The following is a 71819-nucleotide window of genomic DNA, read 5'->3' as shown; positions in this document are numbered from 1 at the left end:
TTCCAATCATTCACCATCATTCATCATTCTTCCTACCATTCACCATGGTTTCCTATTGCTGGAGAAGGAAGCTATCCCTTCAAGGAGTTTATCCAGGAGATTCTTTGACATGTAGCAAAACATGAAAAAGTGAAACAACTATAGGCAGTTCCCATGAGTCACTTAACATAACTTCTAGACTGACATATTTCAGTAGAGGGATAATCAGCTTTTTAAAATGAATTGTAACTTTTTAATGCAAAACAAACATTTATTGTAAAATTAGACCATTTTCTTTCTCAAAATCAAAATCTGTCCAAAGCCAGGAGTTTCTCTTTAAAAGATTTAACAATTGCAGTTAGTATATTTATCGTGGCTGAAATCTTCAGTGCTAAGTCTTTGCTTCAGTTTACATTTCTTTGAAAAAATTAATTTGCTCTAGCTCCAATGTATGGGGACTTGGACTAGGAACATGAAATTTGTTAAAAGATTGCACCTCTTTCTCCCTTGAATGTTGACTTAAAAGAGGCTCTACTTGTATCCTACAGTGAAGCTTGTACTAGGTACTGTCAGTCTCTCTTAATGGCAATATATAAAAGCTGATCACCTGTTACTGCCATGATAAGAATTTATTGCAGTCAGAAACCTCTGATATTACTCTCTGGCACTATCAAGGAGGTGTGTGTTGTACTTGCTGCTGCCATCTGCGCATTCAGTGCAAAGAAGGAGTTCTGCAGTGTTAGTTAAGGAAAACCATGGCTTGAATATGTGGTGTCTGGGGCTCCAGGCTTCAGCAGTTTCCATGGGTGTTAAAACCTGCTTCTGTTAAAAAGAAAATCCTGAGTTTCAAAGAAAGAGTTTTTTCCCAATGAATTTCTGCCACTGAAATTCTTGTTGAATGATCAAATTTCTTGAAAACTTGTTTCAGATAAGAAAAACAGTTTGGCTGTGACTCAATTTACAAGAAAGTATATTCTTGCTGTCTATTTCAAAGGGACGAATGCTGGCACGTTTCTTTGGTTCTCTGTTGCCTGGGTTAGCTCTGCAAAAAAGGTAGTATCTTCTTAGTCATCAAGAGTGTGAGTATTTTCCCTCTTTATAGTGAAAAGATACAAAGGTTTGGAAACATTAAGTACAACTTTTGTGCCTTTGGCACATGTTTACAAACATTCACCTATCATGATCATGAAAGGTATTCAATAAAAGATAGAAAATGCTTCGGACTAGGCATACACTGAGCATTTCATCAGAATCTGTCCAAACTGCTTACACAACAGACTGTAGATGCATATCCTCTGGAAGAAAGTAACTGGTATCATAAAATAGGCTATTGAAAAACAAAGCACTGAAGACAGAGTTGCTTTGCTCTAGCTTTTTTCTTCATCCAGTTATTCTATCTCCCTAGCTTGCAGAAGGACTGGCCTTTTGGTGAGTTTGTTCACGTTGCCACATAGTGTACACATACTCTAAGCTTACATGAAGGATGAAAGGTTTCAAGGGCACAGGTGAAGGTGAATTGCATGATTATAGCAGAATGCTCTGTTCCTGATGGTATGCAATCCCAGCCTGGGGGGAAGCATCTCTCAAAAGGAGTAGTATTGATTGAAGGTAGAGAACACGTTATTTCCCTGGCACTGGTAATATTTCCTTATGCCAGGATATCACTCCAGTTTCCCTGACAGGAGTTACTTTATTGATGGAGAATAAAAGCTTTAGTTTTCAGTTGAGATTCCAGCTGCTTTGGCACACTGACATAATTACATCTACAGAGGAAACAAACATTGATCGTCTGTGTGTAATGAGAACAGCTTCTACTAAAATTTTCCAAGTTTGTACTATATCCAGACTTGAAAAAAAAATGCAGCAGAATACTTTGTGTTGAAGACGTTTGAAAACACTCTCCTGTCATGTTTACAAAGCACATTTGCTATTTCTGCTTACTTTCCATCCCAAAGTAACCCATACTTAGAGGCTTTTAGGAATAATTGAATAGTCCACTTCATGGAGAAGGAAAGGACTTGCAGAGGTACATACAGGAGAAAATGGTTTACCAGCCTTCTGGAGGAGGTAACTGCTAGGCTTTCAAAATCAAAACAATTGAACAGAGTTGTTCTGTGACATGCATGAAAATCCATTTTAATGCTATCGAATGTTACACACCTTCATAATTTATCAAAGTAAAACTTCTTAACTGCCACTTGTTTTCTTCCCTCTAGTATTCCTATCTCCATGACTCTCCTGGTGGTAGCATTTCATGGTTATCTCCAAAGTGCTTTATAAGCATTGCCCAATCTCAGTAAGTCCCTAATTAGTTTACAGGGAAAAAAAAAACAAAAGGTTTATTGTCTTATGTGAACAAGTGGAGAAGCTGGGCCAGATAAGTGTGTTCAAAGATAAATTCTTCAAAGCTGAAGAAGTAGAGCTGACTGGGGAATGTTAGGATAAAATGTAGTTTTTGAAGAAAAAGACTGCTCTAGAGAGGAACTCATTTCAAACTGTGTAATTACTAGCTCGGAGTTCCACGGTTAAATGATATATATCAGTCTTTTCCTGCTAGCTGACCTAAAGTGATGAAATAGTTTGGGTTTTAAAAGTACAAAAAGAGAGCAGGTTATTGCAAACAACTTTCCAATGCCAGGAAATAAGCTTTGGAATAACGATGAGGAACTAAGATACTAAATTCACTTGCCAAAGTAAATCACCTCCCTGCCCCAAGTTAGTCAATAAATACAAATATGCAAGACTCTTCTTCCATCCAAGTATTTGATGGACTGGAAACCATTGAATAATTTGAAAAAAAGGCAGTGAAAGAGATTACAGGGAGAGAGTGTGCATAATGTCCTCTGGAGGGCACAGAACCACCCCTGGGAAGGACAGTGAGCACTTACTGCAAAGATTTGTCTCTTTTTCCTGTTTGTTTTTTGTTGCAACCCAAAGACTGGATCCCTGAAGGAGTGGACAATTCAGAGTTGCCCATCTTTAACTGGCAACGTACAGTCCGTGGTACCTGAGTGTAAATGAGATGAAACAAAAGGGAATATTTACTTGCCCAACTTTAAGTGGTTAACATAACCTAAAAGAGATTTGAGTGCAAATTTGTTCCTGTGTATTTTCCTGGATCAAATTTTACTCTGTTACATCTGTACAGCCTCAATCTGTTAGCCGAGAGATGAGCTTGGTTCACTGTGCAAGTTTCATAGTGTATCCTTTATTGCAAATGAGGAATATTTGGTGATCACATTACTTTAAGTGGAATTCAAAAGAAAAGCAGGCCAAATCTAGCAACCAAAGCCCTTCCTGGTATTAGTGAGTGAGAACTGCAGAAGCAGGCATATTAACAACAACATTCTTATTAATAATTTATTTGTTCTGGGTAGTGCAGGAAGATTTCAGTCACTCATTATGTTAGCTGTTGTGTAACAATAAGACAGTCCCTGCCCAAGTAGTCTTACAATATAAATAATCTCTTTTATATTATGTAGATAATGTTTAACTATAAAAATATGAAATCAGAGGAAGTGATTCTGATCGTGTTTAGCTTCAAGTAACAGACTTTATAAATGCAAACTAGAACTAATAAATGCAAATTAGAACTTCATTTTTCAAAATGTTGGCATTTCCCATACCCCATGGACTTGTGAAACTCATGCATCTGGTATTCCAAAAAGAGAGCTGTCAAGAATAGCCCCGCGAATTTTTTTCTTTTTTTAATTCTCTTTAAAAAAAATTCTTAAGCAGATTTTCCACAGACCATGACATCATGGAGCGGGACAGGGAGGGTCTTATCCAACTCACACATCATTTTACTGTTCAGAAATTTACTGTGTATGTCTCCCAATGTTGGTAAAGTATGGCCTTTTTCAAAAGGTGTGCATATCAGATTTTCTACAAATGAGGCAGTAGAAGTTAACCCAGCTGCAGTCCTGCCTACCGTGTTTCTTAATAACACATGGTGGAGTTGTCTACTGAAGTTCTTTTGTACCCTTCTGGAAAAAAGGAACTAAAAAAATCAAAAATGTGTGGGGAAGAAGCTGTTTTGGATGAACGCTCCTTACATGGTGAGTTTCCCCACTTCTGCCAAGCCACCTGGCAGATCCTGAAACAGGATGAACATAGATAGGAAATTTATGCAAGGACCCGGGGTGAAAACACACCACTCTTGTTTCGCAGTCAGTGGACCACAGGGCCTGTTCAGAAAGGAAAGCGCCTTCGTTACAGCCACCCACTTATCTCTTAGATCAGGCTATGAGAAGCATAAAATAAGTCTTGAAGCTCTTTTTCCTCTTCCACAGCTTCCATACCTACACTGGGCATAAAGTGTGAATTTAACCCTGTGAGTGAAAAACCGACTATACCATGTGAGACTAAAGAGTACGACATAGCCTCTGAGCTGTGAGGGGACTACCTGTTACCTGGCAGATGCAAGACCATGTGGAGTTTATAAAAATCTCAGTGCTAGCTAAATAATGAAAATGTAACATGGGCATGATAAGGCAAAATTTAATTTCCTGGTATAAACAAGGGCTGCAAGAGATCATAGTTCAGGGTTAATAATGACTTCACAAGCCACTGTAACAGTCAATGAATTTGGGTCAGGAAAGAAGGAGAATCACGTTTGTTGCCTGTAAAATTGATGCAAGGCTGTTGATCCTCGTGCACTGATGTAATGTGCTGCATGTACTCCGCACAGCCTTGTGTTAGTATAACCTTGTGCAGCGGTTATGTTTGTGCTTGTCCCTGTGTAAGTCTCTTGTGACCATAAACATGTTTTCAGCCCAAGTGTAAGACCAGGACATTTGTGTATTTATTTATCTTGGTAGAAAAGAGCACCAAAGAGTTGTTTGAACTTGATTTAACAAGTTTTCATTGAACATTTGTCACTTTTTGTTATCCCTGTATACATACAATGTTAGTTTTTAAAAGATAGAGAGATCAGAATAGATGCTCAGAATACATGTTGTCCTGAAAGCCAACTTAAAAGCTTTTTAGGACTCAAGAGAAGAAGGTTAGAAACATAGCATCATGCTGAACGAAACCACTGATCTGTGTAGTTAAATATTGCCTCTCTAGGGCATGAGCTTTCACTGGTTATACATTTGTGAGTAGACCTTCTGTCCATCCCCCATTTTGCTTTTTGCCTTTTGGAATCAAAATAACAGACTCACTTCCTCATTCAAAAAATCAGTTAAGGACTAGGACAAAAAAAAACCTCCAAAACCTAGGGGAACCTGGTCTTTGGGACTCATCTTTGTCATGAGAAGTCTTTTGGAAGGCAGAGTTGGGAAGAGGCTGTGTGGACAACTGATGTAAACATCACATTTTGTACTTGGTTTGCGAGAATAACTAAGCTATGTAGTCAAGAAAATATTTTTATATTTCAAATAATAAGGAAGCATGCAGAAGTACTGGTCTTTGTTCTATTAAGAAACACAAATCCCAATGTATTTATTTCCTGCTTGTTTACCTCAGCATCAGGTTTCGTCCTGAGCCAGCCAACCATGGAAAACATCTGACATTCTTTCTCTTCAGCACCTGCAGATCCTCTCAGCACACCTCTTGTGGTCCTTCTCTAAATTACGATTGACTTTTTAAAAATAGAGATTGGGAAGGGGAGGGTCTTCAGTTTCTCCTTTGCTGACTTCCTCAATGAATTATGTCCTTTTTCTAAAGCTGCATAATAGTATGTCAACTTTTAAGTGTCATATTGGAGATACAGAAAGGGTTGTAATTTGGCTATCTCAAACGATGGGAACGTGCCATTGGAAGCCAAGCTTTCCAGTTCACCAGCAATGATGTACTCCTTGACAGTTTTGAAGAAAGTTCTTGAGGTGAATCCTGAGGCTCTGCTCAGGGGTGACTTCCCAGAATGATCAACATCTGCAACATGATGCTAATACAGATTTCTATCAAATGGTACTCCTTGCTTCTTCAGTAATGGATTTCTGGGTGTCTGCCTCTCATTCTCTCGCCTGCAGCATTTTCATGCCCATCTTCCCTGCAGTCTCTGTTTCTTGCCTTCACAGAGGAATGGAGTCACAGAACTTCATCAGCCTCAATTTTCCTCTTAATTCTCACTTCAGAGAGATTTTCACTTCTCTTTTGAATGCCAGTCAGCTTCTCATCACTGTTAGCACCTGTGCCACAGCATCCTCTCCTCCTCTTGTGGTCTGGCCTCCAAAGTGCTGCCCTGTGAGGAATGATCCCTTTTGCTGTGTACTAGTGGTAAGGGCTTTCTCTGTGCTGTTTCCATTGGTGATGATAGCTACTACCACAGTAAGAGCTAAAATCCAGTAAAGGCACCTCCAGGTAAAATGCCTGGCTCTTGGGGGGGTGTGGGGGAGGTGGGAGTCAGCTGCTTCAGATGAAATTCAAAATACCTGTAATTAAAATTTAATTGAAATGGCCAGTAGAAAATACTAGATATTTCTCTGCAATTTTGGCACTGCAGCCAGAGCTGGCACCTTTGTCTTCCTGGTGCGTAAAACCCAAAACCTCTTTTTCAGGACAAAAGCCCGCATTCTTCCAAAGAACTCAACTTTCATCCTATTCTATCATAATTTAATGGTCAGGGAGTGGGAAGTCCATGCCCTAAGTGCCAGGCAACAGCACAGGCTGGGACAAGCCTTTCAGGTCCTCCTGCAAGGGCTGCAACTCTGTGCAGCAGAGAGTGCAAGAGTCCTGGGAAGGCTCAGCACAGCAGGAGCATGAGAGCATGATCTGTTTGCAGGGACATTCACCTCATGGGAGGGAAATGGGCACTCCAGTCCCTCCTCAAGTTTCTTCTGTGTTTTATGTATCAATAAGATGTAGTGCTGAATGTAAAATATACCCCCCATAGGCCCTAGGTGGCTGTCAGGGGAGCTTTCCTGAGAAGTGGGTGTATCTATACCCTCACCCTCAGGCAGAGGACTAAATCTGGCTGGCTTGCTCTTTAGCAAGTGCATTAACCATTTAAAATGTTCACAGCTCAAATTTTTCTTCTGGACTCTTTCCCCCACCCCCACCCCCCCCCAAAGGAAACTACCCACAGATAAATTTCTGGTATGCAGAAGGCTGAATGAGAGTTATGCAGATAATTTTAAAGTCTGGGGGTTTATGGTAGGCACTGGGCCAGCTGATGCGTTCTAGAATAGGGGACATCGGAAGAGGTCACAGTTTGGGATTTTGATACCCACACAAACAATTGGAGACATTTCCAGGAAGTCCAAAGTATAATAGTAAATTATGTCCTGTGTCCATTCATGATTTAAGCCAGTCTAGGAAAAAAAATAAATTTATTATTGTGAGTTGATTATTACGATCATTTACAGAGTAATAGGAAGTACTGAAGTAACAGATAAGCCTATTGCATCTATCAGTATGTCAGAAGCCTTTGTCAAATTAAGTCTTGCTGGAGGCAGCAATGACCCAAAGTTGTTTTATCATGAATTATCCTGCTTTAACAAACTGAGTCAGTGGTTTTAGTCTTCTTCAGTAATCAGCACTCCTGTTGCAAAAGAAGACTGTCTGAGGGCAAGGAGTGGGTTAAAGAAGGACAGTTTACTCTTGCCTCTGCTTGAGTGAGCAGAGAAAGATATATATAACCGAAGGCATTATATTACAATGCATATTAATGCAGAAGAAGTTATAATCATTAACCTCTCCTCAAAAATTAAAGGCTAAGATTAAAAAGGCTGTCAGTTTCAGCCTTTCCAGCAGTCCTACATTCACAAATAAAAGATAGAACTTCAAAAAGGATTAAAACAAGGATTTGCTTTGTTTCTCAGGGTAGAAGAATGACTACCTTCTCATTTGCAACAGTTTCTGCCTGCAGCTTTGCACTTTCATTTGAGCTTTGAATGCAATCCAAGTCAATATGTCAATAAAGCTTTTCACTTTCCTTTAGCTGTACTTGTAACTAATGCTGCTGTCAACTATGTCAGTACAATTCTTGGAAGATAATTTCTGGCTAACTTGTTCTTCCTTTGTAAGCTGAATGGCTGCCTACACATTCATGTGGAGCCATAGCACAATATTTGCTATGTCCCCTGCCTTTATTTTTATTTTTAATTTCTCAATCTCATAAAACAGAGTTGTTTCCTCAGTTTACATTTTGTCCTGTTCTAATAGCATTAGCATTTTAAGTTGTTGACACATTATATAGCCTCCGTAAAGTGGAAAGCATGTTCCGGGTCTGACATAATCATAGTTTCCTTGCTGCACTTTCCCACTGAAGTAAGTAGACGTTTAGTTTATTTTGGACCTATAAATGACACCATGAACTCTGAGGGAACATAAGATGTAAAACTTGAGCTCAAACTGCATAATGTGACTGAAGAAGTAAGTTTTATTCAGTATGCTGTGTTTGTTACCAGCAGCAGAGAAATGAATACCTGCAGATATCTGTATTCACTCCATGTTTTTGAGAACACAGCATGTGTCTGTGTGTCTGAGCAACCACCTGGGAACACTTTGGACTTGTCACTGCAGGAACCGGTCTTAAAAAACGTGGAGTGCTTTGGTTCTTCCCTCATCCCCATCGCTGCTACAGGTCCCCACACTCCATACTCTTACTGTGGTGAGACTTTTGTAATCTGTATCAGGCCTTTAAAACTGTATCTGGAGATCCCATGTGAAGCATTTGTCAGAAATAACTAGTTCATTATCTGCAAGCACACAAAGTACCCCATTCTGCAGTGTCATGCAGACACTGGAATACAAAATCTAATACTGACTGAAGCTGTTTTTTTAACATGTTACTCCAGTAACACCTGTCTCACTGTATTTCTTTTAATCTAGCTTGTTCCCCTTCGTGCTACTTTGAAGGACATTAGTGCTGCTAATAGCCTTGTCTTTATCTAAGTTCATGTTAATAAAGGTGTTGTGAGCTGTCTTAGCTTTGGCCATGGTGGTTTAGCTTTTATAACATAGATTTTTCACTGTAATTAAATGGTGACAATGAATCAGTTTGATGATTTCAACATAAATGACTTCCCTGAAGTCATACTTTACACAGCACACATCATTATCTACTACTCTACAGTAGACTTTAATTCGAAAGTGTAATACTCTGCATTTGCCCCATTTTCTTATCATGGTAGATAACAGTGTCAAGCAGAAACCAAAAGCTATGAAATAGCTATGTGATAGCCAGAAAGTTTGATTGCACTATATTAATTTATTATTAGATGGAATTGCAAAACTGGTGTTGGGACAGTGTAAGTGTAGATTAAAGTCCCTGAGGTTAGCAATTTCTTCTGCCTTGTGTTCTGGAAATTTAGGAATGGTAAGAATGGCTGTAATGAGTCAGAGCAAAGATGAGCTTGGTTGAACAGTCTAGGGACTTCCCAGACTGATTTTTCTAGTTCAGCCCTGGAAAAGGTCAAAGCAGACAGCCTGCACTGCAGTGGCAGTGGTGGCGTACAGCAAAATATGGCAACTGCTTGGTACCCATACAGCCATAGTGTTCAATTCAGACCGAGACTGCACAGTAATCTTTTGGGCGGTTAGAAGATTTTAACCAGTGACATATGTCAACTGTAGCAGGAAATTTGAGGAGCTATTTTCCCCAGAGACAGTTTTCCCCATCACCTGCATGACTCAGAAGAAGACTTTTCTGATGCCACCCACAGAAGCGTTACAGAAATTATCAGCCTCCAAATACACATATTTTTTTTTCCCCACTGAAAGCTACATGCTTATTCAGATTGAGTGTTCCTCTGATATTGCAGGAAATTATTGAAATGGGCTGCAGAAACAAGAATCAGGGGAAAAAATGGAGTGAGATACACCAGCTGCACTTTCTCTCCAGCTGTCTTTCATCAAAAACATTGCAGTCTCTTTCATGAACAACACGGCTGCTGCATTACCAGTGGGAAAAAAGGGAGTAAGGGAGTAAGATGTGCTAAATAACATGGCCCTTGCTCAGGTTCTCTACAGGCTGAAAATGCAAAGGTCAAATGCAAAGCTAGTGCAAGGGTAGGGTCTTCTTGAGGTTGTGCCTGTTTATCTTACAGCAGGCTTGTCCCACAACGTTGCATGTTTAGCTTTCACGGAAACAATGCCTAATAGCAGAGGGGTTTTTTTCTTCTGCCTTAATCCTGCAAATATTTGTTTCTGAAGTATTTCTACCCTCGGCACTCCTGTTGTTGAAGAGCCTCATCAGTGAGGAGGGCTGGGAGGATCCAGCCATAAGACAGTACAATCTTGGGGTACTATGTGAAAAATAGCCTATTTTCCCATCTGGCAAAACACTTAACCATGTGTCTACAGGTGAGAAGAGGAATCCTGCTGAAGTCTGTAGTGCCACATGGGACGGAGCCGACGTTGAGCCGCTGCTCAGGGTGGGGCTTTGCGTCACATTCATCCCCGGCAGCCAGGAGGTAGGGTCAGGCATTAGTTCCTGCAGCTCACCATCTGCTATGAGGCTGTGCTCCCACAGCTCCTAGGAGGAATGGATGTGAACTTGGTCACTGTTTTGGCTGTTCTAGCAGTCGCAGTTAGTCAGACGTCTCAGAGTAAGTAAAATTGTACTTCATCTATTTCTATACTTTAATCTCCTAAAAGTAAAAGAAAAAAAGACCCAAAGGGTGTCTACCTGCAATTGTGTCTGCTTGAGCCTTTGCAGCTCTGTACGAGACCACAGATGATAGCTTAAAGGTCTGTGCTGTAGCATGGGAAGATTTAAAAAGTAAAACCTGTCTGTCTTAAACTGCATAGAACAGTTGGCATTTGTTTCAGTGGAGTCAGGGCTTCACCTGAGCATTTCCTCGGTGTTTCCACAACAGATGTGGGGACTTTATGATTCTGTAAAATGGCTTAAGCAAGGAAAAGCCAAGTGAGTTATTTGTCATAGCAAACATTACCAAGAACATTGTAGCTGAGAGATTTTAACTGCTGAAGGTGTAAGACCTTTAAAGCAGTGATTTCCTGAGGGCACACCTAATAAAATTTCACTATTTGTTTAAAGGGATCTCTCTAGTTCAGCTGCAATTTCCTCCTTTCCAAGCTTCTCAAGAGGGAATATGTTTAGAAAATCACTTCATCTTTTTCCTTTAAAGTTAAATTGCCCTAGATGGCAAAGATTTCAAAAAACTTTTTATGGCAAACTTCACATAACTGATTTCTCTCTGCAGAAAAGTGGTTTTGCATGCAGCTTTGCTCTGCATTCGGTCCATCATGTCTCGAGGATTCAGGAGATCTAGTAACACTTGCTTTTGTCTTCTTGCATTTTCATCAAAATCAAAAAATTTTCAAAGCAGACTAGCCAGTGCTGTGCTTGAATTCTTAGTTTTGCTTTGTAATGTTCTACTGTAAAATAAGCTGTGTTCACAGAGAAGATAACTCAAATTCTGGAGGACTTCAGCCTTTGAGATGCTCCTTTCTCAAGCTCCACTGGCTTCAGTAGAAGCAGGAATTGTGGAGTTTGTTGAGGATTTAGACAACATGTGGACAAAAACTGCCTTAAAATTTTATCCTGTTAAAATGGCCACTGCACCTGCTGGCGTGGGAAGGCTCTGCAAGTGCTCTTCTATTAGATTTATGATCTGGCCAGTCAGCAAGGTCTTGCACAATAGGACTGGCACGTACATGCACAGGTCAAAGTAAAGGTTCCCTTAGAACACCTTCTTTTATACTGAACCACCTGGCACAGGAGAAATACCTTTACCACCCAACTTTCCTCATGCAAACATGCTCCGTACTTAGCAGCAATATTCGAACAGCAGAACCCACAATAAAAATGGGCAGAACTGAATGTGGCTATCTGGGTACAAGCACGCCCTACTCTGATCTGAACTAGATTTAGGGTGAACCCTAACTGAGGTTAGGCTTCTTAGGCTGGCCATTATTCATCCATTTATTTCAGGATCATTCACAAGTAAGATTCAGACTGGTACATGCAAACTTGCAGAAGTTTCCTTTGCTTGTGGATGTGAATTGGTAGCTGTTGGCAGAGGCCAGGAAGGCCATCTGGTGGCCAAAATTACACCCAGCCACAGGCAGGGATGTGGCCCTTCCAGGCAGTACAGAAAATGAGGAGATCAAGATTATCGTAGAGTGTGACGGGGATGCTTTGGGTTTTTTCCCATAATGTGATTCAAAAGAAGATTTTGCAATTTTACTTTAAAAAAACCCTGGTAGTCTTCCATCATCCCATCTCAGTGCCAGGGATTTACAGAGTGCCAGGTGCTGCCACACCTGCAGTGAAGTGGGCAGCACTGCATGACAGGTTATGCAGCAGGTTGGACAAGGGAGCTTATTTCAAAGGTGGTCGGTTTGAATTTCAATTTGAGAAGACAGAAGTTCGCTTTCAGAAGCTCCTACATGTATTTCATCTTGAAGATATGAAGACAGAAATTTGGCAATTCCGATACAGTAAAAGCATCCAAAACAGGTGTTAAGTGCTACAGGGTAGGAATAGCAACTACATAAGACTGTCTGGGTCTTCCTGAAGGAGTTAGCTGGAGTTATCCTAGTCAAGTTATTCCAATAATGCTGGTCTGGTCAGAGTGAGGGTGATCTAGGCAGTGTGGGAGATGGGTTCCCTCTTATCAAGTTGCGTTCCTTTGTAGAAAAAAGCAGATGTGTGTTCACATGACAGCTTCTTTTTGCATCTTAAAGTGCAAGACATTGTGTGGTTTGTTTTTGCTAGGACTAGCAGAAATTTCAGCTTCTGATAAAGCACTGGCTACTAGTGTTTGTTTGACCACAGCGATATTACATGTTTTGCCAGTTTTCAGCCTGCATTTCCTTGATGCTCTGTAGTCCAGATCATTAAGGATGTTGTATGGGGACAGACAGTTGGCAAACTGATAGTGATTTGATGGACAAAGACCCATTTGAAAATGATGACCTATATGACATACCTATCTGTCCATCTCCAGTTTGCCTTCCAGCTTTGAAAATGTCCGTATTAACAGCAGTCCTCATAGCAGAGCAGGAAAAGCATCACTGCATGACTTAATTTGTATTTATTCTTGGCCACAAAATTATATAGTATGCTTTATATATTTATATACTATGATTTATACTTTATTTATGGTTATTTCCACCACTTCAGCAGGTATAGCTTAGATCCCTTCTATCTTTTTTTGCCTCTTTCTCAGAATTATGCTTGAACTGTGTGTATTACCATGCAGTCAAAATAGTAGGATGCATTAGGGCATTGTTCAGCATTTGAGTTCCCCTCTCATCTCCAGCTGTTAAGCAGGCTCCTTGTTTTTACAGAGTACAGCTATGCTACATTTACCAAGGATTCTAGCATCCTGCTTTGTTCACCTGCCAACCAGGATCAGAGCCTTCTGCATAACAAAATAGTTACTGACTTGGTTCAGGTTGAAAAGACCTGCTTTGAGGTACTGAACTCTTAAAATAGCCTCAAGTTTGTTTTAGATGAGAGGAACATTTTCTGGCAGCTTCATGAGCAAATGACTGCTAAATAAGCTGCCTTACAGGAGTTAATGTAAAGTATAGGTGATGTGATAGTAAATTTCCTTCCAAGGACAGAACCTGGATCCTATGTTCATAAGCCAACAACAGCGGATTAAGAACTGAAACTTGTCTATGGAAATGGCTGTATTGAGACCAGAGCATTTCAGTACATACCATGTTCTGACTAAGCAAGACATTAATCTGATGAATCAATGCAAAGGCTTTTTCTTCCAGCGATACCAAGTCTACTTTGTAACTACAAAATAATTCCATTAAGAAACACTAATACCTGCTGCTAATAGCCCCAGGTGTGCCAAAGTTGTGCAATCAGTGCAGAGCCGCATCGGTTCATGGTGAACTTGAGGCACATTAGCAGCAGGTCTCGCATTTCAGCATAGACACAGGAAGTGCCTCGGGTTTATGGATCTCGCCGTGCAAGAGACGCTGTCCCTCAGACCACACAGCATGTTGGGGGAACCCATTCCACTTAATAACTATATGCGTCTTTGCTGGGCTCTCTTAGTGTGTGTAACTGCAAGAACTGTCTTTCTGGGTTTTTAGTTACATAGAAGAATGTCTACAGCATGGCCTTTCACTCAGCAGTCCACGGGTCACATCCAGTTCACAAAGGTCAACTAAGTGCTCTGCCAGCAGTACTGACAGGCTCCTCTGTGCTGCCAGCAGGATTCAGGAGGGACCACCAAAGACCTGGTCAAAACAGTAACTGCTGGAGTGAAACTTGTCAGAAAAAGAGCTGCACAAGGCCTGCCTAAGGCAGCTGGAGCAGAGACAAATGGAGAGAGGGACCAAAAATGCCTTTCCCACCAATCTCACCTAGCGCCCAGCTTTTCCTATCATGTTTAGTCAAAAGAGGCCAAAATGAAACCAAGCATAGTTAAGAGCAAGCACAGGGGTGGGGAATGCAATGGCTCCATCACTCACCACCTATCTCCATGTGGCTTCATCTCCTCTTTCTTCTCCATCTGGCCCCCCTTCATGAGGCAAAGACCTGCCCTGCCGTGTTAAACTTTCTACAGAAGAGCCTGGCTGAACCAGTGACTGCTGTGTTTCTCCTTCCCAGTGGTCGGTCCTACCCATATTGAGACATTAACCCAGTTCTACCTGCCTAAAAAGCTGCAGCCAGAGAGCAGTAGAACAGCCACCTGATACTCCCACTGTATGCAGTAGGAGGGCTCTTCATCAGGCACTACAGTTTCCCTAAATGGGTAGGCAAATCTAAGAATATCAGCTCGAAACTGAAGAAGGAGGGAAATGTTCTTTGATGCCCCAGAAACTGAGCAGGCAGCAATAATTGCTTTTAATATTTGTTGCCTGATGACATGGCCTTCCTCAACTGTTTAACATGTGGCTCTCAAGTTTGAGGATGATGACGAAAAAAGCTAAGCAGAAAGGATGAGAAAAGTTTCTATGGACTGAGTTTGGCCAGGCAGCAGATAGGAAATAGAAAAAGAAATTTTCAGCAAAGAGACTTGATACTGATCAACAAAAGTGTAAAGACAGATATAATGAACAGTACTCATGGAGGCCTTGTTCCATCAGAGCTGTTGTTTTTGCTGTGCTTCATTCTCTAGCACTCCACTGCAATCACCTAAATTCAAACTCACCGAGTCTCACAGACTTTGGGGATCTTTTCCATTTAGGAGCAACATGTTACTAAAAGAGCTTCTAACAGGTCTAGGTGATTTGCAGGTGAAGACAGTAATCTCTAGTTGCCAACTGCGTTTGATCCTTTCAGCCCTAAGAAAGTGACTGACTACTGTGCCACCAAGATTTGACAGGCTTCCAAGGAAACAAACCACTGTGGGAAGTTTAAATTAAGTTCTTGTGCTACATTCCTTGAACAACAAGCACCATTTCAAACTAATTCAGAATTTCAGGGATTTTCTTTTTCTTTTTTCTTTTTTAATAAAAAAAATCAAGTGGATTTTTTTCAAATGTGCTAAACAACTTATTCTCACTAGAAAGGCAAAGCTTTCTTTTCTCTCCACTTCTTTTGAAATTGATAAAGCTATACATAGCATGTTAAATAAATCCAGCATAATGAAAAGATCAGCTCTATTGTATTCCACAAGCCACATGCATCTGAAAAGGGGGTCTTTTTTAGGCATCCTTGAGAGAGAAGGTAGGGTAAGTGAAGGTATTTTTCCAGTTAATATCTTGCTTGCCCTCTGCAAGGGTCCTTAACGTGCTCCAGTGGACTTTCCTGCAAGACTGAAGTATTTAGATGCCACCCAAAAATATGAAACAAAACCTTTAAAAAGCAATACGTCTTTCCCTGGTGAGAGTTCCCAGGGAAGAAATACCAAAACAGATAATACTACCTGCTGAAATAACAACAGAGCAATCCCTGAGTGTACCTGCCTCAAGATCCATCACTAAGCTTGTCAGTCCTTTGAGCGGCTCCTTTAGCTTTCTGGTTAAAGAGGCTCAGTGTCAGACAACAGGTCTAAATAATGTTTGGGTAAGCAGATGTGGATTTCTGATTGTGCCATTGAGCCATAGAGACAAATGAAGTGGTCAGCACTGAAAAAATCTCTTTGACTGATAAATGGCACACAAAAGGCTGTGCCAACATCCTTGTGGAAAACCACAGTTCTTTCCTTTTAACCACTGTTTAGACCAACAATTACTAATGAGCCTGATCTAATTGCTGAAACCACAAAAAAATTATGGTATTGGGTTGAACTGAATTCATTAGCTTTGCTTATTACCTCCTGGTTCCCTCCCGCTTGCAGGATTAGAGCGCAGTTATGGTAATAGTGGACTGGGCACCGGAGCTGCAGGATGGCTCAGTGCTCCAGGAGAGCAGCATCCTCTCTCCTGGGGCTCTGGGGAAGTACAGGAATTCCTTGGCTTACTGCCCTGATCGTTCTTCACACTCGCGGGGGGGGGGATCACTTTTAAAGCTGACTGCCATGTAAAAAGGTGCCAGTTGTCACAGGTGCCTCTGTCAACACAAGGTTGCTGATGACACTTTCATGTTGTCTGACGAAAAGACCCTCAGTCTCCATAGGAAAAAGCGGACTGAAAAAGCGGGCTCTCAGTCTCCATAGGAAATGCTTTTGCCTCTTTAGCAAGAACATGAGCACCACCTCATTCACATTTTATGCAAAATTTCAGTCTGCTTTCTGTTGATGTATACACCAGTTTCACATGCAGTCATGTTGAGAGGCACAGCTTTTTGTATAGCTGCATGAATTAGATGTCAGTGGCTTAATGCTCCAGTTCAAAGATTGACTGAGCATCAGGTAATTGAATTCACTCTAAAACTGCTACTCTGGTTATATAAGTGGTATCTAAAGGTGCAATTATAAACAAGTTTCTAAAAGATGCAATTCCTGTTGGCTAAGTTCCTTGCAAAAGGGCAGTCTGTCACGAGTGGCCAGCGAGATACTCATAAGCCCACTTGGATGCATCAAGAATTTTGCTTTATTTTCTTTATATGAGTTTGTGTATATTTTTTCCTTATAAAGCTATAAAAGTACGTCACTATTAATTTCTTAATTTTCAGTTATAAAGTGTACAAATGACTAACATAGTGCTATATAGTGCACTATATTGCACTATAAAGTGCAATACAGATGGTTCAGATCTGAGGATCAAAGCAAGTGATGTTTCTGAGTACATAAAGTGGGATGAGGGCAAGAGATGGTCAGGCACTGGAGAAAACAGGTGAGGAAGAGTTCAGGAGACAGCTGGCTCACCCTAAGACCTTCTGTAATATCCAGCCATTCCATGGGAGGCTGGCAGTGCTGGCCTTGCCAAGTATTTTAGTTTACTTGACCCCAAAGAAGCACAGGACTAGACCTCTCCAAAAAGCACAGCTGGCAACCTCAGATAGAGTTCAAGGTATAATTACCCTTCCTTGAGTTTTTATCCCAGCTAATCCTTCTGCCAGGAGCTGACTGGTGACAACAGAAGTTCATACTTTAGTGTCACCAACACTGTCTTGGGCTCTCAGAAAAAATTAAACTTAGTGGTGCTCAATGAGCTGAATCCCCATTTGCAAACATGAATTAATTGGCTTCACAAACAGTATGCTGTTGAAGAGAGAAAAGGACAATGGGGAAATAATACAGGTAACATTCAATACTTAATTAATCCTTCTGCACCATATGATTATTTACAGTCCTCCTCTCTGGGTTGCTGAGGAGGCAACTGCTAGGCCAGCTGCTTGCTTTCACCCTCCCTTCCGACTGTGAAGTCACAGGACTCTGTCATCAACCCCACCGGTACAGAAGTCCCCTGCAAGCTGCAGCGGATAGTGTGACTCGTCTTCAGCGGCTCCTGGTACAGTGCTAGCTGCTCGAGCTCACTGCCACAGCTTTGCCAGCATCAGTCATTCCAGTGCTCAGCAAGCACTCTTGTAAGGAACAGAGCACACAATCTTCTTGCTTACAGAAAAATTTTTAAACAGACTTCTCATATCTTGCTTACAGGAACTGAAATTGATTCTCCTGCTGCTTTTTTTCTTGCTCTATGACTCTTGCACTGCAAGGCTAAATGATTACTTAAGGGACAGCATGATTTAAAGGCTAGGAAAAAAAAAATCAAAACAAATAGGAAGAAGACTCTCTCCCCACTTCTCCCAGATTAGTTCATTGACTGGGACACAGGGGTCCTTGCTGTGGTCACTTTGAAGCATGGGTTTGATTCTGAGACCCTCACATCCTAGATAAATCCCTGAGCCACAGCTTTGCTTGTCCTTGAGCTGATGGAGGGAATCCCTTTTAGAAGATCTATTTCTGTGCTAGAGCAGAAGAAAATCAAACACCAAAATGTTAGTATTTGTCATCAAAAAAATCTTGAGTTATGATCTGCTTTTTAAGGTTCAGTGACTTTTTATTTTCAAATGGTATTAGCAAGCAGGAAATCATTCCCTAGTGGAAACACGTTCAGCCATGGGAGCCCTTGGGGCAAAAGAAAACACAAAACCCAGCAACAGCATTAATAATTTCAAAAACAAAAGATAATGGGCCTGATTCAACCTCACAAGGCAGAGCTTTTAAATTACACTCCTGATACTTCCTGTGTCATTAATGTTGGTGATCTTCTTCCACAAATAAAACACTTAAATCTCTTTTTTTTGTTTTAATTTTACTGTAACAAGCCTTTACATAAGTGTGCACAAGGAGAGGTGGAGGAAACTGTCCTTTAAACAACAAGAACACCTGTCTGTCTTGTGGGAGAAGCTGAGAGGTACCTCATCCCATAAGCTGTAAAGATAACTAACCCTTGACACCTCTCTGAAAAGCCCTTCCACTAAGGGCATGGGGAGCAAACAGGAGGAGTGAGAAGTCTCTCTGCAGGTACCGGGCTAGGGCCTCACAGAGACAGGGTGGGATGGCTCACGTAACTGGTGTGCTGCAATGGAGCAATATGGGCTTTTAGGAAGAGCAGGCTGGAAGGCGAGGAGAGGGAGTTGCCCTTTATGCAAGAGAGCAGCAGGAATGCATGGAGCTACGCGTGGGGATGGATGATGAACCAACTGAGAGTTTATGGGTCAGGATTAGCGGGCAGACCAACATGGGTGTCATTGTACTGGGTGTCTGCTATAGACCTCCTGATCAGGAAGAAGTAGATGAGGCTTTCTTCAAACAGCTGGAAAAAGCCTCACGTTCACAGGTCCTGGTCCTCATGGGGGACTTTAACCATTCATATCTGCTGGAAGAACAATACAGCAGCGCTCAAGCAATCTCAAGATTTCTTGAGTGCATTGATGACATCTTCCAGCACAAGTAATCAAGGAACCAGCACAGAAAAGTGCTCAGCTAGACCAGATACTTGCAAAAAATCAAGTATCAACTGGTCAGGGACATGAAAATCAGAGGCAGCATTGGCTGCAGTGTCCATAAGATGGTGGAGTTCAGAATCCTAGGAGAAGGGAGCAGGGCAAAAAGCAAGATCACAGCCCTGGATTTCAGGAGAGCAGATCTACAACCTCTTCAGAGACCTGCTTGGAAGAATCCCATGGAATATGACTCTGGAGAGAAGAGGGGTCAAGGAGAGCTGGCTGATATTCAGAGGTTGCCTCCCCCAAGCTCCAGAAAAGTCTGTCCCGACAAACAGAAAACCAAGCAAAGTGGCAGGATGCCTGCATGGATGAACACAGAGCTCCTAACTGAACTCGAACATATAGTGTGGAATGAAGGGGTGGAAGCAGGGGCAGGTGACCAAGGTGAAGTATAGAGTTGCTGTCTGATCATGCAGGAATGGGGTTATGAATGCCAAGGCTGACCTGGAGTTGAATCTGGCAAGGGATGTGACGTGCAACAAGAAAGGATTCTACAAGTACATAAATAACAAAAGAAAGAGTAGGGAAAATGTGAGCCTGCTGCTGAATGGGGCAGGACAACTAGTGACAAATGACATGGATAAGGCTGAGGTACTCAGTGCCTGCTTTGCCTCACTCTTTATGATTCAAACTGGTCTTCAAGAATCCCAGGTCCCTGAGACTAGAGGGAAAGTCTGGAGCAAGAAGACTTATCGTCAGTAAAGGAGGACCAAATGAAGGAGCACTTGAAAAAACTGGACCTACATAAGGCCACAGGGACAGACGGGATGCACCACCCACCAGTGCTGAGGAGGCTCGCTGATGTCATTGTGAGGTCACTGTCAATTATCGTTGAACAGTCATGGCAACTGGGAGAGGTTCCTGGAGACTGGAATAGGGCAAGTATCACTCCTATCTTCAAGAAGGGCAAGAAGGAAGATCCAGGGAATGATAGGCTGGTCAACCTCACTTCAATCCCTGGGAAGGTGATGGAGAAAATCCTCCTGGAAAGCATTTCCCAAGATCTGAAGGACAAGACAGTGATCAGCATGGAGTAGTCAGCATGGATTTATGAAGGGGAAATCATGCTTGACCAACCTGATAGCCTTCTACAATGAGGTGACTAGCTTGGTGGTCAAGAAGAGAGCAGTGGATGTTGTTTACCTCAACTTCAGTAAAGCCTTTGATACTGTCTCCCATAACATCATCATAGACCAGCTGACAAAGTACAGGTTAGATAAGTGAATAGTGAGGTGGACTGAAAACTGGCTGAATGACCTGGTCCAGAAGTTTGTGATCAGTGGCACAAAGCCCAGTTGGAAGCAAGTCACCAGTGGTGTACCCCAGGGGTCAACTCGGAGGTCAATACTGTTCAACATCGTCATTAATGACCTGTATGATGGGACAGAGTCTGCCCTCAGCAAGTTTGCAGATGATAAAAAACTGGAAGGAGAGGCTGATACACCACATGGTTTTGCTTGCCTTACAGATAGACCTCAACAGGCTGTAGAAATAGGCAGAGAGGAATCTCACGAAGTTCAACAAGGGGAAATGCAAAGTCCTGCATCTGGGGAGGAATAACGCCAGGCAGCAATACATGCTGGGGGCCAGTAGAGAAGGGAAGAAGAAATCTGTTTGGTTTGTCTATTTGGTTCACAGGAACTTCAGGGCCTGACAATGAGGGAAAGGGAAGTCACAAATATGTGACTCGCTCGATCACAGAATGGCTGCTTGCCTCATGAAATGGTGTTAGTTATGCTAACCACATTACCAGAGGTTGAGAGCTGGGGGTACTGGTCACAGGGTTGAGGGAGGTGATCCTTCCCCTCTACTCAGCACTAGTGAGGCCATATCTGGAGTGCTGGGTCCAGTTCTGGGCTCCCCAGTACAAGAGAGACATGGACTTTCTGGAGAGAGTCCAGCAAAGGGCCACAAAGATGATGAAGGGACTGAAGCATCTCACATATGAGGAAAGGCTGAGAGAGCTGGGACTGTTTAGCCTGGAGAAGAGAAGGCTCAAGGGAGTTCTCATCAAGGTGTTATAACCATCATTCCCATACCTGATGGGAATGAAAGAAGAGGGAGCCACACTCTTCGCAGTAGTGCCCGCTGACAGGACAAGAGGCAATAAGCACAAATTAAAACACATAAAATTCAATCTGAACACAGGAAAATACTTTTTTTTGCTGTGAGGGTGGTCAAACACTGGAGCAGGTTGCCTAGATATGTTGTGGCATCTCCATCCTTGGAGATAGTCAAAAGGTGCCTGGACATGGTCCTGGGCAAGCGGCTCCAGGTGGCCCTGCTGGCACAGGGGCATTGGACCAGATGACCTCCAGAGGTCCCTTCCAACCTCAACCATTCTGTGATTCTGTGAAGTGAAGCTATGACTTGTCCTCTTCATATCTATGTTGTTTCTAACATTGTTATTACTCTTTTTAGCTTTGTTTCCTGGGGCCTTTAACTGTTGCACAAAAATTTCAGATTCAATTCCCAAAGGAATTCTCAGAAGAGTGGAAAGGTTTGAAATCCAGAAAGCAGATGGCCTGTGTCACCTAGAAGCTGTTATGTAAGAGATATTTTGGGTGCTTCACTGTGAAAGGGGTACTGTCAAGTTAAAACCTATTAGGCACCATTTAAACAAGTAGAATCTTAGAATGCTAACACAAATTCAATGAAAAACAAGATTGTGTGCGATTTAAGAACTGTCCTTCCTTGTGCTATTTAAACTTTTGACTGCTAAAACTGAATTTCCTTTTCAGCAATAATATTGATCGTTATTCAGCCTGCACTAACTTTGACGCTTGCTTTATTTTCAGAACTGAAGAATGATTCATGCACCTTAAGGCTTCTTTGTTTTTTTCCAACTATTGATCCTCTACAAAACTTGCCTAAACTCATTATATCAGCTTTACTTGTGTACATAAGCTATTTCTAATTAAGTTTTTTTTGGCTGGTACAATATCACACTGTTTGGGTTAAACTGATAAATTTCAAAGAAATCCTGGACATTTTTTATTTCTAGACATTTGCATTATGATCATTACAATAATAATAATAAAGCGGTCTACTTATTTATTTGCCATAGAAATGTACTGTTTTACACTGTGGTTCTTTTCAGACCCACTGAAGTAGTAAAGCTTGTTTCAGATTTTGGAAGACAAGTATCATCCCGTAAACCTTACGTCCTAACTTCTACGTATTTGAAACCAGACAAAAGTGAATAGACATAGTATAAAATATAATTTAAGATTAACCAATTCTAACTTTGTGGTCTTCATAGGTGAGTGATAAGTACGATCATTTTAAAAAGTTGGGGTTTTTACATTTTTTCTTTGAAACTGACAACCAATTTTTGCTCTGGCAGTCTCTACATAGAAGGCAGAAAGTTCTGTGTGAGACCACGGATTAGAAAAGTTAAAAAATGGATGAAGAAGAATAAGCACAAGATTCCCAGAAAAAAAGCTCATGGTAGAAAACAGAGAAGAATCAAAATTATTTTAAAAAAGGAAAGGAACAGTAACATGATGAAGCAAGTTCCATGATGAAGATACCTGTGGCATACAGCACTGCAAACAAAGATACCAGACTTCATCAATGATGGATGATTGTAGCATTAAAGTGACTTTTCAAATATCTGTGTGCTAGAGAAAGCAGTGGCAGGAAACATCACCTGTACGCAAGAATGATGCTGGTCAGATTACCAGCCAAATGACAAGGTGTTCCTGACAATGTCTTGTAGCAAGTGCTCTGCTGTACCTCCTAGTTCTATTGGTAGACTTAAATCCTCCTCTTTCCCACCCTGCTTTCATGGCAACCTCCCCTGTGATTTCTATTTTAACATGCCAGTATGCAGTTCCTTCTCATTGCTCCATTTTTCCAGTCCCATTCTTGGTCCTTATTCTTTCTTGTTTGCAATCATCTTTGTGCTGTTGCCTGTTTTGTTGCTATTCTTCCAATCATTAATCTTTTTTTTTTCTTCTTATATATAATCTTTTTTTTTCTTCTTATATTTTCTTCTTTTCTTCTAACAAACACCTTTCTAGATACTAGTTCAGTTTAAGTTGGCCAAAACCACGTATCTTTTACCTATTCCAAACAATCTCTGCTCCCAGCTGTTATTATCATGAAATATCACTTCAGTGATAATAACCGAGCCTGTTCATCAGGCTCAAAGTGTGGCATCCAAAGCTATGCAATAAAAATAATCTCTATTGCTTTCGTTTATTCAATTCCCTACTCAAATCCTTCAGCTGGGTCCTTCCTACCCTCTTCGCTGAATTTCTCATAATTAGCATTGAGGATTGCATGTGTCTGCCAAGGCCTTTCTTTGAAGACTAACAATGATGCCAGTCTGGCTACCCACTCCATAGCCTCCCTCCCACTGCACGGCACTGCCTTCTCCCATGTGGCACGGTCTCCAATTCTCTCCTTCCTTGAAAACTTCAAACTAATTAATATTTCCACAAAGCCATCTCAGTCAAAGGCACATTTCCTCAGAGACACATACATGGAAAGCAGCAAATGAGGGAAAAGAGAGGTCTTACGGAGTAAGTGCCATAGAATACATACTTAAAATATTTACCTAGTGAGCCAAAAATACTTAATATAGCAGCATAATTCTGTTCTTCCTCCTCTTCCCCTACTAATTACTTTTTGGTTTTATTCACTGCATTTGACTTAAATTAGCTCCTCAGAGTTGTCTCTTGTATTTGTTTTGTAATTCTTATGTCTAACTACATACTGCAAACATGGGAGAAGGCACAGCAGATGACAGTAGACAGAAGCAGCTGCTGACAGGTTCCCTAAAGATGAACATCTGTAGCAAGGTCACTAGAGAATAGGTAGCATACTCCCACAGATGCATATCTGATGAAAGAAACTGACTCCTTCCAAACAGAAAAGAGAAAACAAGAAGCATAATTATCTTCTCTGATGAGCCAACAACCTCCTAACAGGGATGAGGCAACTCATCTAACTCTTCTTCCAGTTTCTAGGGAATATTGTGTACACCACGTACACTGGCATAGCTCCATCCTCTGCCTACTTAAATGACATGCAGGAAGCCTTCTGCCAGGGGCAGGAGCTGGGACTGCTGTCTCTGCCTCTGAACATGCACGAAGCCCTTCCTCCCAAACATTGTGTTCAGCATGCTGGGGAGGCAGAGGATGTGATCTTGGCTGATGCAAGCTGAAATGGCACACGGTTTCCACCATTTCATTGGCATTCTGATGCTGCACTGCCTGGACACCACACGGAGATAGCAAAGGGGTATTAGGCAGAATCTAATCCTCCTGGGCCCAGGTCAGCAGAGCACCAGGAACACTAAATCGCTGAAATACATTACACTATGGTATCAGTATCCTACTGTTTCTGGCAGTTCTATTTATTTTCTTTCTCATGTTCTGCTCTGGATTCCAGATTTTACCTTCATGCTTCCCTCTTGAGTTATAGATTTCTAGGTGGGTTTATGATGACATCTCAGCTCCTCATAGCTTTCCCATCAATGCAACCAGTGCCCTTTTGAGTGTATAGAGTATACCCTAAGTATTGACTAAAGTATGGAGTGTAGCCTAATTTCCATGCCTGTTCTATCGGAGATATTCAGCATTTCAGAGGATTAGAGTATGCAGCTAACTTTCCAGGCTGAGGCAGGCATGTCTGAGGCCCCTGTGAACCATCTGACTGTTTCACTTACAGAATCATTAAATATTCCCACATGGCAGAGGCAAGTCAGGAAAGTTTGGGAGACTGGAGAAAGAAGGGAGCAAAGTCAAGCTGATAGTAAAGATAAGAAAAAGTGCAACTGTGGCTCTAGATGAGACCACAGCAGCGCTGCCATCAAGAGTGGGAACTCCTGGAGACTCAGTCTGAGGGAAGGGAAGGGAAGGGAAGGGAAGGGAAGGGAAGGGAAGGGAAGGGAAGGAAGGGAAGGGAAGGGAAGGGAAGGGAAGGGAAGGGAAGGGAAGGGAAGGGAAGGGAAGGGAAGGGAAGGGAAGGGAAGGGAAGGGAAGGGAAGGGAAGGGAAGGGAAGGGAAGGGAAGGGAAGGGAAGGGAAGGGAAGGGAAGGGAAGGGAAGGGAAGGGAAGGGAAGGGAAGGGAAGGGAAGGGAAGGGAAGGGAAGGGAAGGGAAGGGAAGGGAAGGGAAGGGAAGGGGGTCCCTGTTGGTTTAGGCATGGGCTGCTGGGAAGCTCCAAACAGTCCTGGCTTGCAGACCTGTCCCCTGCCAGTTGTAAGAAGGCAGCGCAGCTGCTGTTCTCTCTCCGGTTTAGAAAGCAGTATCTGCTTCCTAGTGGTGACCTCTTTTTGTACTGTCAGCTTTCCTGGCCCCCAAATCTTAGATTCTTATCTGTTCAACAATTACTGCTTCATATGTGAAAATATAACACTGCTGCCGTTCCTCCTCTTACATATACTGTATAAAAATAGCAAAGTGCTGATCTAAATGCATTTTAATAGTTTTTAATAACTGGAATTGTTACAATATCACAAATATTTTAAGACCCAGCCAGATCTGCAACTCAAATACTATTGAAATATTTGCATTTACTGGACCTACTTTAAAAGACAGGCTTTGATAGATTTGTTTACATCTCCCAGTTCTTCAGAGTGTGTGTTATCTCATATTAGGTTCTCTTGGATTCAGTAGATCAAATTGAGAGATTATGAGAAGATAGAAGTCATCTCCCAGCTGCCAAGTGTGTTTCAAGTTTGGGTTCCTGTGCATTCTTTTGGGAATTTAATTAGAAATAACTTCTACTAGTCATTCAATCTAAAAAACTTTCTTCCTCAATATTGGTATATGAAGTATCAAAATAGCACTTGAAAGATCTACTGTCTGGTACAGTTTCATTTATCCCTGAATCCTGACACAAAAAAATATGTAAAAGAAAAACCTTCCAGTTTCCAAACCTTCACTTGGGTGACCTCACACTCTCTGTACCTGCGCATTATTTTTGACCTTTGCTATTTTGTACTTGGCAACAAAATAAAATCAATATTTTTTTCAGTAAAGTCATCTCAACGTCTTGTTTTGTGGAAGAGATTATTATGGCACATGACTTTGTTTTCCCTGAAAATGCTGGCTAAAGGTCTTTTTTCAATGGGTTTAGGCGCCTAAAGATGTAGTTGGCTGCATCTGAAAACCCCAGTGAGTATTTTAGTGACTTACAAGTGTAGCTCCCATTGAATTAAATCTAAATTAGGCCTCTAATCATTGTGCTTGAAAATTCCAATAAATTCACTTATAAACGGTTTTAAGAAACAGCTATAATCATCTGGCTGTTTCATTTATTATAAGAGTTATTAACCTAATATGTCAGTCTCTATCTCTCTAGGAGGCTTTAGAAAAAAATGTCACAGATAGGATTGCTTAAGAATTACTAAATGGAAGAAAAAAATCTGTTGGGTCTACTGAGATAAAACCAGTGCCCTAAATTTGATACAGTGGCTTAAAACTAGAAGTAAAGGTGAGTCATTGGACCACAAACATTTTTCTTTCAAAACAGTACTGGATTAGGAGATCCCACCCACTTTTACACAAGTGAAAAATGGTGAGAGAGACTCAAATACAAACTCCTCTTTTATCAAAACAGACTGGATTTTAACAGAGAAGGAGGAAGCGTGTTTGTCCTCTCACTAGCAGCATCCGAGCATGTTTTTGCTCCAAGGTTATTCAGAGTTATTCTGGGTTTCTTTGGTAATACCATCTTTAGTAAATGGACCACTCCTTTCTCAGGTTTCCAGTTCTAAGGTTACCGAGGTGCAGCATTCATTTTGGTACGTTAGTCCAAATTACCAAATACAGTTTCAATTGAGAATCTCACTGACAGATTGGTTAAGCTCTAGAGCCATGAAAGAAAAATGACCTGCATTCTCATAAGCCGGGCTGGAAATAGTGCCAATCACATGTCTGGAGCACAATTTGGTTAGAGGACTATAATTAATTACCTAAGAGCTTTGGAACAAGATTCACCAACAACTTCAATGTTATTACTGCAATCTTTCCCAGAAATTAATGTAAAGCAATTGTAGTCTATCGCAATAGCAGTACAGGCAGATCCTTTCTTGTGAAGAAATAATAGTAGTGTTTTGTAAGTATTCCCTTGCAATACACTGAGTGACAGGAAAAGCAGATAGGAGCTTCATAAAGCTGAATAAAAAGAGTAATGCCATTGACAAGAATTATAAAATACATTGTACGATTAATAAGAAGAAGTAATAGATCTTAGGCTATAAAGAATTAGTCATCAAACTAGTCTGCAAGAGGAGGACATCTGGACTTGATGTAAGCTTAAATTAGTATTTGGATCCAGAAACATCCTTAGGAGACAAATACATTGCTTTTAGCAACGTAGATTAGATACCTGGTCTCTGAATTTAACTTCAGATAATTATTAAAAAAATAGGACTGCATTGTGCCTTTAACCTCAGTTTTAAAATTCTGAAAATCCAGCAACTGTTACATTTTACTTTTTAGCTTTCCTTCATCATCTGCAGGGTGTAATCTTTAAATGCGCTTCAGTACTGGCACAATAGGAGAACATGGTTGTAATTTTATTGGCTATAGGTGGTTAATTTGGGGTGGGGGGTGCAAATATGTGATTTTAAATTAATAGCAATGATTTCATGTGTGTCTACGTCATACCATCTCTTCTACAACAGAGAAAGTTAATGTCAAATACTATGGGACATCATTTATCACCGCGTACCATGGACCATGGAAAAGAAAGCAATAATATGGATCATCTCCCCAAGCTAATCTTAGTCATTTTGGCACCTTTTTTGATCAGATCTGTGAAGATGTAATAAAGATAAGAAGATTGCTATTGACTTCTGCATTTATTGTTGACTACACACCAAAAAAACAATTCCAAAAAACAATTCTGCCTTTACCATTTTGAAAGCAAATAAGACATTTATCAGAAAAAAACCCAAAACCAACACCGCCATGTAAGTGCAGGCTTAAAGGCAAGCAGATTTAAGCTGTCAGGAAGCAGCAAGGGCAGGCTGCTGTGCAAGGGCGGGTGAGCTGGGAGGCAAACGTGACAACAAGGCAGGGCAGCGACCTTGCAGACAAGGGCACGCTCTCACAGTGCCCAAACAAAAAAGCAGAGCAAGGCCAGTGACGGCAAGCAGGGTCAGCGAAGAGTCCAGGACCAGTCTGCAGTGACGAGCAGGACAGAGGTGAAGCTGGGAAGTCAAGTCAGTGGGTCAGGATCAGCAAGGGACATAGCCAGGCACAGGCACACGCACGGCCCCTCAGGCAAGGGCCCGAGTTTGGACGCAGCTCCCAAATGAAGGGGAAGAGGCCACCGAGGAGGCTTTGCACAGCTCCTTGTCACACAGCTCTTTTCATCACTGCAGCCCCATGCCAGGCTACGCGAGCGCGTTGTACAGGAGCCAGCCTCGCACGGGCAGCTAAGCCCCCAGGGAGCAGGGAAGGGGCTGCAAGGTCTCAGGGCGCGCTCGCAGCCCTAACATAAGCTCCTGCAAATTCAATGAGATGGACTGCTTCATCTCCTCCTGGCGTCTCTTCTTCCCTAAGGCCAGAACAGTCCAAGTACCCCAATGTCAGGAAACATTTTGCCACCAAAGCATATAATGAGAGACTGGCGTTAGGAGCCCGTTTTTAAGTCTAGAACAAGGCTACAGTTCTGGTTTTGGTTTGGGGATTGTTTGTTGGGTTTTTTTGTGTGGTAGGAAAGGAAAAGAAGGAGGAATTGAAGTTGTAGATTCCCGGAGCAGAAGTTCAACTTTTCTAACAAGAAGTCCATTTGGTCCGTAGGCACAGAAGATACAGTGTCTACATGATGTGACTATGCCTTCACCTATTGCGTTTGCGTTTTGTCAACGTGTTATCCCACAAGTGTGAGGTCGTTTACCCAGTGTGCGAGATGCCAATATACACACAGGGCAGAGGTATTTTATTTCATGTCTGCGCAGAGATGGGTGCTCCACAAAGCTAGCCCAAAGTTCGGTCATGCAGGTACAGTATTTATACAGTCTAGTTATGAATATGCATGAGTAATTACACAAAGCAGTTTTCTATTGGTCTACATTTCTCTTGTTTCAACTTAAAGCTACAGTGCTACTTCAACATTCTGCGCATGCTCAAAGGTGAGGGGTCTCTGCTTGGGCTGGGGTCTCCAGCTCGAGGGGTGTGACTTTTAGTATTATAATGAGGATAGTTCGTGTGAGGGTGCTTCTTATCACACTTCTACTAGTTGTTTCAGATGGTTTCCAAAACATTTTAATGACCTTACATATTTCTCCAGGATGTGCTTTACTCCCAAGGACAGTAATTCTTGTTTAGATGTTCCGCTTTCCAGTCTGAATCCCCCTTATCAACTTTACGTAAGCCCTGGCCTTCCACCAGCTCCTGTTAGACTACAAACGTGTTTTTCCAGAGTCACAAATGGAACTGGCTTGTACACAGACTGGCGTAAGCTTATCAAAAGACTGCGTGTACAAACAAAATTTCTCCTCTCAATTTCTCAGTAGTATTTCTCAATCCTTGCCCTACAAAGACTCATACAACAAATCTGTGATTTTACATGACGATAGCAGAACAGCTTCAAATTCAAAACAGATTGAACAAACATGATAGGAGTTAAGACTTTCAATGAGAGTTTTTCCCTTTCTTTTGCATTATTTTTACCTGCTCCTAAGATGGTGGAAATAACATGGTTTTAACACCCTGATACTGTGTGAGGTGAGCAAGGTGGTGATTTCTGCTAGCTGTAGCAATCAGATGCCACAGAACCTGACACCAGCTGCTAAGGGAGTATATTTCTTTGATTTGAGTGGTGTTTTACAACCAAATTATCCAGGCTTTAAAATTTGTGTGTGATTTTTATCGAGCAGTTTCCCATCTGCCACAAAGGTTTGTACTCCCAGCACCGGCAGGGAGGACTCCTCTGGGGATGCTCAGTAACCCGCGCAGCAAAGGATGGATGTAAATCATCACGGGGCCTAAAGTCTACAGAGGCTGGCATGAGAAACCCACACACTCGCGAACTGTGAATTTGCCAAATCACATCACGCACACTGTGGATTTAACAAGCCGGGAAGAGCTTGTCACGGGAGGCTCCGGGGCAGGCAGGGCCGGACATCGCATCCCCCGTGAGGCAATCGCGCTGGCAGAGCCCCTCTGCACGCCCCGCGGGCCTCGTCCTGGCCCGCCACGGGTTAGGACCGCGGGCAGGTTTCACAGGCAAGGGAGATGTCACCGGCCCGGGCTGCGGGGCCGCGCTTCCTGGGGCGCGGTACCTGCAGCGCGGCCTCCTGCTGCCCCGCAGACCCCTGCCCGCCGCGGCCTGCGCCTCGCGGCCTTGCCGCCCCCAACAGCCCCGGCGCTCCTCTCAGCCCGCCGCTGCCGCCCCCCAGCCCTGCTGGGACCCCCTGGGCCGGGGCCGGGGCCGGGGCCGCGGCCGGGCGCTCCCCGCCTCCCGTTGCCGGGCAACCGCCTCCGCGCCTCGCCGGGGGCCGGCAGCCGTCCTACCCTCACCCGCGGTCGGCAGCGCGCTCCCATTGGCTGCCCCCGCGCTGCGCTCGGCTCCCATTGAGCGCCCGCCGCCTCTGCCGCGTCTCATTGGCGCGCTGCCCTCTGGCCACGCCGCGTCACTTTCTCACACCATTCCCCCCGCCTCCTCCGTCAGCTGCGGGCCGGCCGGCGGGCGGGATCTGGGCGTTGGCGGCTTTGATTGGCGGGGAGAGCTGCCGCTCAGGGCGCGGGCCGGACCCCGGGCGGCGGGGCTGTTTAAAGGCGCCGCACGCCGGCGCCCGGTGTTTTCCCCCGTGTGTGTGAACGGGAGAGGGCGTGGAGCGGCAAGCGACACCGGGAGTCATCTCCTCCGACAGGTGAGGGCGGCTCGGCCCCTCGAGGCCCTTGCGCTGGGCGGCGGCCCTCAGCCGCGGCCGGGGGCGCGGAGCCGCGTGGGGGAAGCACGCGTGGGGCGGAGGGGCTGCGGCACGGCGCGGAGTCGCCTGCGGGGCTTGAGGATGGGTCGGCGTAGCCGGGAGCGGTGTTTTCAGTGGATGGAAGCGCGTTCGAAGTAGTGCCTGCAGTGCGGCAAGAGGGGAGGAAAAAAAGAGGAGAAGAAGGAGAACCGAGAAGAGCCGTGCCTGGCTGTCTCTTCACGTCGGTGTCGGTCCGCACGCCGCGCCGGCCGCTGCCCGGAGCATCACGGAGCATCGCCCGCGGCGCGGCGTCCGGCGTTCCCTGCCCGGGACAGCCGGCGAGGCCAGCGGCCCCCGAAAGCGCCGGCACCCCGGTTCCGGGGGCCCTGGGCCCTGCCTCCCGCCCTGCCCCCGGGGGAAGCCCCCCGGCTGGGTGAGCCGCGGTGGGCGGCTGCTGCGGGGCCCCGCCGGGCTCTGCCCCCGCCTCGGAGGCCACAAAGAAGCCTGAAGGCGGCGGCGCCCTCGGCGTCTCCCTCGATCGCCTCTCGGTGTCGCGACAGAGGCGCCCACCCAAGCCGGGGAGGGCGGGGCGGGCGTGTCCCCCTGCTCCCGCCGCCCCCCCATGGCGCAGGGCACAGGCAGCCGGGCGCTGCCCCCAGGGATGCCGCCGCCTGCTTCCGCGATGGCGTTTGTTGCGCGGGTGTGGGCATCCCGGCACCCACCCGTGTCGCTGGCGGAGTGCCGGCCTCGGATGCGCTGGGGGTGCACCCGGCGGGAGCCGCTGCGGGTGGGTCCTCACGAAGGAATTGAAGGCACCGCCTCTGCCTTTTGGGTCTCCTCCCGCACTTGTGCCGCCTCCACGCACGGCCCCCGCCGTGGCGAGTCGCAGCGGTGCGGGCAGAGGCAGTGACCCCTCGCGGCGTGGCGAGTGTCCTGCGTGCGCTTGGTACCTGTAAACCTTTCGGCTCTGCGGGGATAGCTGGGTGTCTTTAAATGACGTCACAGCTGAAGCTGCCAGATCATCGCGGCTTACAGCCTTTGAAAACCAGCCTGAAGCGGTCCGCTGTCACCAGCGAGGTCTCTCCTCCGGAGGTAAAAGGCCGACGGAGTTACCAAAGGCATCGCTTGCAGCAAACACGCTGGGGGCTTATTTTCTAACTTTCAGTATGAATTAACGACTTAAGAAGGAAGTAATAAAGTGAAATTACTGACAGAATATTCTCAAATCATTAACAAAGACAATGAAAGCCACCGGTTGTTGTGGGAGAAGGTGTTTCTGGCAACACTAGCAGAAAGTAGTGGCTGTTTAACGCGGCTCACTCATTCCCTGCAGAGCCCTAAGGGGACACAAAAACAAAGCAGGTTTCTCATTTCTTTGTATTAAAGTGTTTGGTGTTCTCATTCTTTTAAAAGACATCGTGCTTTTGAGTACTCTTTCATTTTCAGTAAAAACCCAATGATGGGATGTTCGCCATTTTACCAGGAGGACAAAAGGCTGTTTGTTTTATACCAAGTAAACAAATCTTTTCCTGTAATGACTGACCAACTTGAGACGTCATACGTCCCATTTTCTTTGGTGATCAGGGCAAGCTTATAAAGCAGCGTTCTTCGCTGTGGTACAGCCTGATAGCCCTGACTGCCGCTGTGTGAGGCATGTTTGGCGAGCTTGGTGTTGGGTGAGCCACGGGAATACGAGAGAAAGAGCCTCCCTTTAGTTGTCTTCTGCAGAAACTTTTTCTGATGGGAGAACTGCAGCGAGTAATATGAATTAAATGCTAGTCTTGATCTCAAAGCTCTGTAAGGAGCAAGCACAGAGCACAGAATCATAGAAGGTTGGAAGGAACCTTTACAGGTCATTTAGTCCAACCCCCCTGCAAGAGCAGGGACATCTTCAACTGGATCAGGTTGCTCAGAGCCCCGTCCAACCTCACCTGGAATGTTTCCAGGGATGGGGCATCTGCCACCTCTCTGGGCAACCTGTCCCAGTGCCTCACCACCCTCATGGTAAAAAATGTCTTCCTTATATCTAGTCTGAATCTACCCTCTTTTAGTTTAAAACCATTACCCCTTGTCCTGTTGCTGCAGGACAGACTAAAAAGTCTGTCCCCATCTTTCTTATATGCCCCTTTACGTACTGGAAGGCTGCTATAAGGTCTCCCCACAGCCTTCTCTTCTCCAGGCTGAACAACCCCAACTCTCTCAGCCTGTCCTCACAGGAGAGGTGTTCCAGCCCTCGGATCATTTTTGTGGCCCTCCTCTGGACCTGCTCCAACAGCTCCACGTCCCCAGCTGGGGGCATTTCCAGAGTGTTTCCTCAGCCCTCACTGATAATGCAAAGCCTTTTGGCATACCAAGTTCCCTACTAATTCAATGCCTGGTTAAAAGCCACTGTTGTTCTATGGCTGCTACGGGTCAAGTCCATTATGTGCTGCATGCATTGCCTTTTAGTGTATAACTTAATTAAAATTAAGCCTCTGAGAGTCTCTGCAGCCTCTAACGTTCAGCTTTCTGGCTCTTGGAGCAGAAACGAGCTCTGCTCTGGGTACAAGGCTTGCCCTCGGGGTGGCTGCCAGACACTGCACTGAGCTGGCGGCAGTCTGTATTTCCTTTTTGTCCCCTTCTGAAGAAAGTGAGGTGTTTTGTGCCAGAAAGAGCTGGACCCTAAAGTCCTTTTCCCAGCTGGTACCTTGGGATCTTGCTGTCAGCGGCGTGTCTGCATTCATATGGGGAGCAGGAAAGCATCCTCCTTCTCCCCTGCAGTGCCTATGCAGATTTGGGGTGAAATGCAGCTCTTGGAGCAAGTTTTGGATGCCAGCGCTGCTCCGTGTCCCCAGGAGATGTGCGTGACTTGCTCGTTGTGCTGCCGAGAGGGGACGTTGAGATTGTCCCCGCAGCTCCTGGCGAGCCTCTGGGACCACCACGCTCCCATCCCTGGCTGTGGCTTTAGGAAAGCAGTGATGGCCCCCCCCTTTCTAACAGCGTAAACCTGCTCCTGTGCCATGGCAAACCCTTAATCCTGCCCACCAGCTTCCCGGAAGCAGAAATTATGTTTTTGTTGCTTTTTGTTTGTTTTTTGGGGGCAATCCAGCTAGTTTAAAACAAGAGACGGCACCGCTCACCGTGGCGTAGCCGTGCCGCTGGATTTTATCCTGCAAGTGGTTGAGGCAACAACGGTGCCACCGCTTCGAGGTGACGACCCGGGGCTGCGGGCAGCGCCGGCGCGGCGGAAACGGCGGCGGCGCTGCCCGGCCCTGCCCGCAGCCCCGAGGGAGGGGCGGGGCGAGCTCCCCGCGCCTGCGCACAACCCGCCTGCCCGAGCCGGGCGCCGCAGCGCGCATGCGCGGCCCTCCGCGCCGGCAGCCGGCCATGGGATTCCGCAACGTGTAAGGGCCGGTCCCGCGGTCGTGTGAGGTGGGGAGAGGAGAGGGGGATTGGGCTCCGCGCTGTGGTGGGCCAGCGCTGCGGGTGGGACGCGGCGTGACGCCCCCACGCCACCCCGGTGGCTCCTCGCCGTCTCCTCGGCCGGGTCACGGGTAACCTTGGGGGAGGGGGGGCGCCGCCCGCCCTCAGTGCCCTCAGGGAGGCCGGCTCGGCGAGGGGAGCGGGGTGGCCTGAGGTGACAGGGCTTCGTGACAGGGTAGGTTAAGGGAGAAGAGGTCCCGGTCGGCCACGGGGCGTGGGCGAGCGGACAGGAGAGCGGGGCTGGGGTGGCACCAGGGTACACAAATAAGGCGAAATTGGTTGTTTTGTGTAAAATCGTGGCAGTACGGCAGCTTTAAAGCTGCTTTAAATAGCTTTTAAAGCAGCTTTAAATAGCCTTTTCCTCGCGTTTACACGTTTAAATATGAATAAAGGCTACAAGAGAAATACTTAAAAAATTAACTAGGCTGTTTTAGGTCCATCATAGGTGTGGTTGAAACTTTGTTGGAGGCAATCAAAATGAATGATGAGCTACGCGCTCTTACTTTAGTTCCTACCTCAGACTGTACCTGTAACAGAGAACACTTTTCATGTTTTCCTAACACTTGTCTTAATACGCATCCTGTAAAGTCATAATTCCTGCAGAGAAAGGCGTTATTCCTTTATACAGCTCATCAGGGTTGTATGGAAGAAGTTGGGTAAGGTCGGTGTGATGGTACCGGCAGCTGGGCACAAAAGGGATAAGTGTTCTGTAAGGATGTAAGCAAAAGTACAGGTAGATGGTGCTTGTCTGGCTAGTAGGAATAGGGTTAAAGTAACAGGATGTAGTATATCCTTGAATGTAGTATACCCTTGAATGTAGTGACAGTAAAGTTATGGGGTTAAAATAAGAAAACTTGGTCTATCAGGGAGAACCACTGTGTGTTCCTCTCAGCCTGTGAAATATTCCTCCAGGCCTGGCGTTAGGAGTTCCAATGTTCCGGAATGCCAAAACAGAGTATACTTCAAACAAACAAACAAAAAACCCAACCAAAAATACAAAAAAACCCACCACACCAAAAAACTTTCTGCTATCTTTGTTGCAAGTGTAAACAAAATGGAGCAACTTGGATCACTTTGTTTAAAAATAAAAACAATTTTGAAAAGCCCTGGCCTGTTTTAAAGCAGACATTTCCTGGTAAGGATAAATTTTAAACTTAAGTTCTCAACTAGTAATATTTAAAAAAAAAATCCAACGTTTCTAGCTTGGTTGTATAAAATTGAGACTTTGCATATAAGCAGAATAATGAACATTAAGACTAATTTCTCAAACACTTGTTAAGTATGTGTTTTGCTTCAGTGAAGTAACTTGGGCTTAAGCAACTTCTGTTCATCTCCAGGGCTGAAATTTTTATTTTCACTTAAAAGTACTTCTTATTAGAAGTTTTGTAACATTTTATATTGATGTTCACAGTATGCTCAGACCAAAGCCTCCCTGGAGGCAATGGCTTGCCTTTTGCAAATGACCTTGTAGAATACCTGAAATTCAGCTTTTTCTATAAACCTACAGAAAATGAAAGTAGGTCTCTCAAAATGGATGTGAGTAAATCAGCTGGTTTTTGTGTTGTTTTTTTTCCTCTTAAAGATCTACCACGATGCCTGGGTCTCTTCCTGTGAATGCTGAATCGTGTTGGCCCAAAGATGTGGGAATTGTTGCACTGGAAATATATTTCCCCTCTCAGTATGTTGACCAGATAGAGCTGGAAAAGTATGATGGTGTGAATGCTGGGAAATATACCATTGGGCTAGGCCAGTCAAAGATGGGATTCTGCTCTGACCGGGAGGATATCAATTCTCTCTGCTTGACTGTGGTTCAGAAGCTCATGGAGAGGAACAGCCTTTCCTATGATTGTATTGGGAGATTAGAAGTTGGAACAGAGACGATAATTGATAAATCAAAATCTGTCAAGACTGTCCTGATGCAGCTTTTTGAAGAATCTGGTAATACAGATGTAGAAGGAATTGACACCATGAATGCATGCTATGGAGGCACCGCTGCTCTTTTTAATGCAATTAATTGGATTGAGTCCAGTTCGTGGGATGGTAAGTTCAGAGTATTTTCTTGAAAAATTACATCATCCTCTGGTTTTGAGTAGTCTGCCTTGCAATTACAGTGTTCATGTTTAACCATGTAAAACCCAGAGAGTAAACTCTTGTATGTTTATGAAGTCTTTTTCTTAAATGCTCTGGGCATTTGCCACTAGTTCAATTACAGTGCAAAGAGTAACAACGTGACTAATAATCCCTGGTCTTTTCCTGTAAATTTCCGTGGTTGCCAGGAAATGTGGGGGAAAAGTAAGGATTGAAGAGCTCCTTAATCTTGAGGTCATCTCCTCTATAACCAAAGTCTAAAAATTGCTGATGGATATTAAAATGCGCTAGGTTCTTGGCTATTTCTCATGGTTATTTCTGTGTGTTTCTGACAGGACGCTATGCACTTGTTGTTGCTGGAGACATAGCTGTGTATGCCACTGGAAATGCCAGGCCAACAGGTGGAGCTGGTGCTGTTGCTATGCTAGTTGGTCCAAATGCTCCCTTAATTTTTGAGAGAGGTTAGTCCTATGAGAAAACAAATACCATTCAGCCAGATAACTGGATCTGTTCTGAAGCCTGTGCCTGTTTTTTGTGGGTTGCTGGAGGGCTGGATTAACTCCCACTAATGTCAGAAATTGTACTTTGTCTTCTCTTGCTCTGGGCTAACTTGGCCAAGTCCCGTTATAGGAGGCAGCAAGGAATAGCTAGAGATGCTCCTATCTGTTTATTTGCTTGGGGATTCTCCAAAAAATTGACAAAGAGTGGACTAGGGCTGAATAACACAGTGCTCTACTTCCAAGGCAAAATGATGAAAGTAATTTATTACTTGTGTTTGTCATGCACAGTCCTACTGTACTTAACAGGCAGTGGAGAACTCTGTGAAATGTTACCTTAAAGGGCCTGCAGTGCTATGAAAACCTGCCTGATGGGGGCCAAATATTGCTTGTTTCCCCACATGTGTTAAGTGATGTATTCAGATTGACTCAAAGCAGCTGAATAAAGTGATTTTCAACTTTTGTCAATTTCTGTCCATCAGGGTTGCGTGGAACCCACATGCAGCATGCGTATGACTTCTATAAACCAGATATGGTCTCTGAATATCCTGTAGTTGATGGTAAACTATCTATACAGTGCTACCTCAGTGCATTAGATCGCTGCTATACTGTCTATCGCAACAAAATCCATGCCCAGTGGCAAAAGGGTATGTAGCCTCACCTGATGATATTGCAAGATCTGGCAAACACTGGAATGTGTAACTACACAGACAATGTATTTTCAAGTTTTAGCATCCAATATAAAGACTAGTATATAGTCCCTTTGTGTTTGTGTGTTCTGAGGCGATTGAGATGTTTGCTCTCTCCCATAAGAAATGTCTTATTTCTGTTCTGGTGTGGCTAAGTACCTGATCGTCAATAAGGTGTAGTCTCTACAGGTTTTTGTTGGTGCAATGTATAATACCTTGCTTAAAAGCGTGTTATTTCCCCCCTCCACCCAGGCTCTTGAGATATTGAGGTTAATATTTAAATGTTATATAATGATACTGATTTTTTTACCCCATATGTTTAGTAGTTGCTTCACTCATACTAAGCATAGGTGTGAAGATGAGATAGTTCAATGAAGTAGGGTTAATTTTTAAATGTTATATAACAATACCGATTTTTTTTACACCATAGGTTTGGTAATTGCTTCACTCATACTAAGCATAGGTGTGAAGATGAGAGAGTTAAATGAAGTAGATATTATGTCAAAATGCTGGGTAGAAATATGGAGATTCTGTTAAGCTTATAGCTCTTTCTTCTAGAAGAAGGGCAAATGTTAGTTGGTGCGCAAGATCAGTAAAAACCTAATTTTTAAATAGAAGTAGCAGCAGTGTTTTAAATGAACTTGGCAGTACAAGTAGTCTCTTGTACTCTTGTATGCTGATGTGTTATGATGACTGGTATCCTGCCATCCCCGTGTTTTATTTTCATAGTTGAAGTGAACATTAAACATAAGTTGTAACACAACGTTTCTGCCACTTCCAGAGGGGACAGACAGACGTTTCACCTTGAATGACTTTGGATTCATGATCTTTCATTCTCCCTACTGTAAACTGGTACAGAAATCTGTCGCTAGACTATTGCTGAATGACTTTCTCTGTGACCAGAACCCAGAAACAGCAAATGGTGTTTTCAGTGGTTTGGAAGCTTTCAGGTGAGAATGGCTGCTGTCTTCCTTATTCAGATAGTCTTAATTTGTTAAACATCCAAGGTGGTTTTCCTTGCTGCCATTTTAGTAACTGTTTCTGAACTCTTCTTTTTTTTTTTTAAATAGGGCTGTAAAACTTGAAGATACATATTTTGACAGAGATGTGGAAAAAGCTTTTATGAAAGCCAGTGCAGAGCTCTTCAATCAGAAAACCAAAGCTTCGTTACTTGTATCCAACCAGAATGGAAATATGTATACCCCTTCAGTCTATGGTTGCCTTGCCTCTCTTCTAGCCCAGTAAGCATAAAACTGGAAAAAAAGTTGTAGCCTTTTATATGTAAGGTCATAAAAGGTTTTTGTTTCAGAAAGCCTTTTGTAAAAGCACCATCTAGCAAACCTGTTCCTACTAAATTGCCTTAAGTAGCAAGACTAAAGTTAGAAAATTATTCTGCACACACAGTCAGTTCAAGTGACAAACAGATTCAAAATTTCTGTGTCAGAAGCTGATCTGAAACAGCTCCTTACTGCCTTCCAAAGTCGGATCGTATTTGTAAGGTGGTGTCTTTTCCCAACCTCAGCCTTCTCTCTGCCTTCCTCCCCGTGCCACCCCCCCCCGCCAAACAAAACTACTGCAGTCGAAAAGAGAATCAGAATGCTTTCTCTGTTTCACTATAATAAGCAAAGCCAAATTAAATTAGTATTTACTTAACATTTTTTTAGCAATGACAGAGTTTTACAAAATCATGTTAAGTTTAAATTAAACCATTCTCAGATGCTTTTTTCTTTATTCTGGCTTTGCCTTCTAAGATGTGATGGTTCATTTTAGGCTTTAGGTCACTTAAGAATGAAAATGGCTGCCTTCTGGATAATTCATATTCTGGGCATTTCTTTGCTCTGTTTTGCTTAGGCTGCTTTGGAACTTATCACATAACAGCAGTGTTTGAAATTGTGTTTTTTAAAGTCATCACTTATGCACATAGCATGCTAAATGTGTATTGTAGTCAATATAATTTGCTGGCTGCTTTTTCTAAGCTAGCTGCAGTTTCTAGTTATTTAAAATTCGTGCCTTGGCTTAATTCTCACTTCAAGCAACTGTTTCTTGATTTGCAGGTACTCCCCAGAGCAGCTGGCAGGACAGAGAATTAGTGTGTTCTCATATGGCTCTGGTTTTGCTGCTACGCTGTATTCCATCAGAGTTACACAGGATGCCACTCCTGGTGAGTGAAAGGAAGAGACGTTAATTAACTCCCTTGCACAGCTCACTTCTAAATGCTTTGTTACACTACCCACCAGCATAAGTAAACCTACGGAACAATGCCTAATGACACTAATGTTAAACTGAGGATGTTCAGCTCCAGGCAATGTTTAAGTGTCTTCTTGGGGAAATAAGTAATATTCTTCAAACTCTGTTAACGTTTTAATTGAGTAAGTGGGAATATTTTTAAATGACTAAAAGTTTAGCTTCTGTAGTGCAAAATATTTTGAGTGGGCTTGAAATGCTAATATGCTAGCATGCAGTTCTCAATACTTGTGCTACCTTACATGATGGTTTTATATTGTAGGTTCTGCACTGGACAAAATAACTGCCAGCCTTTCTGATCTTAAAACAAGACTTGACTCAAGAAAATGCATTGCACCTGATGTCTTTGCTGAAAACATGAAGATTAGACAGGAAACACATAATTTGGGTAAGAACATCATAAATATAAATCATTCCTAGTCTTACAGCAAAATGCTCCTCACTTAATTTGCATGATTTTAAATGACTAGGGTGTAGAATAAAGGAAATATCTAACTCTTTCTACTTCTGAATAGCTCATAAAGTGCTTTTTCTATAGCTTGTGTTCATTGGCCCAGTATGGTTGAAATGAAAATGCAGACGTGCTTTTTCTGTCTTACTACATCCAAACTGCAAAGGCTTGTGTTGTGTAAAACTCTCACCAGAAACCAACTGACAGTGTGTTACTGGCTTTTTTACAGCCAACTATATTCCACAGTGTTCGGTAGAAGATCTCTTTGAAGGAACATGGTACCTTGTGCGTGTGGATGAAAAACACAGGAGAACTTATGCGCGGCGCCCAGTCATGCGTGATGGACCTCTGGAGGCAGGAGTTGTTGTCCACCCAGGCGTTGTTCATGAGGTGAACACTCAGCACTCTTTTAAAGTTTGATATAAATGGTGGAACAGTTTATGTGTTTGTCTTAGCATGTGCATGTATGTTAAAAGAGGAAGTGGTTTAACAAGTTATATTAAATACTTTATGTTAACATATGTAACATACAAGCCAGAAGTAAAAAATTGAACATGGGCTTTTAAAAAGTACATTTCATCATAACAAGAATGAAACTGCACAAGAATGAAACAAGAACAAACTGGCGCTTTTCACATAATCAGTCTGCATGAAGCATGACTGATTTGAATGACTTAAGACCAAGCCATCCGGCGTAGCATGAATGTTGTTTGAGAGTTGGACTAGCCATGAAGTATGAATGCTTGTGAACTAGAAAACCATATTTAATGCTTTGTTTGGTGTTTGTTTTTTTTTTTTCCCCTTCTTAGCAGATCCCAAGCCCTGCTAAGAAAGTGCCAAGAATCCCTGCAACAACAGAATCTGAAGGCGTTACTGTTGCCATTTCCAATGGGGAGCATTAAGATACCTCTGTGAGGTGGGGAATGAAACAAGGTGTTGAGGGTAGGGTGAGAGAGAGAGAAAAAGGATTGCAGTAGTGCTGAAGTTTCAGTGTACAGTAGTACTTCACTGGAGCATGGAAAACCTGTTTAAGCTCCTTGAAAAGATTTGTCATAATATGGTGTGCTGATACTTATAGTTTTTTCAGAATGCTAAAATCATGAATATACTGGAGATGGAGGGACTTGTCAGGGGCTTTGTGGATTCCTAAACATGTCTGAATTTTTTTAATTGCTGAGTAGTAGCTGTAATCTATTACAAGGTCTTTGTACATAGAAAAAAGTATCTTCTACTTGCTTTTTCCATGTAAAATGACTTGAAACTTACTGTTAACTTCTACTTGTACTCAAGTGTGTGGCAAAATAGTCCAAGCTTTTAATGTTAGGGTTCTCAGTGCCTTGACAGTAAGCAGTCAGTCTTCTGAACACTGCACTTCTTCTTTCCCTTTATCACCTTCCCTTTCTTCTCCCAGTCTACCTCCCATCACGCCATTGCTTTGGGAAAGGTATAGAACCAAGTAACATTCATTACTGGAATAGAATCTCTCTCCCCTGTCAAAATGACTGGATCAAGAATGGCTAGACTGACAGGTGTGTTTTTTCCAAGAAACTCTGACCTACTGTGTTAGTTACTATGTAATTCCTCCTAACATCCATATTACGTGTTTTATACCTGCATTATAAATCACATCAGCCTGGGAGGAAAGAGCAAAAAGAAGGAAGGTAATAGTTTTTTCTTCTAAAGAACAAAAAGGGTATATTTCTTGAGTTCATTGATTTAGCACCTTTCAGGATTGTTTAACTGTAATAGAAATATTTAAGGCAGCAGAATTATCAAATAAAGCTTCTGGATATTATGGAGCTGTTTTAATTGGCAAACAAAGGAAGGGAGGAAGATCACTTTGTCTGGAACTCTGGCCTCTCGCTATTCTTTATATAATACATTTCTAAGAGACTATTTCTAACTTTGAATTTGGCTTTGTGCTTTAAAGTCCTTTTCACTATTGGCAATATTGTAGGAGTGGGATCTTTCCTCCCCCCTGCCCCACCCCCACCCCCAATATGCAAGCTAAAAGCTATCCATTTTGCAAGTGGTAGATATACAATGCTAATGGGGCATCCATTCTGGTAGATTTTTAAAGCCCAGATTGGAAATGAACTATGACATGAGCCTCATAAGCTTGTAATATATATTTAAATTGAGCTAATGTACAGAATGCAGTTTTGTTGAATTTTATTTCTTTGCTAATTCTACAAAGCTACATTATCTAATATAAAGTAGCAAAAAAAAAAAAAGATTTGTCTGTTAAATTACAATTTTGTGTGTAATGAAGTGTTTGTATTATGTTACTCACTAGGATTTGATAACACTGTATTTGTACAGTCAAGCCTTGGTAAAATAGTTGTTTATTATAAATTGATGAATACTAATCTGTTTGTTCTGCTGAAAATGATGGAGCAATGATGCATGAAGATAGTGTTTGCAAGTATTTTGGTTTAGGTTGCCCTCGTGAAACTTATCTTGGCACCAGAAAAACAAATTGCCATGGAACAAAGTCCATTGCTGGCAGTGGACAAGCCAGGAAGTGAGCTACTGGCACAAAGTTAACCGCAGGGACCTCACGGTCTGTGAGGCTGATCCTTTATTAAAATAAAGTTTGAGATATTTGAAACCTGTTGGAGTAGTGCTGACTTGTTGGGTTTTCAGGATGCATTTTTCTGCCTTTAACAGGAAAGACAGAGGAAACTGGCCCTGTGAAAACCTGAAGTTGTGGGTTCACAATCTGTGTGGACCTTCTGGATCTTTCTTCTTAATATCATTCCATTACAAAAGTGGAAAGAAAGGGTTGCTTAGGCTGGTGCAAAACCATTATTTCAGGGCTGTGTTTCAAGATAACTTAAATGCTTTCAGATGGAAACTGTTTATAGTGGAGGAATTCATTCCCAGCTTATGAAATACAATTCATCTTATTACTGTCTTATGAAAGATGGTATTGTTTTATCCCCTTCTCACAAAAACTGTGAAGGGGGATTGGTTCTTGCTTTGTACTTACCTGAACCTCACTGAGTCCAGTTTCCCATGGGTGGCTTTTCAGAGTCATTCTGTTGCTCATTTACATTAATTACTCCTTTTAATGTCAACTGATCATCTCATCAGTTCCCATAATAGGTAAGGCATCCCTGCCCTTAAATTTGAAAGTGCCAGCTGTACCTCTCTAAACCTTGTATTAGTTTACTTGTCTTAACTAAAATCATATAGGCGCTACCTGTTGGCTTCGGCACTCCACTATACCTGTGCAGAGAAGGACAGCTACTGCGCTTTTCCACCATTTGCATTTGAGCTGATGGTGTTGAAGATTAAAGTACAAAATAACCAATTAAAGCTGAAGGTAGGAGTATCTACATCTTGGTGATGCTCAGAACAATTTGACTTGTCAAGCTATCCAACTTTTAACTTGCAATGGTCAAGAATATCCAAATCAGCCTTTGTTGCCGAAGTAGTACGGCAGGAGTTAGTACAAGCCTGTAATGCTCAATATATAAGCTCATTACATATGCTCAATAGGTAAGCTCAATATATAACCAATGTTACTGGTTGCATTCACTTTACTGATACCTAGTGCTAAAGTGAGAATTTAAAACTACATGAGTTTTGGAGTACACTTAAATATTTCTTTACTGGAGTGCAACTAGAGTCCAAGCAGTTCTAGACTGTCAAAATTGTACAAGTAATGGAAGGTGTCAGAAGGGTAGTAGATGGTAGCCTGACCAGTTATGCACTAGGAATTGCAACCCCATGTGCAGGGCTAAAGTAGCATATCCTAACTTGCCTTTCTGAATTCTTGACAAATCAGCAATGGTGGTCAACAACAGCATTGCTGTTTCTTTAAATAAAATTTAAAAGAAGGCTCTGATATACATTTTATCATGTTTAATTTGCTGAAGAAGTTTTAAAGAAGAATTTGAAGTTGTTTAGATTATGGTCTGGTTTCTGCTTAAATTTAGTTCTCTGCAAAAACTGTCCTGGTTTGCAGTGGTAAAGTTGTGTCAAGCTAAGGTAAAACTTTTCAAGAAGTTAGCTGTTATGTGCCTGTACTGAGAATCTCCCAAGTGTGTTAAATGCAATACTGTTTGATCTTCACTAAAAGGTCATCTCTGTTAATGATTCCTTATCTGTTCCACTTACTGGGGTTCTTGTACTGGCTATACCATGTCTCTGGAGCAAGGGGCAAACAAGTGCGTGAGAGCTCCGCATTTGAGCGCTTCAGTGTGACTTGAGAAATACAAAGGAGATGAGGCATTTTTGGTTTATTGAAAAAATTACAAAAAATGTCATACTAGAACTTGTGAAAAGTGAATAAAGCCCTTTGTTAAGCATGCAGAGTAGAAAGCCTGCAGTGCAATTTATAAAATAGAACACAGCTTGGATGTATGCTTCATCCTACTGTAAGAACGGATTCCTCTCCTCAAGTCTTGTTCTTTGGAGTCTGGATGGGACATTATAGGAACACATTCAAGTGCCCTTTTCTTCTGTACTTGTTGCAAAACAATTCTGTAGACCCCTGTTATTGAGCTGTGTGTGTCTTCCCTGGTTATTTTGAATGTGGTGTTCTGTGATTCCCAGATCTTCCAGAATATTTTTCACTTCAATTTCTTCCTATTTGAGTGTACCAATCTCTGATAAATACTTTGGATCCAGTTTAAATGCCTGTAAAGGTTTGGGGTATTGTATCCCTTTCATCCGTTCACTGTTCATAATAAGTTTGACAGAGTATCATTCGGTTGGTACTGGCTGAAGGACTCCTTTTATCAGTTTCTGGCAAGCTTGAGAGGCAGGGAGGCAAACTGTATGTCCCTTCAAGAATGCACTTTTTCAGTTTGGCCACTGTATCTGCCTGAAATGGTGTGATACCTGTTGTCATAAAGTATAACAGGATTCCCAGTGCCCAGATAGCTATGTAAATGCCAACATAGTCTTCGTCTCAGAAGAGTTCGGGGGCAGCATAAGGAGGAGAGCCACAGAAAGTATTTAAAGTTTCATCTCACTTATTGTGCTGAATCCAAAGTCTCCTACCTTAACACAGGTGTTACTGGTGTAGAAGACGTTCTCTGCTTTCAGGTCCCGGTGAATGATATTATTCTCATGCTGCAGAACAAGAGGAAAGTTTGGTATTAGCTTGTTCACAGGAAAGTTCTCAAGTGACTACCCCTAATTGATTAATTACCACACAGGAGAAAGGGAATTACCTTGGACAAAGTCAGAAATGAGCATTGCAATGAAATTGAAAAGTTAAAGTATTTAAACAAATTTAACTTAATTCTCTACTGATACAAAAACAATAGAGTAGATGGAGAAGATGAGGAGGATGCTGTTTTTATAAGAATAGCAGTCTCTTGTTAACTAATATAAACTATTTTCATTAAGCATTAAACTATTTTCATTTGTGATGGCATCATGGCTAATCCTACAAGACTAGATATATTCATCTGCAAAATCTGTGTATTTTATTTTTTCAGAGTTCAGAACACTTGCTTTTGCAATTACTACATTTCTGTAATGATGTAAGTAACAAAAAATAATTTCTTTTTAACAAATTCCATTTTTTTATATACTGTAAGCTTGTGGACATACGATGTGAAAGCTTTTAGTTCACTGAGTGAACATAATTACAGATAAAGTAAGGAAGTTGCTACAATTCTGTTGTGTGATCTAATGTCCTATGAAGAACTGGTGGTGGCAGGAGAAAAGTACCACAGACTTGTGCCTTGTGGTATTTCATGTCCTTGCAGGACACCAAGTTCAGTGGTGTCTTCCAGTTTTAGAAATCTAAAATAAATACATAGGCTGTAACCTCTTTCCTTGGAAATGGCAGTAGTAGACAAGGACTCAAACGGAATTTGCTCTGCTTAGTGGTGATATATCTGTCTTGATTAGGTAAGGGTTTAGCTTCATCTTTGAAATAACTAGGAGGAATGGATGTTGTTTGAGCACTCTCCACCCTACCCTTTGAAGTAACAAGGTGTATGTGTATCTGGAGGCAATAAGGAAACCCTTTGGCATCCTAAGATTTTTAAACTGTCATCAATAATGGGCAGGGATCTTCTGTCCTCATGTGGACTGGCAGCAGTGAGATGTGATTTAAGTAGTCTGGATTTGATGGCTTAGAAAAAAAAAGGTTTGCAGAAGTCTGCAAAGTGTACAAGTGAAGAGGTCGGCCAGGTTGGTAGTCTGGGTTTAATGCTAAGAAATAGATGCAATCTTGAAATGTAAAGTTCCAGTAGCTGCAGAGTACCTGTCCTATGGAAAAGGCGTTGAAGCTAATCCATCACTTACAGGACATCTGAGCATTTTGTCAAAATACATAAAAAATGCATACTGTTTACATATACCACGAGCAGTTTGTAATGTAGTTTCTAGACATCTGATCTGGGAACACCCTTGCTTTTGACTTGCAGAGCTTTTCAGGCTTTCAGAGCCTGAGGCTATTACATGGCATATGAGAATATGAGCTGCTGGAGGGCACCCTGAGCCAACTTGAACAAATGCTAGTTTTATTTCTCAAACTTGCAGAACAGTCTTCCTGTGCTTTTATGCTGTTGTTTTAAATAGCTGTAGTTACTATGCAAGGTTCAGAGGAGATGATACTGAAAGTAGTTAATTGCCCTTTTCTGCCTTTATAAGATGCTTTGGGCTCTACACAAATAGCATCATCCTAAATCCAGTTGCAATACTGAAGACTAGGCAAGGGGAAGTGACTTGCTGGGTGTTAACTTCACAGATTTGCGCCAGAGCGAGGACCAGGAATTAACTGTCTCAAGTTCCAGTCTCCCACATTCATTAATAAGCAAGTTGGATGTTTGCAATACCTAATAAGCCTCTTCTCTGGAACGCTTTCTTCTAGTGGAAGAGTGACTGATCCTATGTTTTAAAATAGCTGGAGGAAAGAAATTAAACTTTGTTAGCTGGTGCCTACAGCAACTTAAAGCAGATGGGAGAATGCTGTTGCTAAAGGGATGGTTCCACGCACCAGGTGTTCCCAGTCCAATCTCCTCCCAAAAGCTGTCAACGGAGAGGCAGTAACTTGAGGTGGATGTGAAAGCTCTCTCAGATACCTTTTAAGATAGCTCTTCTCTAGCTGTTTTGCTCTTCAGAAACATGGGCCTGAAATCTTGGTAACAGTAAACCTACTAGTTGAAAACCAAAAGATACATCCACAAAATCTGCTAGAGTAGTGAGGGGCAACATGCCTCTGAAAGAAGAGCAACTTACTATGTGCTTCACAGACACAATCTGGGAGAAGATTATTTTACACTCTGTTTCTAGCAGCTTCCCTTCTGTACTGATTTTAGTGAAGAGCTCCCCACCTCCTACATACTCCATCACCAGGTGCAGTTTTGAGAGTGTCTCCACCACTTCATATAGTCTGATGATATTTGGGTGGTGCAGTTTTTCCATGCTGGATATCTCACAAAGGTAGCAAACGTTGAGTCTTCCGGTCTAGTTTTGTCTTGTCCAAAATCTTAATTGCAACTTTCTCTGAAAAGAAAAATGCTTTTCCGTGTTGTTAATGCAATAGGTACAAATGGTAATACTATTTACTTACAACAATGCTTGGTTATAGAAGTGCAATAAAATTTCACCTCTGATCAGTATAAGCTAAGCTGCAGAGGCCTACTAAGCCCTGCAATCTTTCACACACACCCATGCCCCTTTGTGTCTATGGCATCCTACTCACTACTGAGGTAGCTAACGGCTGGTAGGGTATTGCAAGGGCTAATCAAATCATTTGCTGTCTTAGTGTGCTCCACTGCTGTCAAGCTAATACGTGTCTGATGGCCACAGTTACAGCATCTACTTTCGATGTCTAATGCTGGTAAAGAAAGTCTGCGCTTTCTCTTTCGTTGTTAGCTCAGTGCTCTTCAGATGAGCTAGGCCTGAGCCTGGTACTTGCAGACTAATGGCAGTGTCAAATTTAGGTGCTTTGTTTCAGAGCAGACAGACAAACTGGGAGGCAGTTTAGAGGCTCTGGTTATAACCCTGCAAGTTTATAATGGAGAGGTGTGTTTAAGTTGGTGTGAATTACAGAACTTTTCCCTAACTTCTTACCCCCACAAATTCTCAGTTACCAAAATCAGCGTTGTAGAGATTTGTCTTTCTCAGTATAGATGTGCCAGTTTTTTCAACGCGTTCATGCATGAGTAGTTCTTGGTGTACTGTACAGAATACAGGAAAAGTACATTTTTATGTCTGTATGCCACAGTGGGCCATGAGTCTACATCACACACAGATTTTATTCTGAGGAAGGGAAAAAAACCCAGTGAAGTAGAATAAGTTGCAGGGATCCTGTAAGACAGCAAATCTAGCTGTCTTACACTGTCCTGGTAATGCAAAGCTGCTGTTAAGTTCTATGTGTTTCTGTAGCATATCTACAGTCAAGGGCCACAAAACATGGATCTACATCTGCAGCTGCACCACATCACCAGGCTAGCTCAGAGCAGTATGAATAGGTCAATCACAATTGCCCTTATGTTTCTGTATTAACTGGTGGGTTATGGCTTGTCTTCACTCTATTGAATACAGCTGGTATTTGAAGGATTAGTCTGGTTAAAATAGGTTTACAGTGGCTTTGTATAACTTGTCAGGGCAGCAAAATTAAACTGGATCATGGCAATAAAAACAACTGTTTATTCCTGGGAATAAGGTTTTTTCCCAAGAATATCTTAGTCAAACATTCACAGATTTCTTAACAATTAATCACCTTTACCAAATCTCTCAGAAAAAAACCTCTACCTCGGTTTCTAGTACATGAGAGTAAATTTAAAAAAAAGTCAGTATTGTTTGCTTGTTGCTTTAAGAGAAGAGTGAGAAGGCCATTACATTTGTACATGTGTTCCAGTATAAAAGCACGCAAAATGTTTTTACTTAATATTATAAAGTTATTTAACTCAGGGTTTCCACATATCTAAAGGAAGTGTTAAGGACATAAGCATATATCTCTGTACAGATCAAGAAAACTCCGTGTTTGGTATATTTACCTTTCTTAGTAACATACATGCATAAGTTGATCCCCTACTAAATTGCGGCAGATATTCCAGGCAAATGTGATTCTTGTGAAAGTTGCTGAATTATCCCTTGATGTGCCTGTTTTCAGAAGGAGCCCGTGCTGAGTATAGGCAGTCTTCCCCGTGCTGCTTCTCTCTGACCTGTTCCATGCTTTCTAGTGAGACCGTTAGGAAAGCGGGTACCTACTCCTGTGTGGTGCTGATGGTGGCATGGTGAATCGGGGGGAAATGCAGCTATTGAATGGTAACAGCACATGACACTGATCCTGGCAGAGCTTTGACTGCTGACCTAGGGGTGAAAGACTAAAACCCTTGTCACGTTGGTAGCGTATTGATCACCTAAACCAAGAGGAAAGAGCATCAGCTCGCAGTAGGTAACATTTGCACAACTAAATGTGTAGATACTACAGGGATAACAATTCTTACAATCTTAACTGTGTAACTGCATCATTACATCTTGATTTACAAAAGTTGGGGGCATTTGAGCTTTAAAAAAAAATGACCTAGCTTAAATTCCTTCGCTTTCCTTTTGCTGCAATTTACTATTCCTCCTGGTCAGTTTTTCTGCAAAATTACCACCATCAGTCAGGACCAAGCTCCTTTAAATCTACGTCATTGCAGTTGCATATGCATGATATGCAAAGAAAACCAGCCTACCTAAAGTGTAAAAAACCTGACACCCTCCTTGTCTTTTTTAAACTCGTTCCCTCTGCTTCCAAAAAATGCTTGGTTTACAAGTCCTGCATTACCCTTGCGTGGCAGCAGTGCTGAACAGAATGGCATTTTTAGCGAGCAGCTTATTTACCAAAATATTAAAATGGAGTAGCAAGAGGTTGTGATTGACTATATGCAGCATATGCTGAGGTTTGAAAAGAGCTATATGAATTCTTAATAAGAAAAGTTAGGAAAAGGTTGAGAAATAATTTCAGGGAGAAGTGGTGTATGCTATGATGGCAAAAGGAAACAAAATACAAGTTAAAATTGCTTAAAAAAAAAAACACAGTAGGTGCCTGGACATTCCTGCTTTTGCAATTGATGTTTCATATTAGACTGGCTTTTTACTAGCTGTAAATTTTGGATGCTCTTAATTGCATCTATTCAGCTGTGCCCTCACACTACATTTGTCAGCTGGAAGGTACGTAAAATAAAGGTTACACAGAGCTTAGGAACCTAACAGTCCTTAGCAAGCAACTCCACAGGTCCCTGGAGAAAATCTCGGCCAAAATTCAAGTTCGTAAAGTGGGCAATGCTCCTGAATAACCCAATACACATCATGGCACCAAAGATTTTCCTGCATCCTCTAAGCAGCCAAGACAGCCCTTGTTAGAGAAACAAGGTTCTTCATCCAGTAAAATCCTGCAGTTTTTTTCCTCTCTCCCTCTAGAAAACTTTTTTCACGTATTCTGCTGCGACAGATCACAAGGACTACAGAACAGCACACACATGAAACTGTTACAAAAACTCATCTTAGTAAAGAACGACATTGTTTCCTTTTTTAATACAGGGTGACCTGTAAGGAGGAAGACCATACTTAGAACTTAACACTATGACAATAACTGAAGAGCTGGACAGCCCCCCGACACATACACCTCCTCCTACCACAGGGACCCAAACAGCATTAATAATGAAGCCTTTGTATTTATATAACCAGAAAAAAAAAAAAAAAAGACTTGTACTCATCAGCACTGTGCAGGAACATAACTTCATTACCAACACAACGATGTGCATCTACTGGAAAAAAACAGAATTCTCTTTGTGGGTGGTGGTGGTGTGTGTGTGTATGCATGCATGTATGCGCGCACATGTGCATGTTCCTATTCTCCTATCCACGTACTGTATTTTATGAGGACAGATAAGCTCACAGGCAGGGATGAGTCAGAATATGCTTATCCTTCATCCTTCCTTCCTCATGGCAGTTGCAAACTTAGTACTGAGAAATGAACTCCTTGCCCAGCAAACATTTTAACCAAAAAAGCTACTAACAAACCAAAGAAAAATAACTTGAGAGATTTCTGGTGAAAAAGAACCTTTTCAAGAAAAAAATTTGGTTTTGGCATTTAGTTAGTCCAAGCTTACTGTATTCACTGAAGTTCAAAATTTTTCAATCAGCTCTATTCAAATGCTAAAGCAACCTGTCTCCTAAGTAAGTTCAACAGGTAAAAGGTTCATCCAGATCAAATTTATTACTTCCTTTCATTAGCATTCCTCCTGTTCCCTGTACAGGAGCAGCATTTCCTCCAACAGTAAGCACAAGACAGTTTTCTCTGGAAGAAAAAAAGTCACGGAACAGAAGAGGAAATAACTTGCTGTGGGCCAAGTAGAATAGAGATGCTTTTCTGAAACAAGCAAAACCAAAAAATCCACACCCAGTTAAAGCATCCCTTAGGCGTAGGCAGGCTTAAATTTGGAAAAAAATAAATACCATCAGTTCCCCACTTTGATTCCCAGTGCAACAGCTGCTTCATACAAGGGGTAAATGTGAGCTTTCACACCTCTGCAGTCTGGGCTGAAAGAGGTGGTTAGAGAAAATAACAGATAATATGGCATGAAGGCTTTGGGGTGCATCTCATTCTCTCACCTGTAAGATGATGGAAGGAAGGAGAGTCAATCAAATTGGAAAGGAAAGACTATGAGAAAAAAGCCAGAAGATAGTAGTGTACAAAGATGTGGGGAAAACTAGTCATCCCTGAGGGAAAACAAGAACAGTTTCTATTATTGTCAGACAGTCAGAAGCAGAAGAAGAAACAGGACAGATGACAAGAAGTTCTTAGTTATGCCTATAACTGAAGTGTTTGCTGCAGTTACCTAGCCTTTCTAGTTCTTCCTAGAAGCAGCATATAGGGTGCTTTTCTCTACTTACAAAAAGAAAAATAATTGACAGTTCACCACAACCTTCTACCCTGGTTTGGCTGTACCAGAGCTTTTCCCCTGCACCTGCTCAGCCCACACCTATATCCCCTGTCCCAGCTTTTTACAGTAATGAACCCCCTGCAAATGAGTCAGTAAAGCAGGCATAAAATTTCTCAACAAAATTACTGTGACCAAATCAAAGCTTTGTCCATATTAGTAAAACCTGCGATGAAAAAAAGGAAGCCTTGCTAACTGTCTGTGGACAGGATCGTGCTTAGCCAGGCTGCCCTGGGGGTTCACCACCTATAGACCTGCAGTCCATGAGCTGGGGCAGGGAAGAAGGCAGATGGACAGGACGAGTTGTAGGAGGGGAGGCACAACACTGGTTTGTTTGTTGTTTGGTTGGTGTGGGGTGTTTGTTGGTGGTTTGTTGTTGTTGGTTTTTGGTTTTTTCCAAACTGTGGGAGTGCTTGAGCCATGAGGTGAGATGTGGTAACTCCATGAAGGACAGAGATGATTTTTTTCGTGTAATAGCTGCCATCTAGAGAAAATGTTTCTGGCTGCTTTAAAGACTAATCCAAACCTAAGCATTTATCTGTGACTCTGCCTATAGATTCACACAACAACAACAAAAAAAAGGCACATAAAACCTATATGTGTACATAAAGTTCAGATAGCATCTTTCTTCACAAAGAGGTCCATTTGTATACCTACAGAACTAGGGCGCTCAGCATGCAGGTGACCCACACAGCAGTGCTTACCTTTGGTTAGGGAATGAATTCTAGGCTTCACTTGAGAAATTCCCACTTCCTATTTCTCCTCTGACTCGATAGAAGCCAATTCTTTTTCCCAAGGTTAATTCTTTAACCACTTTTTCGTTCTGGGACATATCCTGCATTAGTTTCTCAAATGGGGTCAGCCTGTGCTGCCTGCTCTCTTCATCTCCTCCATAGCACTCCGGGTGCCCATTGTCTTCTCCGCTGTGCTCACGATGCCACCCGGAATAGCAGTGTTTTCCAAGACTCCCTCCATTCACATATCCTGTTGTCATAGTCTATAGGGTAATCACATTCCCATTTAACAAGATGTCCCAATAAGGAGTTTAAATTAAATAATTCTGTATGAATATGCAATCCTGCACATAATGAACACTGTGACAAACTTAGCAAAAAAAGCAGCTTACTGAAAGTCCAAGGATTAGTTTGGAAATCACTTCAAAAACAAATCTGGCATACCTACATATTTCAGTTCTGTTCAAAATCAGAGTTAAAACTGGAAGCTGTTTATGTCCATCTCTCACTAACAGATTTAGTGTGTCAGGATCTTCATCTACAAGGTAAAAGAGGCTTTGCAATTAAAACTAGAAACTTTGTGCATGAAAGTGGCAAGTTGCTCACTGTCTGTGCAGTACATTTGACACATGCAAAACATTTGACACAAATTTTCCGGCTTCAGCTTGCTGCTTTGAAAACTAACTTGGTAGATAAAGGTCAAACAAATAGCTGATTAACTGCTCTGAATAAATCCAGATACTTCCAGTTCATTTTGTATAGCTGACCTTCAGAGCATAGTTCTCCTTGATTCTGGTACCAGTCCAAGAGCTGAATGTAGGGTTTGCTTTTGATTCATTCTTCAGCCTGTGAGCTTGTCACTGTGTCTTGGAAATGTCACTGTGCCTTGAAGCCTTGCTGTAAAAAGTTTGCTGCCCCTCTGTTTCCTTCCCATGGCAGGTTTAACAAAGCAACTGATCCTAGAAGATGACAGGAAAAGCATAATCTGTGCACCAGGTGAAAGAAATGCTGCACCTCAGTATCCCTGCAATCACATGGCAGGACAATACAGGATTAAGTAACTAACTGCAATGTCACATTAACCCTCCTTTATTTAGATGAGCTTTCTTTAACGCCTTGAGCCTTCTCAAAATTTTGCCAGACACATGGTGTTCCTAAGCAGACAGATGAAGAAAGTCACTAAAACCTTTACATAACAGCCGTGTGCTTCACTAAACAGCACACCACATACCATTTCACCAATTTAATTATATTTGTTTGGCAGAACAGGCAAAGAAGTCCTTATTCTAAATACACAAGCAATCACTTACCTTTAAAGCAGTACACCATTTTTTCTTCTTTACCTTTCTTCTTTAACCTTGAAAAATAGCAGTTTTGCTATTTGCTATTTGCAATATCAGCAACTGCTAATCATGCAGCCACGTGCCTGAGGGTGGTGAGCTGGGCACGAAAGCTCTGGGATAGTGCAGGCAGTGGCAATGCTCACCTCCCCTGCTCTCAGCTGGCAGCACCACCCAACTGACAAACACGGGAGACACCTCACTGCCATCGTGTACTGATTCACCAGCCTGAGGGGGAGAGAATTAGACCAGTAACTCAATGCCTGGGGCTTAGGGAAGGTAGACAGTCACCTAAGGTGCCACACTGGAACAGGGCATGTGACACTGCCAGGTGGAGCTGCCCTCTAAACCCCAATCTCCTGCACCAGCAAGAGGAGGAGAGGCCAAAGGCACCACATAAGGGCAAAGAAAAGGCAGCTGGTGAGGATGTCATCAAATGGGAATTGGAGTGGCACAGAAGCACTCGGCTGCTCCTACAGAGGCCGAGGCAACAGACCCAGCCTCTGGGAAGCTGCTCCTTGCCCTGAGACGCATGTGAGTAATTTTGCAAGTTGCTTTGCCTCTCTGTGCCACAGCCAAGCTGCCGACAGCTCTGCCCAGGGAGAAGCAGAGAGCCTGGCTTCTCCTTGCCCTCAGGGTGCAGGAGAGTCTGTCATTTCTCCCTGTCACTTCTCTAAGCCAGGGATGCTTCTTACTGTGTGTACTGCAAACTTACAGCTGACAGTTTAAAACTGGAACAGAGGAAGAATGTACTTGCTTCATGGCGCCTTTGAACTGTTGTTACTCTTTGTTTTACTCCTGTTTGAATGTTACATATCAAACAGCTGAGAGCTGTTTTCATGGTTGACAGAAAAAGTATAAAATAATAATAAATATTCCATTAGCTCTTGCATCATGTGATACTGTGAAATCACCGCACACTTTCAATGAACACAGAGAAAACTGCTGTGAAGCAAACTACTTGTAAACAGTGCTCTAACTTTAAGACAGAGTATTCAAATATTTTCATATTTTATTCTCTGGATCTAGAGTCAAAACCCTGACAAATACTACAGGTATGCAACAACTATTGGCTAAATCCTGAAATTGTTAGTAGGGGAGAGACTGAGTAGCAACTGAACAAAGTCTTCAGGATTCACCCATCAACCCAGCCTCACTTAGCACCAGATGTTCCCTCTAACTTCATTATTTGATACCAAGGAAGAAAAATCTGTGTGGAAGGACAACCCCTCCCAACCAAACCAAAACCCCAACTAAACCCAAACCTTACTTTCTCTATTTGTTCTCCTTTTCCATTTGGGGAAAGGACAATTTCTTGCAGGATTGCTTGAATTCTGGCCCATAGTTGTTTTCTGTTTTAACCTGCTTCAGATCACAATTTTAAGAGTATTTTAGGTAACAAAAACCTTGTTGTATGAAACTCAACTGTATTTCACAGTTTTAATGGTGGACAGCACTCTGGCAGAGCAGGGCTTTTGGAAGCCACTTGTCTGCTGTACACTGCCACAGTGATTCAGATATTACACAGGCTGAACTCTGTTCCCATTCTGCTGTTTGATCTTGAGAAAAACCACAGCAGCTCAGGTTGTCAATACAAAAGGTCTGGAAAACTCCATGAGCAATATCAGAGGTGCCATATACAAGCTATAAACTATTATTTAATTAAGTATTTTTGGATGGGCAGTGACATCCTCATCACCTTACCGAAGAAGAGCTGTAGCTTCTGGCTATAGCCTGATGTCGTGGTTTAGCCCCAGCCAGAAACTAAGCACCATGCAGCTGCTTGCTCACTCCCCCTCGGTGGGGTGGGGGAGAGAATTGGAAGAGCAAAAGTAAGAAAACTTGAGGGCTGAGATAAAAACAGTTTAATAGGTAAAGCAAAAGCTGCGCACGCAAGCAAAGCAAAGCAAGGAATTCATTCACTCCTTCCCATGGGCAGGCAGGTGTTCAGCCATCTCCAGGAAAGCAGGGCTCCATCACGCGTAATGGTTACTTGGGAAGACAAACGCCATCGCTCCGAATGTCCCCCCTTCCTTCTTCTTCCCCAGCTTTATATACTGAGCATGACGCCATATGGTATGGAATAGCCCTTTGGCCAGTTGGGGTCAGCTGTCCCAGACACTGACACACAAACACAAACACACCACATGGGAATGCCAGGACCTTGCAGGGACGGGGAGAGTCAGGAGAAAGGCAAAACTGCATTAAGGCATCAGCACATGGCTCTTCCAGAATTTGCCCCTGCCAAATTTCTCCTGGGGCCCAAAGTACTCTTTTTTTAGAGCTCTGACTACCATTAAACTCCCTTTCAGGCTTCCCACTAATTGTCAACCCTGCAATCTCCTGGCGCTTGGCCAACTGGCTAGGTTTCCCCTGTCTTTTAAGATGAGCTATTTCAGTATTCCTGGAGTTAGCAGAATATATACTATCTATTTATGGCCTAGGTTCCTTCCTGTAATCTAAACCAGTAAAATCCACCCTGATACCATCCAAAAGGGCACTGACTATAAAAGAAAATAATTCTGAGGGAGAAGGGAGAAACAAGGAAATCAGAAGTCATCCAAATACAATGAAGGACAATGATTTAAATTTTTTTTCTTCAGTCTGGCCAACTGGTAACCTGAAAAACCTCAAGAGAATATATCTGCCCAAGTTATTACTTTAAAAACAAAAATAAACAAGCAAAAGAAAAAACACTACAAAAAGCAATGCAAGACAGAGTGAATAGATGTATCAAGCCTTTAAGACCCATCCCAGCCCAACACTGCTCTTGTTTGACCTTGTTTTTCAAGTATTTCCCAGTACGGAGATTCTGGTCCTATTCTAAGAAGTGCTAAATACTCTCAGGCTTCAGCTGCAGGCTCAGTTTAAACCCTGCATCACAGCTCTAAGGAAATTTAGAATGAAAGGAAAAAGGATCAAACCAAAAAGGAGATCACTGGATATACAGACTTTGGTTCCTAAAATCCTGTTTTGGCAGGTAAATAAAAGTGGCCTGGTTTTAAGGAGCTTTGAATGGAGCACAGGGAAACATGAAGCAGCTAGACCAGGGCTGCAACCGCTATGTTTTGCAAATTGGTCCCTTTTATTACGCCTGTCTTTTGGAGAGGCAAAAAAACATTCAGCTTTGTGTGCTTAAACTGCTGCAGCTCCTATTCCAGTGAACATGAAAGAAGTCACACTGGATGGTCTCCTACAGCTCAAGTCCTCAGAGTAACAGGTTTTTTTAATGAGGATGCCACTGGATATTGCAACACATTCACTAGAGTTCCCTTTTCAGCCCTCTCTGTCTAGCCTGAGGAGAGTAGGATTTTGGAGATATTTCCCTAAGGTAGGGAATTAGCCCAATTTGTTTGACTACCCTTGAAGAACAGCTTGTCTCCTGCTTAGTAGTTTATATGCACCATGAACCAACTGTGGAACCAAACTGAATTTGAAATAGCAGGGCTTTTTTTAAGTCATCCGTAAGAAAATATTGACCCTTTTTTTTACTATAGCTTTGAAAGTTCAGTTATTGCAAGAAAATGCCAACAACCTAGTATATCCCTATGTTTAGAAGGCCTACCTTTTATAAAAGATGAGAGCCCAGCAGAATAGTCCACAAGACCTGTACCACAGACCAAACACGATACAAAAGGTCTCCTGTGCAGCCACACAGCATGTTCACTGACACAGGGAAGTAATAGTTCCACTTTTGTACTTTTGCTCAAGTAATATTGGTTCAGTACATGTCTGTTGTGGCCAAAGGAAATCAATCTTTGTTCAAGGCTTGCCCTAAGCACATTTTTTGGATTTGAATAAGAAGAACTCGCAGTCTTATTTCTATGAATGCCAGAACACAGAGTGACTATATAAAATACGCACCCCAGAGTTTCGTATAAGTAGTTAAAAAAAAGATTCAAAACACACAATATAGCACAGTTACAGACTGAATTCAGATCTGTATATTCCTAACTCAGGTAGGAGGAAATACGAACAGTGCTCAGCATTGACTGTGGAGAGCCTCAAGAAACAACTTGCTCGCTCTGCTTGGGTCCACATGCCACCTATTTCAGTACATCCCAGAATTACTACTGTTAGTTAGCATTGCATTCAGTTTGCCAATTATTGTTCAATGAAAACCAGACATAATCAACATAATTTTTAACCTTATAAATATCCTTGCCTAAGACACCACATTGTTTTTCCACACACAGAAGATTAATGTATGCAGCAGCCCTGGCCAAGGCAATATAAAACAATACTGTACACACTTTTATAATGATGCAAGTGCAACCAGACGAGCATTGTACCACATGGAAATAAGAGTTGTTTAGGGCAGTGAAATGGGAGACAGGCCCTGTACAACAGACTATGCATAAGCTCTATTTACTTTTTCAGTTAATTTAAAGCCTATTTGTTTAATACAAGATATATGCCACAATATTTTAAGACAATGACTGTAACGTTCATTGTAGTGAGTTATAGCACTCATTCCTTCCATTACCTTATTTAGTACATTTTAGGTTGTGACAAGGTACAAAGGTATCAACATATAAGCGACTATGTATGGGTCACACTGTAACAGCAGATCTTCTGACGGTCTCACACAGCACCTAGAGAGCGGTCATCTTCACCTCTTCCATGAACCTCCCAGTGCTGCCACACATTGCGCGGACACAGGGTAGCTCCAGTCACTTTTGGCAAGCTGTGCCAGCACATCAACTAGAGTCAAGTTAAAGCAATCTGCTGTCCTCTATGCACATCTTAGACCACAGATGCAAGGCTACCTTCAAAATGACAAAATGAAAGAGAAGGCTAACAAAAAAAAAAATTAAAGATCATGGACTCCATTATTTTTCCTGCTGCACATTACTTGATGAAAGAGAACACAAACACCTTCAACAGCTTCCATGCAAAACCTCACTTGATGGCCACAGCACCAAGAGGGGAAGCAGGAGGAGGTAACAAATGGTTGTATTGTACTGACTCCTTCACAATGCCAAAAGGCCTATTCTACATGCCGATGCCAAACCAAGAAAATAAGAAATCCTTGTGTAAAAAGGAAAAAAAGCCAACCAAAAAAACCCCACCCTGAAACACAGTAACTCTAGCCCACAGCTTATTCTACAATTGTAACTAAGAGGAGAAGACAAAGGACTTTGCAACCTATTTAGAAGTTTAATAAGCCTGAGCCCTGCATGCTGAAGCAGAATACAGGTGGATGCTTGATCAAGTGCCGCCCCCAACCTCATCAGGAAGACTGAAATCCTCATCTTTTGCGTTGATCCTACATTCATTCTAGGATGGACCCCTAAAGACAAACACGGATATTTCCCTGATGGAACCTGAGCTCTCACTCAAGGATCTTACATGATCAGACCACTCCCAGAGCCGCTGACCGGAGACAGGTGGGAGCATGGAGAGCACCGCTCAGCACAGGTCACCGTGGCGGAAGATTACAGATCCAAGCAAGCTCCCATGTTCATTTAGTCCAACTTCCTTCTCACCAAGAGCACACAGAAGAAATAGAGGAAAAACCCACAGGTGTGCCCTAATCTGTGATCCACCCCTAAGAGACTTCACCATGATCTCTAATAGGCAGTCATTGGCTGTGTCCAGGGCGTGCTACAACCTGGCCCACAGCCAGCCACCTAGCAAGTGAACCATCAGGCTGGGCCAGCACAAGCACAACTCATCTGCCAGGCAATACCTGTACCAGCATCTGCATGACAGCAGCAGCTCAGAGGAGTCCTGCAGGGCTACTGAAAGGCAGTTCATGCGATACTGCTATCGGGGTGCAGCACAGACTCACCTTTCCACCTCCCCAAGTGCCATTCGCTGATGGGCTGGAATAAGCTCTTGGACAAGAGCATCAAGGAAGACAGGCTGCACAGAGCCCTCAGTATTGAGATGTAACCCCCCAGTCCCAGCTGAGCCGATGCCAACAGAGGTCGGGTACAGCCCAGCTGGTAGAGTCTAACATCAAATCCACAGCCTGCAGACTGTATGGAGTATATTGAAAAGAAAATAAATGCACAACAACCAACATAACACAAACTATGCTAAGCTAATACATTAAGACCTGTGAAGCAGAAAATAAAATATGGGAAAAACATCCCTTTCATCCTTTTGCAGCATTGCATGATAAAAACAGCTATAGAGAGAATTAATTAGTCTTTGTGCAGAAACTTACATTAAAAACAATGACAAAAAAAGAATTTATTAGTAGAACCCATTGATTTTCCAGGTCTTTGAAATACATGGGAGGGATTAATTTGAAGTCTGACTGTGTTTTGAAATAAAATTTAGCCTCTCAAAACTTTAAAATGGCTAGTCTCTTTTATTTCCTTCCCCAAGGTATAATGCAAATTGGTCAATTTACCACGGAATTGTTCTTCCAAGGTAAAACCAGCTTCCATTAAACATGTATTATGAGGCAATGGAGATGCAACAAAGTCTTTATTAGCCTTTTAAACAACAGGACAAAATTTACATCTAATTCAATTACTTCACTAAAAACTAATTTGACTCATAGGCTTTCAGTGGAAATAAAATAAATTCGCTAGAAAAAGCAAGCTACAGTACAAGAATTAAGAAGTAGGCAATACTTTGAGTCCCACAGAAATCACTGAGGAAATCAGTCTCTACTTATTTCAAGAAAATGACTGTATATTTATGCAGATATGCATTGCTAAGCAGATGGCCTGCAATAAAATCATCCTGCCATTATTTGCAGGAAAGAGAAACCTAAAATGTGTTTCCATACAAAGGAAAACAGAAAATGTGCTAGTTTATATTGTCTATCACAGTTTTCTTTCACTATTCCCCACTTACTTATTAGATGGGCCCTGGCAAATACAAATAACTCTGGCTACCTCTTATAAGGTAATCAAGTTTAGTTGCATCAATATATATGCACTCCTCAAAAGTACTAAGTAGTAAAAGATTAAGTATTAATAAGGTAAATTTTAAATGGATCTGGGCAGAAGATAAGCAGTTGCTATTATTTTCCAGGGAGGTATTTGGAAAGATATAAATCCTGTGCTGTACTTTGAAATGCACTTTATACTGCCTGGCATTTCCAGTTTTTTAGAGTAATGTTTGAGGCACTTAAGATTTATCCTGAATCAGCATTAACAAGCCACTGCATTACAGTCATTATATTACTGAGCCTGACCAAAAGAAGGTGTAGATGTAGACGCACAATACCCACATAAAAGCAGCAGGAGCTGTGGAGAAACAGAGCAATGCCATAAAGACTGTCTGCTTGGTTTTACAAATGCTGAAGAACTATCCCCTGAAAGTAGCTTTGCAACTGCTCTGTCCTTGCCAGTTTTAAATGGCCCAAAGTGACTGCAGTTCTGAGAACTTTTAGAACACTTAGAGAAAAAAAATCTAGATAGAAAGACACGTATTTGTACTTTTTATCTAATTGGCAATTAGATTGGAAATCTTTAGAACCCATCAGAAAAAAACACTGAAATGGAAAACAGTCCCAGCCGTATATCTCTAGCGACATAGGAGCATACCGCCTTCTCAGACCGACACGGTCCTCTCACCATGCAGCCGCCACCTGGTCCTCCCACTGGCTCCTGCCTCTGAACCTGTATTTGGATACCACATACTGAGAAACCTCTGCACCAGGCAGTGCCCTGCTACCAGGTCTGCCATCCGTACATCCTCCCCGACCTTTCCAGGCACAGAGCCATGCAGGGGAATAAGCACAAGCTCGCCAGAATCGCTGAAGCTTCAACTAACCTCTGGAAACTGCTTAATGCATAGTAAGTCTTCAAGACTCGGCAAGAAGCTTAGCAGGAAGCAATCTGATCTTATTTGACATCCTACAGGTCATAAGTTACTAATCTCTGCATATCAAAGAAATGTTGCCCATTAAAGACTCTCCTTCCACTGGAGCGAGAACAGAAGTGAAATTGGGATGGGTATTTTTGAAATTAGGATGGGTATTTTTGAAACGGGGATCTAAAGAAACAGTATAATGGCAGCAAGCAACATTCAAGACAGCCTACTGCAGATTGAACTGTTCTCTCAACTTCAGCACATGAAGGATCCTAAGTGAGGGATATTAACCCAAACAAGATGGAGCACAACTCTAGATTTTACTCATCTTTCGCAACCTTGTCTTCGGTATTGCAGCTTAACGCTTTTACATGCATCCTACTAAAATAAGCCTTTTTTTTTTTTCTCTTAAACTTGTCTGGTTTTGGAGCCCTGAAAAGTTCATAATATTGTCTTTCAAACCAAATATCCAAATACAGCAGTGTGTGCCGAGGAGCCTCTACTGCAACATGTTTAGGCAACTGCCTTGTCCTGCTGCAAGGATCAGAAGGGAAGCCAGGGTTTGAGGGCACGGCAGGCTGCCAGGGTTTGAGGGCAGGCACAGGCCAATGCTTCTCTGGCTGGGAAAGTGCAGAAGAGGAACACCTCAGAGGTCTGAGCAATACACAGCTTGCTACTGATCCACTGAACGTCAGGGTCATGCTAAAAATTTGCTACATCCCAAATCCCTAAAACTATCCTGCTTGTCATATCACGTTTGAACAGCAAAAGCTTTTCTGACTTGAATTAATATTAATGTTAATAAATTTGGCTAGTATTTAATTTCATGAGGTAATCTTACTGAGATTTGTTATCTGTCCTGGTGTCGTGGTTTAGCCCCAGACAGCAACTAAGCACCACGCAGCCGCTCACTCACTCCCCCCCCCCCCACCCTCGTGGTGGGATGGGGAAGAGAATCGGAAGAGTAAAAGTGAGAACACTCGCGGGTTGAGATAAGGACAGTTTAATAGGGAAAGTAAAAGCCGCGCGCGCGAGCAAAGCGAAGCAAGGAATTCATTCACTACTTCCCATGGGCAGGCAGGTGTTCAGCCATCTCCAGGAAAGCAGGGCTCCCTCACACGTAATGGTTGCTTGGGAAGACAAACACCATCACTCCGAACGTCCCCCCCTTCCTTCTGCTTCCCCAGCTTTATATACTGAGCATGACGTCATATGGTATGGAATAGCCCTTTGGTCAGTTTGGATTAACTCTCCTGGCTGTGTCCCCTCCCAGCTTCTTGGGCACTTGGCAGAGCATGGGGAGCTGAAAAAAGTCCTTGACCAGTGTAAACACCGCTCAGCAACAGCCAAAACATCAATGTGTTGTCAATATTATTCTCATACTAAAACCCAAAACACAGCACTACACCAGCCACTAGGAAGGAAATCAACTCTATCCCAGCCGAAACCAGGACACCTGGAACACAGCCCATTATTATTAATATTTTTGTCAAACTGAAGACTTACACAAACTGCGTTCCATTAGAAAGAATAGTGCAAATCTGAGTATCCAGCAGCATTAGGAAACCAGTCAGTGTTCTTTCCATTTAATTTTTCTAATTAAATCCACTGGAAAAGGAACTGTTGTTCCAAAGATTTTTGGAACTGCTAAATATATATCATGTGGCATTTGAACTGCCATACAAAAGATCACAAAATTTACCACTCAGAAGACCACAAAACATTTCAGAAGCTAAGACAGATGATACTCGTTAACATTTCAACAAAATAACACATTCATGTTCAAGTTTGGGGACCAGATTTTGATAAGCTTGCAAAAATGGAAATTAAGAATAAATCCAACTCTATGGTATTACACAGATACGAATTACATTCCATGGTTTCAGGAAGCATAGGTTCACTAATGAAGCAAAAAGCCAAGATATGCAAAAGTAGAGCATAAAACCATTTTAGAACATCTTTAAACCATACTCTTCCTTGCAAACATCCATTCCCCCTGATGCAGACACTTATGCGGCATCTATACTTTCAGAACCACCATTCACATAACACAATCCAAAATCCCAAGTTCATGCAAAAGTCTATAGGTAAGATACTCCAGTTCCTCACCTTCCCTCAATTTCCGCCTTGAAATCTGCAGGAGAATTTCAGATTAAAATCCAGAAATGCATCTGAGAATAGAGACATGCAGAAGAGTTTATAAGCTATTCCTATTAGGCTAAAGTTCTGAAATAAATAGCAATCTATTTTTAAATAGATGACAATATAATGCTTCTAGCATTTCATTCACTGCCTAATCTGTCCTGGATTTGCTTAATGCTCTACCCCTTTCTAGCAGCCTTCTGTCAACACAAGAAAAGGCAGCTGCCTGAGTGCAGCAAAACTCAATGAGAGGGAAAAAACTCTCTAGTTTCATTTTACTTTGTAAAGCAGGGAAAAAAACAACAGAAAAACAATCAGTGGAACTAGCTCATGATTAGTGTTTAAAAAAAAAAAGAAAGAAAAGCAAAAGAAAATGTAGAGAGTCAAAATAAGAGTCTGTACTACTTTAATGGTGATAATTGCTTAAGCACAACAGATTTTTTTTCCATTTATCATTATAATTAAACTAGAAAATCTATTGGGTGGGGTTTTTGTCAAGGCACTTAAGAATGAAACTGCTGTTTAAGTGGTATGCACATGAAATTATACGCTCGCAGGAAAACATACTGAGAAAAAGAAGCTGACTGTAAAACCAAAATGATACTTTTGTACAATACTAAAGGCAACACACATCACAGCGTCACCTGCAGTTCAAATGACTGCACATTTAAAAATATAAAGTTATAAGACCTGCTAAGGTTTCTAGGATAGCTTTTGCAAATAGAGGAAAATGGGAACAAGAGATAGAGAAGAACAGCCTGTTCAGATTTTCCAAACTCAGCAGGCTAACACCACGAGGCCAGCAAGACAAAACGAGACGAGACATGCTTAACGTTGCCCTGAAATCTGAACAAAGTGCAGCTGGCAATCCAGAAGGTCACATTCTCTCAGGACAAACTCTGTGACTTGGTCAGGTGCTGGACAGGATGGCAGCCTGGGCACTGCCAGAGCCTCTGGCAGTAAAAGGCCAAGTTCCCACGTGATGGATGCATCCGCCCTGAGCTCAAGGGCATGGTGGCAATTCTTGAGAAGGGCACCCTTCCACCACCTTGTTTATTAAAAAAATGCATGGTAAAGAACTGTAAACTCAAGACCAAACCCTTTTATTCTTCACAGTGGTTTACAAATGACATTACATTGTCTTAGTACCACAGAGTGACAGCAGAAAACAGGTCTGGAAATGAAGACGTGCAAAGAGGTGCAGTTATTTGCAGTAACAGATAGCTATGTTTACAGCTAAGAGGGGACTTTGACTTATTTGATCTCATATACTCTCGATCTAGAAACCATGTTCCACTAAGAGTCTGAAACTTCTCAGGAAGCAGACTCACGATCAGCTCCTAAAGAGGTGTATTGGAAGCAATTCTCCAGCAAGCAGCTCAGAGTAGACAAAACACCACCTTTAATTTTGCCTGATGACAAACCACATGTGAACAGAGTCAACACTGCCTTAAGCTAGAACTGACTGCGTTGCTGGCACTAAGCTTTTCAGCCTCTCATATAAAGATTAACAGAATCTTCTGGCTCCTCAAGAGCTTGGTCTCTGACTGAACCTTCATCAACAATATTTACTCTCCTGTCTCTCCATGGCAGCAGCATTTCTCAGTGCCACAGCACTAGGTGAGAGAGAAAAAGAAAGAAACTGCATGTCTCCTGCATCCTCTTCATAAAATTAGCACTTAAACACAGCTAATCACACCACTTAATCTGGTGACAATATGTAGAGCTCAACAGGACTGGAAAGAGATTATTCTCATAACCTCTAAATCATAGGGCTGGCACGAACGAACAACATGCTGGCTTGTTTCTCATCACTGTTTACTGGAAGAACGAACTTCATCCATTTTTGTCTCTCATTTTTAAACCCGGGGATACCACTAACCACTCAAAAGGCAAAGATATAGTCATGCTAGTACTCAACAAAAAACCCCAGAGAACCGTTATTCTGAAAGCCTGCTCCCATCTCAAAGCCAGCATCAAGCCTATATCCTGCACCCCCTGCACCCTCCATAGAGAACTCCAGAATTTGTTGTAGACATGATACAGAACTGAACATATATACCATTTGTGGGCATTGTTAAATCAAGAGCAAAGCAAAGAGACAACCTCTCCTTCCATGCTGTGCACTCTTCTTGTTCATGAAAATAAAATTAGATGTGCACATAGACTAACTTATTGTTCACTCTCAGCAATGTCACAGTTCCTGCTTACTACCACTGATGATGATACTCCTGATATTCCTTTAAGGCGTTTTTCATATTTTTCCATTATAACAAACAAATGCACAAAATTACTGCTTGTATGTACAGTTCACTTTGGAGAAGTAAACAGGTTAAGCCAACAGCTTTAGTGGGTTGTTAGTGGATGCCTAAGACACACAAAGAGATGACCACAAAGTTTCATAAGCTCTGGGAATTGAACTTGAAAGATTGCTGGAGGAACTAGGCTGCTGGCCTGATGGCTGAGAAGCAAATGATGGAGTCTCATTTCTGATGAATGTGGAATCTGTTCACCTTTTCTATTTTATTACCAACATGGAATTTCTCATCATGTAATGAAGTCTTGGCAATACATTTGCTAATTCTGAACTTCTTGTATTACAACACTAAATTTCAGACAGAATTCTGAGCTTTCTTTGAAAAGTTCTGTAATACTATTGAAGCAAATTAAAAACATTTATACTGGGACTTCTAATATGGCCTGATGAAGCTGAGTTCTCTTCCTTCAGCCCATATGAGAATTCCAGTTCTAAGAAAGTTTTCTTTCAATTATTATTTCAGAGTAACTTAGATTTTTTAATTCCAATTTCTGACATACTAATTTAAGGAAGACTGAAAAAATAATGTACATAGAAGCATTTTTTCATCCTTCCTCAAATGTTTTCACCAGATGACCTAGTGTTTGTACTCCAACTTTCAGATAAAACAGACATCTTTTGAGCATCTCCATATCCCTTCTGTACTGAAACACATTTGTCATCCCTCTATTAGCAGAATGTCTTACACATATGAAAGTTATTGTAGCAGATGTAAAACTTGCCTACAAATACAAACAGAATCAGAGTCCAAATCAGCTTTAAAATTCAGGAGGCCTTGGCAGACAGCGCCTGTTTACAGAATTGAAATCCCTTACATACACCATGTTGTATTTACTGTTGGGAGGACTAGCGGAGTCCAAAACCAAAAGTGAATTCCCAGTGCTAAAGCTGACAAATTTAGGGAGTCTTCACAAAGCACTTCTGAAAGGTAAAATTTATGTGGAACTGTATTGCAACTAATTGTCATCTCAGTATCTAACAGCTGAAGCTCAGGTCCCTCGTGGAAAAAGACTCTGATATGAGCAAGGAATTGATTCTCATTTTCATGCTGTAGCAGTCAGAAACCAGGCTCTTCTGTAGCACTGTTCTGTGTAGACTACCAGTCACAACATCAAGACAGTTGCTAAGTCTGCAAGACTTGAAAGCCAAGACACATTTACTGAATGCATTCTCCAAAACTAGCTCTGACTTTAAACTTTTCATCAGCATTTCTCCTCACATTTGCAGATAATTACACTTGTCTCTAAGGTGACCTGAATGCTAACATCAAGTCAGAAGGAAGCCTTTCTCATTGTGTGGACACACATGTCAGAGAAACGCATGCTCCTTCAATGGAACCAGTGAAACTAAAGCAGGGTCAGATGCAGGTGTATGACCTCAAGTGTTCTAGCTCACCTTTTCCCCCCTGTACTACAGCCCTGAATTCAACATTTCCATTTCACATCCTTCTGATCCCAAATTCAACTTAATCTTACAATATACCTATCACACAGACACATATGTAGGCAGATAGCCACCACAGACTCACACATGCAATAGCCAAGGAAAACCACTAATCGCTGGAGAACTGGGGGCTCCTGGAACTCCTCTTCCCATGTGTCGTGGTTTAACCCCAGCCGGCAACTAAGCCCCACACAGCCGCTCGCGCACTCCCCCCCAGTGGGATGGCGAAGAGAATCGGAAGAGTAAAAGTAAGAAAACTCATGGGTTGAGGTAATTAACTCTATCCCAGACAAAACCAGCACACCATGTTGGCTCTGACCACCACCAAAGTACCCGCTGCTGTTACCAGTGGCTTGTCACTCCTGACAGACTGTCAGTGCTTGTTCCTCAGTTGCCTGAAGAGAGTAAAGCATGGAGTGGAGGTCAATGGAAAGAGCTTCTCCCATTCACTCCCAGATGTTGTAGAGCCAACAGCTGCAGCACTTTCCAATTAAATAGTGCTGTCACTGTGGGCAGCCCAGTGCAACACAACACATCCAAAATCATTTAATGTACTCATCCAGCCATGCAAATGCTTTTATTACTAAGAAGTTCTCAAGTAAAAATAACCAGGAAGAAAACAAGGAAGCTGCCAAGACAGGCTTTTCTCTGAAGTAAACAATTTCTGAAACAACACATCTGTTAAGGAAGCTACATTCTTGTTGTGAGTTAGTGATGCGTTGGCTCTACTTCTAAGTTTCATTGATAACAATATCTTTTCCTGATGAATAGCATAACAGTCAATGTCCCAAGACAGTTTATTTTTTTGTAAATGTCCTATATTGCCTCATATGTCAGTTATGTGGAGCTGACAAAGATAATTCAGTTTCTTTAAAGAACCTGAAGTTATTCCACATCTGGACTAAACAACTTTCATATGTTTTTAAACAAAACAAACAAAACCAACAGAACCCAGGTCAAAAGAGCTGCCATGAAGTAGCCTCGTGACTGGAGCACCTACTCAGACTTTGGTGGTATTTGAATCCCTGTCCTAAACCCTGAAGAAGGGTTTCAGATGCAGTCTTTCACTGTGCAGGAGAATGTTGTCACTGCTAAACTATCCTACAGGCAAGCCTTGAAAACCGTAAGCACCATTCAAGTTTCTAGAGGAGTGGGGGGAGGATAATTCACTGACTGTGATGCAGACCTGCATAGCAATTTATATGTAAAATTTATGTACCAGACTATCACCCCTCATGTGAAGAAAAGTAAAAAGATAGTTCCTCAGCATCAGGCTTATGGGAATAGCTCTATGCAACATACCCAAATGAAGTAATGTGATGTCTAGCAAGAATTAAGCTTCAGTTACAATGGGTTTGTTCTGAACATGGAGTAGAGAAGTTTCGGCAACTCCAGTCTATATTCCCATATATATTCAATAGACTTTGCTTGATGACTACATTTTCACATGAAGTATAAGACTAGTTTCTAGGTATCTCTTAACTTCAAGCTTTCATTTTTCTCCCAAACACATCCTCAGGTGGTCATCAAATCCTGGGTCACCAGAGATCAAGAGCAGCAAAGAGGATGACATAAACCGCATCTGGGAAAAAGGCCAAACCCAGCTCTTACTGATGCTCCAGCACTTTGATTCTGAAAGAAAACATGCTTTTTTTTTTCTACTTAGCAAGGTATCAGCTGTTTCAGGTGGCATCAAGCAGCCAAAAGGAGTCTGGGACAGAAAAAAGCACGAGGGATTAAAAAAAAAAATACAACAAAGAAAGAATAAGCAAGAAGGCTTTGAAATAAAATACTTCAAAAAAATCTTCATTACCGATGCAAGAAGTTGTCTATGTTAATTACAACTGAACTGCTGTCAAAAGAAATCTCCTCCACCAAATGGAGCTGATTACACTTCAAATTAAGATAAAAATCAGTCATTGATACACTGCAGAAGAGCTGTCACTTTGCATTAGCACTACTTCTGAAATGCTTTCCTTTGATGTTTTTTAAAATCTGATCCTGCTAGAATCTGAGCATTTTTCAAGATGTCGTGAATGTTCCCAGCCTCAGGGAAGCCCTCCACATGCACCCCCAGCCTCCAGATGACACCTGCAGAAATGCAGTTCCAGTGATAAATATGATTACAAGTCCTTAAGGACAAGGGTGCAGCTGCTCTCTCCCCTCACTGCAGCAGCACAGATGAAGGAAGCCTACACTGAATTTTCATTCCTTCCAAGCAGAAGGATACAATACATACAGCCACAAAGGTTTGCAATGTTCACGTTTAGTGTAGTGGTGTGGCTGTGCAATGCACCACATGTAAACAAGCTATGAGACATGGGGCAAGTTGTCCATAAGCGGCCTACAGCTTTTCCAGGCAGCTCTTCATGAGAGTGGAAAGCATGACACTCAAGAGCGGCTGATCATTCCTGGAAAACTCAAATCGCTGTGCCCCTGTGGCACGCTCTTTGGTAGCTCGAGCAGCCTTGTGCACGAGTAAGTACTAACGCTCAAGAGATTTACTGCCTGGCTCATCCTAAGGCTGTGCTTTTCAAGAAGGGATGGAGTTGTACAGTAGAGACCTAAACGAGAAGCAAGCACAGCGGGTGCCATTTGCTCTGAAGCTTTAGCCAGACAACCTGTGCACATTATTAGCAACTACAAGCTTGCACTTTATTGTCTTGATAATGATGGTCTTTATGAAGGTAACACCAATGAGAAGCTACTAAAATGGAAAATACAAAACAGTAGCTGATATTGTGTTCACAAATCAACATTTATACCTTCCAGACCATTAGAACCTTTTAAATACTATTTTCATTTCTGGTCCCAAAACTACTCTAGTAAGACACATTAGAAATTCACGTCAGAGCTGCAGGCAGAGGATTAAAACAATTGTTTGAGGAGTGTTTTCTCCTTCCACCCCATTTGTAGAAAGAAAAACCCAAGATATTGTGCATCTAGAAACCAGAATTTAAGAAAAAACATTGCACAGTCTCATTGCTTCCCACCCTCCACTTCCCTCTGCGACTTAAGCTGGGGTAGGGGCAATCACTTACACTAGCACGTGTCTCAGGGTATTTCCAAATGTCAAATACCAATTACAAAGAAGAAAAATGTGTATGCAAACACAAGTATGTAAAGAATACCAACACTTTGAAAATACAGAGAGTAACTAAATCATCAAAAAACACCCATCTCCAAGAGAAGCACCGGTTTAACTGGGTGATAAATAGTTGCCTAAGGAATAGGCATTTCCAAATATGTTACAATAAAGCAAACCTGTAATTATAAACTGAGGCCTCTGGGCTGTGACATTTAGTAGCCTACCAGCATCCAAAAGGAAACAACGCTGACATAGAAGCAATAGCCTGACATTTTTTACATATAAAACAGAAACTACAGAGCTAAATCCTATCCTGGACTTGAATACTGGTGCTGGGAGAACAAACACAGGCCTGGCTGCTGCATGCAGAGGCCCACGGCCTCACGGATCCAGGCACCCAGCAGGGTGATGGGTCTAAGGGGGCATCCAGAGACTGACCCGTACCTGAGCTCATTGCAGGCACCGCTCCCAGCCCAGGGGCGCAGCTGTAAAAGTAAGAGGCGATTCCACCATATGGTGCAGGAGCGTTGGGAGCAAAATGATGGACAATCC

At 42.4% G+C, this 71819-nt stretch overlaps 2 protein-coding genes across 5 annotated transcripts; one reads left to right on the top strand and one right to left on the bottom strand.

The window, feature by feature from the left end:
- Positions 1–30931: 30931 nt before the first annotated feature.
- HMGCS1 (3-hydroxy-3-methylglutaryl-CoA synthase 1) lies at positions 30932–57051 on the top strand. 4 transcript variants are annotated; one of them, XM_072859251.1, is made up of 11 exons: positions 34419–34467; positions 36129–36586; positions 36970–37095; positions 37614–37778; positions 38602–38770; positions 38891–39061; positions 39875–39981; positions 40327–40452; positions 40745–40905; positions 41325–41431; positions 57030–57051. In XM_072859251.1, exons 1-10 carry the CDS (start codon positions 34421–34423, stop codon positions 41415–41417), a joined length of 1623 nt encoding a protein of 540 aa, XP_072715352.1. In that variant the 5' UTR covers positions 34419–34420; the 3' UTR covers positions 41418–41431; positions 57030–57051. The 4 variants fall into 4 exon arrangements, with proteins under 4 accessions (XP_072715353.1, XP_072715352.1, XP_072715351.1 ...); XM_072859250.1 differs by lacking the exon at positions 57030–57051 and adding an exon at positions 43186–44828; XM_072859252.1 differs by lacking the exons at positions 34419–34467; positions 57030–57051 and adding an exon at positions 30932–31045 and having other exon boundaries at positions 41325–43173.
- NIM1K (NIM1 serine/threonine protein kinase) lies at positions 44859–53418 on the bottom strand. The gene is given in 8 exon segments (XM_072859515.1): positions 44859–45039; positions 45041–45280; positions 45282–45498; positions 45501–45600; positions 47725–47922; positions 47924–47991; positions 53129–53163; positions 53165–53418. Coding segments are annotated over 8 exon segments (1293 nt in total).
- Positions 57052–71819: the final 14768 nt, after the last annotated feature.

This window comes from Ciconia boyciana, chromosome 4 (assembly GCF_034638445.1).
Source record: "Ciconia boyciana chromosome 4, ASM3463844v1, whole genome shotgun sequence".
Taxonomy (NCBI): Eukaryota; Metazoa; Chordata; class Aves; order Ciconiiformes; family Ciconiidae; genus Ciconia; species Ciconia boyciana.
Note: the sequence above shows the minus strand (reverse complement) of the source record. Positions and strands in the feature narration are given on the sequence as shown.

Excerpts from the sequence above, each read along its gene's own strand:
- HMGCS1 (XM_072859251.1), top strand. The coding sequence starts at position 34,421 with ATGCGCGGCCCTCCGCGCCGGCAGCCGGCCATGGGATTCCGCAACGT. Across the intron at positions 37,096-37,613 it reads TCCCTTAATTTTTGAGAGAG|GGTTGCGTGGAACCCACATG; the intron begins GTTAGTCCTATG and ends TCTGTCCATCAG. Across the intron at positions 38,771-38,890 it reads AGTGGTTTGGAAGCTTTCAG|GGCTGTAAAACTTGAAGATA; the intron begins GTGAGAATGGCT and ends TTTTTTAAATAG.